Source organism: Setaria viridis, chromosome 4 (assembly GCF_005286985.2).
Source record: "Setaria viridis chromosome 4, Setaria_viridis_v4.0, whole genome shotgun sequence".
In the NCBI taxonomy this organism is placed as follows: Eukaryota; Viridiplantae; Streptophyta; class Magnoliopsida; order Poales; family Poaceae; genus Setaria; species Setaria viridis.
Window position 1 is genome coordinate 32,382,672 of NC_048266.2, and position 70,185 is coordinate 32,452,856.

At 45.6% G+C, this 70,185-nt stretch overlaps 6 protein-coding genes and 1 long non-coding RNA gene across 22 annotated transcripts; 4 read left to right on the top strand and 3 right to left on the bottom strand.

The window, feature by feature from the left end:
• Window positions 1–351: 351 nt before the first annotated feature.
• On the bottom strand, window positions 352–1,392 carry LOC117853302 (protein GLUTAMINE DUMPER 4). Its single transcript, XM_034735698.2, has one exon. The coding sequence runs from the start codon at window positions 1,062–1,064 to the stop codon at window positions 654–656; it is 411 nt and encodes a 136-aa protein (XP_034591589.1). The 5' UTR covers window positions 1,065–1,392; the 3' UTR covers window positions 352–653.
• Window positions 1,393–9,276: 7,884 nt separating this feature from the next.
• Window positions 9,277–13,269, top strand: LOC117852677 (uncharacterized). The gene is made up of 3 exons (XM_034734875.2): window positions 9,277–9,535; window positions 10,689–11,021; window positions 11,099–13,269. Exons 2-3 carry the CDS (start codon window positions 10,702–10,704, stop codon window positions 12,942–12,944), a joined length of 2,166 nt encoding a protein of 721 aa, XP_034590766.1. The 5' UTR covers window positions 9,277–9,535; window positions 10,689–10,701; the 3' UTR covers window positions 12,945–13,269.
• Window positions 13,270–14,180: 911 nt separating this feature from the next.
• Window positions 14,181–16,295, top strand: LOC117853635 (putative B3 domain-containing protein Os06g0632500). The gene is made up of 4 exons (XM_072292954.1): window positions 14,181–14,619; window positions 14,737–15,061; window positions 15,145–15,347; window positions 15,932–16,295. Exons 1-4 carry the CDS (start codon window positions 14,617–14,619, stop codon window positions 16,172–16,174), a joined length of 774 nt encoding a protein of 257 aa, XP_072149055.1. The 5' UTR covers window positions 14,181–14,616; the 3' UTR covers window positions 16,175–16,295.
• Window positions 16,296–28,080: 11,785 nt separating this feature from the next.
• LOC117851673 (uncharacterized) lies at window positions 28,081–31,226 on the top strand. 2 transcript variants are annotated; one of them, XM_034733542.2, is made up of 5 exons: window positions 28,081–28,438; window positions 29,305–29,635; window positions 29,747–29,963; window positions 30,079–30,715; window positions 30,818–31,226. In XM_034733542.2, the coding sequence occupies exons 1-5, from the start codon at window positions 28,384–28,386 to the stop codon at window positions 31,069–31,071; spliced, it is 1,494 nt and encodes a 497-aa protein (XP_034589433.1). In that variant the 5' UTR covers window positions 28,081–28,383; the 3' UTR covers window positions 31,072–31,226. The 2 variants fall into 2 exon arrangements, with proteins under 2 accessions (XP_034589433.1, XP_034589432.1); XM_034733541.2 differs by having other exon boundaries at window positions 28,082–28,438; window positions 29,302–29,635.
• A 726-nt stretch (window positions 31,227–31,952) lies between these two features.
• LOC117851675 (uncharacterized) lies at window positions 31,953–38,355 on the bottom strand. Of its 13 annotated transcripts, XR_011898066.1 has the most exons (6): window positions 37,830–38,355; window positions 37,577–37,644; window positions 36,844–36,952; window positions 35,476–35,542; window positions 34,098–35,384; window positions 31,953–34,012 (listed from the first exon to the last, which is right to left on the bottom strand). It is a non-coding gene; the product is annotated as an uncharacterized lncRNA (long non-coding RNA). The 13 variants fall into 13 exon arrangements; XR_011898065.1 differs by lacking the exon at window positions 37,577–37,644 and having other exon boundaries at window positions 37,830–38,354; XR_004639630.2 differs by lacking the exon at window positions 37,577–37,644 and having other exon boundaries at window positions 31,953–33,027; window positions 33,112–34,012; window positions 34,098–36,952.
• A 282-nt stretch (window positions 38,356–38,637) lies between these two features.
• On the top strand, window positions 38,638–41,762 carry LOC117851674 (protein RDM1). 3 transcript variants are annotated; one of them, XM_034733546.2, is made up of 4 exons: window positions 38,638–38,802; window positions 38,884–39,015; window positions 39,381–39,530; window positions 40,471–40,948. In XM_034733546.2, the coding sequence occupies exons 2-4, from the start codon at window positions 38,886–38,888 to the stop codon at window positions 40,845–40,847; spliced, it is 657 nt and encodes a 218-aa protein (XP_034589437.1). In that variant the 5' UTR covers window positions 38,638–38,802; window positions 38,884–38,885; the 3' UTR covers window positions 40,848–40,948. The 3 variants fall into 3 exon arrangements, with proteins under 3 accessions (XP_034589437.1, XP_034589435.1, XP_034589436.1); XM_034733544.2 differs by lacking the exon at window positions 40,471–40,948 and adding an exon at window positions 41,021–41,762 and having other exon boundaries at window positions 38,642–38,802; XM_034733545.2 differs by lacking the exon at window positions 40,471–40,948 and adding an exon at window positions 41,024–41,762 and having other exon boundaries at window positions 38,642–38,802.
• Window positions 41,763–44,205: 2,443 nt separating this feature from the next.
• Window positions 44,206–49,447, bottom strand: LOC117851571 (uncharacterized). Its single transcript, XM_034733403.2, has 3 exons — window positions 49,403–49,447; window positions 49,196–49,265; window positions 44,206–46,641 (listed from the first exon to the last, which is right to left on the bottom strand). Exons 2-3 carry the CDS (start codon window positions 49,212–49,214, stop codon window positions 44,444–44,446), a joined length of 2,217 nt encoding a protein of 738 aa, XP_034589294.1. The 5' UTR covers window positions 49,215–49,265; window positions 49,403–49,447; the 3' UTR covers window positions 44,206–44,443.
• Window positions 49,448–70,185: the final 20,738 nt, after the last annotated feature.

The following is a 70,185-nucleotide window of genomic DNA, read 5'->3' on the forward strand; positions in this document are numbered from 1 at the left end:
TCCGTGGGGCTTTGTTCCGGGCTGGTGGCGGGTTCATCAGTTGCGGATTTCTTCCGGGACATCGATTTGGTTGGTGTCGCGGACTTTGTTCTTTGTTCTTCCAAGATTTGGACGGTGACGGCCGATGCGCAGATGCTAGTCTTGACAGTCATTGCAGGGGGGTGGTCAGTGCGCTCGACTCGGGGAAAGAGAGAGACTCGTCAGCTGTCATCAATGTGATGATCTCGGGTTCTTGAGCCCGTGCAGGAGCAAGAGTATGGAACCATGGTCAAAGATCGATAGGTGTTACGAGAACAAGCATGACGACGCAGAAGAAAATTGCGTGCAAAACAAGCCAAAGAAATCGATGGGTTCCAGGTGAACGCAGCCAAGTAGCTGTACGTAATCCTTGAAGCAATGAAGCTACGGAGTACATCCAGAAGACCAAAGGCTTGCCGAAACAAACCGAAATTCGTTGAAACCGTTTTACAGATTTCAGAGCCGCCGGCGGCCGGGCGCTTTCATGGCTGACGCCACCAAGCTCCAAATAAATCCTCAACCAGAAAAAAAAAACAAAGGAAAATCCGTCGACAAAATTGGCCCCGCGTCGCCGCTCCCTTGGCCACGCGGGTGTTCCCGGCTTCGCGCGCGCACACAGGCGTAGCCGCGAGAGCCTACACGTCCGCGGCGGCGCCGCCCTCAGGCGCGGGCGCCTCGGCGCCACCGCCGCGTGTGGCCGGGGCGGGGGCGAGGGGCTTGGCGCTGGCGAGGAAGGACGGCAAATCGTCGCCAGCCATGATGACGACGATCTTGGGCTCCCGGTCGAGCGGCGCGAGCGCCCGGGCGGAGGACGACGCGGCCTGGTTCCCGAGGCCCTCGCCCGACCCGCGCCGCCGCGAGGACTTGCGGCGCGTGCAGATGAGCACAAGCAGCGCTACCGCGATGAGGCCCATCATGAAGGCGAAGCCCAGGAAGAGGTACGGCGTCGGCGTCCGCCACAGGCCCGGCCGCGCGGCGCCGCCGCCGCCGCCCGCCATTAGCTCCGCCGCCACACCTCCCCCACCTCCTCCTCTCTCTGGTCTCATCTCTCTCCCTCTCCTTCTATCTCTCTCGCTTCTTTATCTTTATCAGAAGAAGCTTCTGCGGGTGCGGTGGGAACGGCTGCTGCTCGGCAAGCTGGTAATGGAGCGAGTGATGGAAAGAGTCGAAAGAGGTGGGAGGGTATATAAAGGGGCTGGTTGCCTGCCACAGGTGACAGGTCAGGTGCTGCGGTGATGGTTCTGCGGCGGCTGGTAGTAGCTTCCGGTTTCTCTGCGGTGGTATGGTGGCCAGCTGCATGCCGCACGCGCACGGCGCACGCTGCAGGGAGGAGAGGGGAGGGGAGGGGAGGGCGGCTGCAGATTGGCAGGAGCCAGGAGGCCAGCCGCCGCCGCCGGGTTTGGACGGGTGGTGAAGCCGCTAGCTGGCTAGTTTTGCCTTCCGAGAAGGCAGGTGGGGACTGGGGGAGCGGGGATACCGGGCCGGAGAATGGCAGGCGCTGCACGCGCGCGTACGCGCTTGCCCCCAGCTAGTGCCTGGTGTGGGTGACGTGAAAAATCGAAAACGTATGGAGCTGTACACCTGTACTACACTGGAGAAGTGGAGTACCACTAACTACTAGCACTCGATCTGCAAGTACTTTCGCAGTTTTCTCATGAATATAACGAGCAACCTACTATCATACCATGGATGGACACGGCTTTGTGGATGGTATTTCCACAAAAAAAAATATCTAATACAACATGTATAAAGATGCGTACGTGTACGATTTTTATAAGATGTATAGTATCATGAAAGCATTTTTCATGTGAATCTAGCGACATCAGTATTGCGCTGTGTTGACTTACTACAAGATTTTATTTTGTGATGTTGATGGTCGAAATTAAGAGAGTTTAACTGGCAACATGCTATAAATGGGCGTAAATAGTCCTGCTAATTTATTTTTTTTTAGATGCGGTGAGATGTGAGATGTGAGATGTGAGACGATGCTGCTACCGCCTACCAGTGGGTACGTAATGATGAAAGTTTAAGCCATATGCACCGGTGAACCTAGGCATGCATGCGTCCAGGTCCAGCTACTACAGCATACCACGCACGGCGGTGCTCCGACGTCCGATCCTAGTCGGACCTAGGACGCACGATCGACGTCGCGTTCTGAATCGAGCCGTCCGTTCGTGCTAGTAGTCTAGTACAGTGTCATATAGGTTGCCCCGCGCTGCCAGTTGGAACTTGTTTATGGTCCTGGAGGTGTCTACAGTCTACGAGAATATATAGCCGGCCAGCCGGTCCATGCGTCACCCGACGGCGGATCGACCGACGAGCTCCTTGCGCATGCGCGGCGGCAGGTGGTGGTGTACGCGTCTCCGAGTCGCTGCGCGCATCCCACGCACACATTCAATTCCCCCTCGATCTCTAGCAGTGCAGTCTAGCAGGTGGAGCGCCCAGGATCAAGCTACATTAATTGGCCGCTTTTATACTAGTACTGTAGACTGTAGTAGGATAGGCGCCCGGCTTAGGCCGAAGGGCTTCGGCTTCGCGCTACGGTAATACGTCTATTTAGTGTTGTGTGTAACTGTAGTATGAAGTTGGAACGGATACCGGAATCTCAAAATGAATTGGGAAGGAGGTGAAGTCGGTGAAGCTCAAAAAAGTAGCTCCCCGCGACTTCGGCTCCGCCTGCTACAGTACTGCTAACAATCTCTTAGTAATCCACGCGTCCCCCAAGTGTCACAAGCAGCACACACATCAAACTTTAGGGGGGTGTTTGGCAGCACTTCATTCCAGAAAAAATTGCTCCACTCCACCAACTCCAAAAAATTCGCAGTCGGCGTCTAGCTCCAGCAACTCCGGCTCCAGAAAAAAGGTGGAGCAGGGGATCAGATCCACATTTTTTGTGGAGTACCTCAAAGGGTGCTCCAAAAACTCGCTTTTCACCCTTTTCAGATCTCCTCATGGAGTTGGGGTTATTTACCCACCATTGCCACTGGTTACACAGCTTACCCCTTCGTTTCTATTTTGCTAAGCCTCATGCGGACCTATCTTCTTTCTCGCGCCGCTCCCGACCTCCTGCGCGCCATCGTGCCGCCCCCGTCCGCCATGACCGCATTGTCGCACCGCCCTTGCCCCCTGCGAGGCTACGCCGCCCCTGTCCCTTGCAACGCCATGGCCGGCCCGAGCCGCCCACGCCCGCCATGGCCGCGTCACAGCGCCGCCCCTACCCCCTGCGGAGCTACGCCACCCCGGCCCCCTGCCCCTTGCGGGCCACACTGCCCCAGCCAGCCGCAGCACCGCCATCCCCGCCCGTCGGGCCATGGCCTTCGGGACGATTGGAGTCCGGCCCCAGATCAGCAAAGACCGGGCGCCTCCTGGGCTCCTGGCCGAAGGCCTCCTCCCTGGCGACTGCTCCGGCCTAGCCAACGAGCTGGTCGCGACCGATGACTCCGACGCCACCTCGGACCGCTCGTCGGTGGCAAGGGAGAGTGACACAGTCTCCTCCTCCGGCGCCGGCGCCGTCGCGGTCCTCAGGCTCGCACCGTCGCCTGCCGCCTGCGGGGCGATTGGAAAGAAGAAGGGACTCACATGTGGGTCCAACTCACGAGAAAGGAGGGAGGAGAGAAATGAAAGGAGACTGACACGCGGGTCCCAATTTTAAGGGTACAATAGACTTTTCCCAACAAGACATCCTGTTTTTGGAGTTGGATCCGTGCTTCTTGCCAAACATGTGGACAACTCCAAATTTTTCTGGAGTTGGTGGAGTGGAACTGAGGTGAACTGAAGTTAGTGGAGTGGAGTTAAAAAAATTTGAAGTGGAGTGCTGACAAATACCCCCTTATTATCTGCAACTGCAAGGTAATGAGCACAATGCCAAAGTGCATCGGGACACGCACGATTGCTGCTCTATCAGTATGTTTGCTTTGCCGGATCGGGCGGTGCAGAATCATCCGAAGTTCCGAACCAAGTACCGAGCTTTAAGCCCGGCGTTTGGTATGCGGTATAGTTCCATGGCGTCCGCCACTGATTGACGCAGATCAACAACGAGGAGCATCCCTCAAAAAAGCAGCAGGAACCATCCGATCCTCCACGCACATGGGATGAGGTCATGCTGGATGGAGTAAATCCTCGAACCAAACACGCTGCGTGTTCCAGCGCATGCAGGAAGTTGCAAGATGGCTATATCTCTACTGGTAGGTTGTTTTATATTACTGCACTTTTTCGTTCGACGAAAGCTATCGAAACTACTCGTATACTCCCTTCGTTCCAAATTGTATATCGTTTTAATTTTTCTAGATGCATGGATATTTGTATGCACCTAAATATAGTGTATATCTAGATGTATATAACATCTATAAATCTAGAAAAATCAAAACGACCTACAATTTAAAACGGAGGAATTAAAACGGAGGAAGTATATGTTAGTGCCCCTATGTGATCTTTGACAAATCGAGGGACCGACGCTTTCGTGCCGATTCACTCCTCGTTGCGATGCGCGGTGAAGGGTGAACCGACCAGGCACTATACCAATATCAGTAGCTAGCTAGTAGTATCCATCACGCCACACGCTCCTGTCGGTCGCGTTCGGCCGGCTTGGCTTTTGCTATGGACGCATCGATGATGAGGTCAACATTAGCAAATGCGGAATGGCACTAGGGAGAGTACGGCTACCTCCTTGCCTTTTTGCTCGATTATTGCGAGGCGCAATTTTGACGTGAAAAATGTGTCGTATCTAGCACTCCCACCGGCGATTAGTAGCCTTGGTTTGGCGACGCGACGTGGGTCTGGTACTCGATCTCGATCTGGTGTGTGCCGGCCTGCTGCCGGGCAACGATCGCGTCGTGCTCTCCGCGTAATGGGGTGGTGAAAGAGAGAGGCAGCAGCATCGTCGTCGCGCGCGCTCGTGCCTGCATGGATTGATCGAAGTGGCTTCCAGACGTGCCATCATCGTGCGGTGAGTGCCTTTGTAACTTTGTTGAAAGTGTTTCTTGTCGGCTCTGCCTGGCAAGCAGACCGTCGTCGTCCGAGTCTCCGAGGAAGGGCCCAACAAGGCCGCAAACACGCTGCCCAACAAACACCTTCCTAAACACAGGGGCCACAGCGTGCACTTGCGACCGCCGGCCCCCCGGCAGCCTACGGGCACGTGTGAGCCCGATCCGTCACGGGTGTTGGGCCGTGCCCACACGTGCGCAACTGGGTTGTGATTTGGTTTTGGATATCCCCCATTTCAATATTTTCAACGTCAGTCAAATGTTGAACGGATCTACATAAATTATTTGAATTTGGGTTCATAGGTTGTTGAATAAATTATCCAAAATGTTAAAAATTGTACAATATCATAACCTTCTTATATTAGAATTATTTTAGAAATGCCAAAGGTTGTGCGTTGCATGCACGCAACCCCAACGTTTTCAGCATATGATGTGCGACCCTTTTTATTTTCTCATGCATTCGTCTATCTTCTTCGTTCGCTTTCCTCAACCCCCTCCCCCTCAAATCCATGGTGAACTAGATACCAATTCATGCATCTAGCATTGGCATCTCGCTGATGGAGCCGCGTACCGGGTGGGAGGCGGTTGGAGGACTTTTTTCCTCCAATTCAAGATAGTCGACAAGAAAATTTCGGCAAATTCCACGTGAACCCATTACTATATGATTAAAGCTTTACTATTTAGAAGGGTTTTCATGCTCTCAAGTTAAAAAAAGATCCATGGGGAACCCATTGTCAGTATTTTATACCCGACAACTTACCGAGGGGTATCCCGAGGTAGTAGATTGGTAGCTGGTGGATCGTCGGACCTGTAACTCAAAGATAAAAGGTAGGACACAAGACACAAATTTATACAGGTTCGGGCCGCCAGAGTAGCGTAATACCTTAGGTCTTGTTTGGTGTTGTATATTGCGTCCTGCGCTTGGGTGTTATTTGGTGTTGAGGATTTGATCCTCTATTGTGGTTCTATGAGGTCTTCGCCTATTGATCTAGGGACCACTGGTCTCCTTTATATACTTCAGCGGGCGGGATTACTAGTCGGTCACAAAAAGGAATTCTAGTAGGATTACAAGGTATGAGTTCTAGTAGGATTACAGGGGAACTTCTAGTACGAGTCTGTCTTCTTCCTTCCTTGTGGTTACTGGAGATCTATCCCCGATAAGCTCTCGAGCACTTCATAGCCAAATGTAGCAGTCTTCGAATACTTTTTAGATCCTCGCCGAGTAGTTTAGTGCTCCTCGAGTACTTTGTCTGGCTGAATCTTCAAAGTTCCTCAAAACTGTCATGAGGCTCTGGTGTGCTCAAGCCATTGATCGTCTTGATTTTTTAATCTTCATCTTTGCTGATATGGAGGGCGGCGGAAGTCGCACTCCATATGGAGTAGTCCTCGAGCCTTAGGTTGAATCAAAGAATCAGGTTGAGGGTCAATAAAATTTTGAATCTTTTTATTTCGTCTTGAAAAAAATCAACTGTTGGGTGTAGCGTATCAGCCCTCAAGCCTTGGAATGATTAAATAATCAATCCGAGGGTCTTTAGTTTTCACGCAAGTCATTATTCGAGTTGTATTGCGGCGTCCAGCCCTCGAGCTTATGCGCCAGGTGAGCCGTAGAAGCCACGTTGAGTAGTTATTTAGCGCTTCTTGAGAGCTAGCGGAGCTACCGTAGATGTTCTAAGTAGTAATTGACGCTTAGCCCCGAGCCTGGGAGCTAGCGGAGCCATTGTAGGTACACTAAGCGTCCTGGAGAGTTGTCGCCCAAGCTTGACCTGAAAAAAAAAGATGCATACATTATGTAGCATATTTGTAGAATTTGGAACTACTGAAATTTATTCAATTATGAATATAACCTAAATGTTGTGTGTCATGCTCTTATTTCGGCCATAGTTTTCCCGAGTAGTTAGCCTATTACGTTTAGTCTCTCTGTCCCTGTTTAGCCATTGCCGCAGTGTGTGAGATCTTTGTCTCGTGTACGCGTACTGGCACTGCTGCTATGAAGATCTTTATCTTGCATCCTAGTGTTTAGGTATGATAGAAGATCCAAGGCTTCACGAATTGAGGCGTGTTTTGCTCGAGTAGATTAACAACCATTAAGAAAAGACATTGAAAATAAGTAGTCGGCATTGCGACAAAAAAAGAGCGGGATTGGGCGTAAAGTAGTCATTGAGATTTTTCTACCTTTTGACGAGGAGAGCGCGTGTTGCCGCGCATAGGATTTGTGCCTCTTTAGGGTGTAGCCGCTGCGAGCCTCTAGCACTCGGTGCACCAAACTCGTGGTCGTAGCCTCCAAAATTTGATGGACCAAGTCTGTTGGAGGAGCTTCCGGAACTCAGTGCACAAAACCTATGGCTATGGCCTCCGTAATTCGGTGTACCAAGCCTACGGTTGTCGGTTAACATGCTCCAGAAATAATTGGCAAAGTGTAGCTCTGGAGGGTAATTTCCGTCGAGAGGCGTACACAAAAAAATACTCGGCGTGTTGCCCTGCATGCGGAAAACAAGTCAAAAAAATTATATGAAATTATTAAAAAAGTGACTTAGCTTGATTTGTGGATGATTATCGATAAAGCCGTGTTGATTGTTGATGAAGCCAACTAGTCGGAGTCGGACGACTAGTTGTTGATGACGTGGAACCCGCCTAGTTTTCTAGTCGAGACGAGTAGTCGAAGTAGACCATCCTTGACTAGTTTTTTAGTCGAGACGAGTAGTCAAAGTAGACCATCCTGGACTAGTTTTTTAGTCGAGACAAGTAGTCAAAGTAGTCATCGGCGACTTGGTGCTGCTAGACGTTGGGGTAGCAGTGCTCGCGTACATCTTCTATGTATGTTAGGCTATGATTTTGAGGTCCTGTGGTAACTTTCAATGTGCGTGTAGCACAAATCTCTCAAAATTGCTTTTCACGGAGAGTAGCCGGAGTTGATTATTTGCCTCAATCAGCACGTGACAACAGATCTTTGTCATCTTGGGAATTATGGCGTGAGTCCCTCGGTCTGCCTGATTTCCCAACTCGAATTGGATTTGCCTCTGCCTTGGTCAACGAGCCGCATGTAGCAGCCTGCGGTGGAAACCGACTCAGTTTTCGACTAAAACACGGAGCGCATTGATTCTGTCTCGGTGTAGATTTTTCTGCTCGGAACTCCGACTCAGCGACTTGCTTCTTGTCGAGTAGATTGATCTTGATGACGAGGTCCTTCAAGCTCACCAATCTTGACGATCACCCCTACCTAGCGCTCCAAATGTTGGTGTTTTATATCCAGCAACCTACCGAGGGATATCCCGAGGTAGTAGATTGGTTGGTGGGGGATCGTCGGACCTGAAACTCGAAGGTAAAAGCGAGGACACAAGACACAGATTTATACAGGTTCGGGCCACCAAAGTAGTGTAATACCCTACGTCCTGTTTGGGGTGTTGTATATTGCGTCTTGCTTGGGGTGTTGTATATTGCGTCCTGCGCTTGGATGTTGTTTGGTGTTGAGGATTTGATCATCTGTTGTGGTTCTACGAGGTCTTCACCTACTGATCTATGGACCCCTGTATATACTCCAAGGAACGGGATCACTAGTCGGTTACAAGGATGAGTCCTAATAGGATTACAGAGTATGAGTCCTAGTAGGTTACAGGGGAATCCTAGTAGGATTCCGTCTTCTTCCTTCCTTGCAGGTACTGGGGATCTATACCCGACACCCATTTAGCTAGCGGTGGAAGAACACAGTTGGGTTGTGGAGGCGAGAATAACACTATCCGGAGTGGAAGAAAATGTTTAACGGTGCTATTTTGCTGGAGCCTTGCAAGAGGTAGCGGAGGTCAAGTGTCGGCGATGGGGAGACAACAATGAAAAAAAGAAATCGCTCATTTTTTGGGGTATTTTGTGCTCTTACCCTTGTTTTGAAGTGTAATTATAATTTTGGTATCTTTTTTCAACTTTATGATTTTACCCTTAGTCAACAATCAATATAGGGTAAATATGCACAGACTAAGTGCAAAATCATAATGACTTGTGAATATAGTTGAGGACAAATCATAAAGTTAGAAAAAATTAAGGGTAAAACGTAATTGCAATTCAAAGCGGGGGTAAGATAAAAAAAAAGATTTTTTTTTTGGGCGTTGGTCCAAGCCTAAAATCGCGCGGTTGTTTGGGCTAAAGCAGCCGGTTGTTTGAGCTGTCCGCGATTGCGGGCGCTTGCTGGGCCTTGCGATCTGCTGTGTATGTCTGGGCTCGAGAGCACGGGCACGATGCCACGGCAGCTGTGGTCTGTGCCTGACACGAGGGGCCCCGCTGGCGAACCCTAGATCCGAAACCCGCACTCGGGGCACGCGACTGCCTTATCTCCCCGAGCGATCACCATCGGCGGCCGGAACCGGGGAGTCCCGTCGCCGGCCACGCTCCACCGCTCGCGCGCGTCGGGTGGCATCCCGTCGTCGTCGGGGTCTCGAGTCGGAGCACGCCACCCCTTCCGCCGCTGGCAGCGCTCGCCTCGCGCCGCCGACGCTGGCGGGTGGGAGCCCCGCATCCTCGACCCGCAGATCCGCCGACGTCCCCAGGTAATCGAAGTGCCTGCTCCGTGGGGGCCAAGTTTTTGTTAGGCTTTGTGCGTAGCTTCTCCTCGAAATTGGCTTTGATCGGTCCGAGTCGGGCACACCAAGCCGTACTTCGGCGAACCAGAACGATTAGGTTTCTCTCTGCTGGTTCCCGCAAAAAAAAATAAATTGGGTTTTCTCTGCTGGCTCCTCGATTTTACAGCATCTATGGTTTGTTTGCTTCAAGCAGCGTACCATGGTGTGCCCTAAACACCCCTCTATCTCTGATTGAGAAAAGGGATCAGTTAATTCAGTCGTTTCTCACGGCCCTTGCATTAGTTTCCAGCAATGATAAAATGTGAAGGGGATTTCATCATGGAAGCTTTGTTTAAAATGCTCAAGTGCCTATTATGTGAGCTGAAAATTTCGATTATGCCAAGATTATTTAATCTGAAGTAGTTTGTGGCAGAGAAGTATGGACTGCTCAAATTACTACAGATTGCCATTCCTTTCGTTCACTAGACTACTAGACAATGACATCAAGTCATTTTCAGAGGATCAGCAACCTTCCTTTTGCATGTAATTATGTAAAGCCTATATTTCTAGAACTATTGCTGAATTTGAACTCCTGCTGATGGTTGTTTTGTTATTAAACACTGCATTTAATCTCTGGGGATGTGTGTTACCTCTCTTATGAACTTACTTCCTCCATCCAACTTCGATGCGCGAATAACCAAAAGATAGAAATCCAGTTTTGATCTGCGTATAAGGTTCGGCACCGCCACTCCGGTGCTTATAAATGCAATGCTCATGCACTCAGCCACGTGTCACCCTGCCCCCTCTGTCTCTGTCATTACACGTGTGTGTATGCATGCATCATGATGCATGGCGCCATGCACTCCACTGTCGCTATTAGGAGTAAAGTCAGCTGCGTCGATGAGTAAATGGAATACATATACGATTTTGTTATCCTTGGTCTTTGCACCCTTTGCTTATGTGCTGATCAAAATTGGATGGATGGAGTAAAATTCCTCAGTGTCTGTTAGCATCTTGCTGGCACATGGAGTTTAACCTTGATTATTTATTAAGATTTCTCACCATCTGTTGCTCGCACATGGAATTTTTAAGGAAATAAGCTAAAATTAGCCTAATTCTTGGACTTTCTGTCTCCTTGTAGGAAGCTGAAACGTATGGGGAAGGAACAAATTGTAGCTGTTCTTCAAATAGGTGGAGAATTCACCACTGATGCAGATGGACATATGTCCTATTCTGGTGGAGAGGCACATGCAATGTTTGTCCAAAGTGACTGGACTTTTAGTGGATTCAAGCAAGAGATATCATCGACACTTAACAACCTGAAACTCGATCAGTTTGCATTCAAGTATTTCCTTCCAAAGAATGATAAAACCTTGATATCTATTTCCAATGACAAGGACCTACGCCGCATGGTTGAATTCCATGCGGAGTCAGAGACAACATACATTTATGTTATGAAGAAAGCTGACAACAGGTACTTGCCTACTTTCACAAATTTCTTGTAATCACACTAACAAGTTGCAGGATGACATGAGGCATTTTTTGTTTCAGGTCAAAGAACGCTGTTGCTGACTCTGGCACTCCTACAGATGCCTTTGCTATTGTCCCAACAACTCAGGATGGGTCTAAGAGACAAAAGGTTTGTGCAAGCTGGAAGAATGTTATAACTGGAGTGGGCCAAGTGTTTGAAGGTCCTAAGGATTTCCGTGATGCCTTACATAAGTATGCCATCGCACATAGATTCCATTACAGATTTATCAAGAATGATTCATCCCGTGTGACTGCTGAATGTACTGGTGAAGATTGCCCATGGAGAATACATGCTTCTAAGTCCCCTGCAAAGAAAGAATTCATGATCAAGAAAATATCTGAAAGTCACACCTGTGAATCAGAAACAGTAAAAAGCCATCGGTTGGCTTCTCAAAGATGGGTTGCTAGTGTCATAAAAGAAAAATTGCGTGATAGTCCAAACTACAGGCCAAGAGATATTGCAAATGATCTCCAACGGGAGTATGGACTATGCCTGAACTATTCACAGGCTTGGCGTGGAAGATCAATTGCTCAAAAAGAACTTTATAGCTCACATGAAGAAGCATGCAGTCAGCTACCTTGGTTTTGTGAAAGGATTGTAGAGACAAACCCAGGAAGTGTGGCAACTGTAGTGGCTTTGGAAGATTCAAAGTTCCGTTTCTTTGTTGCATTCCACGCGTCGCTCCATGGTTTTCAGCATGGGTGCAGGCCGCTCCTGTTTCTTGACGCGATAACTGCAAAGCCAAATAAGCACTGGAAGCTACTGGCTGCTACTTCGGTTGATGGTGAAGGTGACGTGTTCCCAGTTGCATTTGGTGTTGTGGATGATGAGAGTCGTGAAAATTGGCATTGGTTTCTGCAGCAATTAAAATCTTCACTTAGTACATCTCGAGCTATCACATTCATATCCAATGGAGAACATGGACTTTGGGATGAAGTATCTTCAGTTTTTCCTGATAGTCATCATGGCTACTGTGTGGAGTCTCTTATTGAAGAATTTAAGAAACAATTGGACGATGCATGGACTGAGGAACTAAAAGATGCTATGGTTGAGCATCTTAAGAAGGCCATATATGCATGCACTACTGACGAGCTCAATCAATATATTGAGCTCATAAAAAATGCATCTGATAAGCTTGCGGATTGGCTTTTGGAGATCAACCCTGAGCGGTGGTCAGATGCCCGTTTTAAGGGGGTACGTCATGGACAGTATTCGTGCAATATCTTTGGCACTGTTTCTGAGTGGATTCCCACGAGATATGAGCTTTCAGTTGTGCAATTGGTTGATACGATAAGATGCAAGCTGATGGAGATGATGTACACACGCAGGGAGTCTTCTAATGCATGGACTGAGGTATTAACTCCATCAGCCAATCAGAAACTGCAGGAAGAGGTGAGCAAAGCTCATACGCTAAACGTCCTCCCAGCAGAAAATGATGAAAATGGTAGTAACATATTTAAGGTCTGTGATGACTCGGTTAATGTTGTCAACCTTGCCATATGGGAATGCACCTGCCAAAGGTGGCGTATTTCTGGGTTGCCGTGCATGCATGCAATCGCAGTGATTGAGCGCACTGGACAATATGCATATGACTACTGTGCCAAATACTTCACGACGGGATGGTACCGCTTGACCTACTCCCTGTCAATAAACCCCATACCTGATGTCATTGTGCCTGTTACATTAATTGATCCTGCTCAGAGCCCAGCAACACACCCATGTCCAGTTCGAACCCGTCGCCGGGTTGGCCGGCCCAAAGAGAAGCCAGCTGATCCTCGCATTGCAATCAAGAGGGCAGTGCGCTGCAGCAGGTGCAAGGGTTATGGCCACAACAAGGCAACTTGCAAGGTTCCTATCAGCACATAGTCTTGGGTCAGCTCTGCAATGTACATTAAGGTGGAAAGTTGATCGTGTTATTCTCTGCAATGCTAGTGCTTCCGTTACTTTTGATAGACTGATATATGCTCTAGTGTTCATTTTAGCTCCAAACTGCTCTGTATTTTGTCCATTGCTTAGACTAACTGTACTCAGTTTGTGAAGTAAACATTGCGGCTGACATTGTGGAAAGCGTTGGAGGGTCTGTTGTATTGCAATCCAGTTTGCTCCTTTTTCTTTCCCGTTGTGGCTGCTGTGTGGCTTTCTACCATCTCAACAAGGCCGACAATAAATTAATATTCGAAAGTTATTCTCATTCCTTGCAATCCAGTCATCACAGTATGTTATTTGCTGTTCATCATTGTTCTGACATTCTACTTGTTCTTTCTGGACATTTGACATTCTGCTGTTTTGGCTTGTTTGCGGTGCTATGTTTATCGAGCTTAGACTGAACAAGCTTCACACTAAGCATGATCTGTGCAATTTTGGTTCCGGGCCCGTTCATTTTTGTGCTGCTTTAGCATATTTGAGTCCAACAAGATCATATTCTATTTGTTGATATTATTTTTCTTCCTTGATGGATTGGGACATGAACCTTTGTTATTTCTGAACAGGCTGTTGTGTTCTTTTGATTTCAACATCTTAGGCACCAAAGGCAAAGGGCGTAGTCCTACTCGATGACGTTCTGATGAATAACTTGTCAGAACGGAGTGCCATTTGGACACGACTTCAGCAAAAAAAAAAAGAAAAGAATAACACATGATTTCAGCATTATTCTCTCCTTGTGACGCATACCAATACCGAGCACTGTGTGCGTGATTAGCCTTTTGCCATCTGGCGTTCTGACCCCACTCCACAGTGCCTGTTCTCAAAGCTGACGTGTCGCTGAGCTTCAGACTGAGAAACTGTTCAGTTGGGCAGAGGCCCTGGCAATCCATCGATGCTCTTCTCCTCGGGGACTCCAACCGTCGCCGCCCGGCCCCGTCCCTCCCCCTTTTCTTCCCGCCGTGCACTCTCCGCGCTCGCACTGCCACCGTGCCGTACTCGTTCGTTCACCCAGCGGGCATGGCGCCCTTAGTGCGCCGCGCTGCCTCCACAAGCTGGTAAGCACGTGGCCAACGGCAACGAGACGGCCTCGTCGTTACGTTCCGGATGTGCTAACACGCCTACGCCGCGTTGTGTTGTGTGCAGCGCGTCCCTGGCGAGTTCGCGGCGTGGCTCGGCGGCGAGGCGCGAGCGGCGGCGGCGGTGCTGCTGGTGAGCCCGCTCGGCAAGGTCTGGCACGCGGACCTGCGCCGCGCCGGCGGAGGCGGCGGGCCCGGGCCGTTGCAGCTCGCCGGCGGCTGGGCGGAGTTCGCGGCCGCGCACGGCGTCCGGGCCGGGTGGAGCGTGGTGTTCAGGCTCGAGCGGCGCGGGGTGGCCACCCTCAGGGCGTTCGACGCGGCCGGCTGCCTCGCGCGATTCTGCACGCCTCTCGCAGGTGAACATCATCCAACATAAATTCGGCTTGTACAGTGCTACCACTAGTAAAAAAACAGAGCTCAACTGGGCAAACTTGGGCTGTTAATTTCTTCAACAATTTTCGCATGGCTGCGCAGGGGTGGCAGCAGGCAAGAACAGGCCCCGGTTCATCAGAGTGCTTAACGCTGACGATCTGGAAAAGATGGTGACCGAGCTAAACCCTCTTCGCTTCGCACTACCATACTGCTAACTGAAACTAGCATTCAAAAAGAAAATAATGTCTGCACATTGCTTCTTTTAATTGGTGTCAACATTCTCTCAGAGAATCCCTGACGAGTTTGTGCAAGAGCACCTGACTGACACTCACCCAAGCAACAAGAGGGCCATGATTTTCAGCCCTCTTGGCAAGTTCTGGCGTGTCGAGCTAGACCGCGACCAGCCAGGCGTGCTGCTCGGCGATGGCTGGGTGCGGTTTCTGACGGCTCACGATCTTTCTGAAGGGAACATCCTGGTGTTCAGGTATGAAGATAACATGGTGTTTACAGTTGAGGTGTTCATGCAGAGCGGGTGCCTGAAGGAGTATGAAGCAGCAACTGCAGACATGACGGATGATGCAATAGGGAGGCAAATCACTGTGCCTCAACAAGGTGAGCCAGCTCACTGCACAAGTTCTGAATGGCTTCAGTTATGTATTGCTACTTTATGATTATGGGACATATTGATTGTGCAGGTGACAAGGAGCTTTGTGTTTCACCTGTCAAGAAGAAAAGGAAGACCAGGAATGAAAATACTTGTTTGGCTGTGTATCGCAAGAAGCCGAATCATTCCCCAATTTCCGTGAAGAAGGCTGTATCGCAGAAGAAACTTGTCAGCATTGAGCCACGTCATTCATTCACAAAACGGATTACCGGCTATAAGCTTACTAGCCTCTTTGTGAGCACTGAGCACTACAATTCCTGCTATTTCTATATAGTTTAACTGCCTAATAAACATACTCGTTAACGAATGAGAATTTAGTCAATTTACACTCAATGCAAATCAGTCTCCTTGTTCAGTTAAATTCTGAAATCTGTTCTTCGCACTGAGGATTTTCTCAGTTAAACAGGTTTCAAATCTCATTTAAAACATGCTACATCGATTTGAATAATATGGTTCCTTTTGATTATTTGTGCAATACCTTGAGATAAATGGTTGTAATGGCCCTGTCCTGAATTAATAAGAATCATTGCAACTTTGCAAGGCAGGTACCGTACCTGGTTCTAATATAAAAATGAAAAAAATACACTTAGAATGCAGAATTATCATTTTTCAGAAAATGCAACATATTCACTGCCATTTTGCACTTGTTTCAAGCTAGACAAATGTGCTGTTACACTGCACAAAAACTCTACTGAAAGTCCATGTTCTACTTAATTACTCTTAATCTTCAGCATCTATAGTGGTACATGCAAAATCTATTTTTTGAAAAATAGTCACAGCCCTATCTGAAGCATTTGCAAAATGTGGTAACAATGCAGGCGGTGAAAGGGTCATTTTGCTCTTCCGTTGGTCTTGCGGGAGCATGTGAAATCACACTGAAAACGACGATGGGCAACACAAGATCTTGGCGGGTACGGTTCAACACCGCCAACACCTATGGCTACATAACTGGACAAGGTTGGAAAAGGTTTTGCCTTGAAAACAAGCTAAAAGAAGGCGACAGCTGCACCTTCAGCGTCATCGAAACAACTGTCTGGCATGTTACGATTGTGTCCAGCTAGTAGGAAGCTAGGAGTCAGTCCCAGTATTTTTTCGCCAATTCCACTTGTCACAGGTCAGCTCATGGTCAGTGATTTTCATGTGAATGTTAGTATGTGAGAATATAGAACTCAAATTATGGTAGTCCAATGAATGTTTGGGTCACTAAAAGTCTGAAGCACAAGTATATTTGTAATGCTGGCAGATTAGTTGATGCACATCTGTAGATGTGCTAATCTCCTTTCTTGCCCAGTGTCCACCTTCTGCATCTACTAATCCTAAGTTGCTCGCTTATCGTTCGTACATACATTCTCAATTCTGTTTAGAAATCAGAATTGACAGTAATACCCAGAGGTTCAGAGGATAAGAGCACATGCTACTTGAGCTTGTTTTGTAGCAAGGGAATCCGATGCTCGGCTCGGCTCTTCTGCTGGTTCGAAGCAAAATCTCTCGTGTGACTTCAAATCTGGAACTGGTTCCTCATTACCCAATGCAAGCTTTGTCCTCAAAATCTTTCACCAGGGTGATCGAATTTCACTCTTTTCAGGTGAGCGCGACAGTGAAGATCTCATAACACCTACTAATTCTGATGGTTGCCTCGCAGAACAGTTGTGTTTTTGTTCATTCTGATTTTCTTCAGATTCAGTGGTTTACAGCTTGGTAATAAGATGAACACAAATCTTGGTTAGAGCCAAGTTCCTGTCACTTGCCAGATGATAGTCTTAAGCTGAAGATTTGAGTAAATATTGTGCCAGTGAGAAGCTCTATCCAAACTAGATGAGAATCAGGTTCTCAGGTTTAGTTCACTGAACAATACAAAATGCCTCCGATGTCAAAATCATGAAGCATAGTTTATTAGCTTTAGGGTGCTTAAAGAATCATTCAAAAACAGAAAAGGGAAACCTTTATTAGGTGAAAAGGTTACTAGATTGTACTTGAACTACTAGAACGACTAGGTTAGTAAAATCTTAAGGTTTGTTCCAGAAAGACTATAGCATTAATAGTGGTTAATCTTTTCCAAAAACCTGGTGTACTTTTTCAGAGAAAACTGGTACTCCCCAAGTACAGAAAGGCCCTTGCAAGCTCCCTTAGCTATACAACAGTCTGAAGATGGCTCTCCTCCGTCCAATGTTGTCTAAAGCGATGGCACAGTTCTCTCCCTCTCTTTTTGTTCCTCCAACAAAAGAAAACACAAAAGAACGTCGCAGATGCTATTTGAAGCCAAGACTTGCATAAAGTGTCCGCTGGATATATGTAAAAAAATGGTTTCAATCTGAACTATGGACACATATATTGTGATCTTCTCCTCGAAGTGTCCTTTAAACATCTTCATAGTATCTTTTGCTTTTCAGAACTATATATAAAAAATGGTTTCAATAATTGGTATTTGTATCGCGCAAATTTATATTTGATCTGATCATGAATTCATGACCACAACTCCCTCAACTGCGATAGTTGTGGGAGCAGGAAATCTTGCAGATGTCTCACAATTTGCACAGTTGAAAGAGAGAGTGTTCAAGTATATGCCTTGGGAATTTCTACTTTCTCAGAACGATATCTCCACCATCTCTTGAGAATATTCAGATTCACCAGTCTTGTTCACAAAATCTGCGGACTGACAGTCAAAGAAACAGAGTAATTGGTAATTGCACCCGCCCGGAGAATGTAAGCGGTATAAAGTGGCCCTGAGTACCGGTGATTCGGCGCCATTGGTGTAAAGCGACGATCTTTTCGGATCATTTTTCAAGAAGAGGTCCAATGAATTGTCACAAATCATTGGCTCGTTCTTATCTAACAAGAGGACATTTGCCATGGGAGGATTCGATACCTCTAAAGTTTCTCTCGAGAATACTTGATACCCCTAAATGATGATGGCTAGAGGGGGAATTTCGAACGTTAACGGAAAGAAAGGATGAGAGCTCAGAGACAAATTCATGTGATCCCTGTAAGTTGGATCGAACCTTTTGCCGGGAAAAGCTTGGTTCACATGTTCTCAAGAGCTTGGGTGCTGGCGATCCTTGTCGACCGTGTTGTGTGTATCGATTCAGGTTTAAATTTGCAGTTTTAGTTGAATTAAGACAAAATTATGTCAAATCTGATTTGTATTGCGATGGGTTTAGATTGCGGCCGAACATACGCAGAATGAAACAAATTGCAGGCAACACATCAAACAACACATCAAAAAAATTTGTGCTCGGAATTCAGAATCAGATTGCCAACTTGTGATGGCATGGAGGAAATGTCACGGCAGCGAGTACAAAAGGTGATTATAATCATCTAACGTGACACATTGATCGGCCGAGAGACATGGTTACATTGCTAGGCTGGAACACGGTTCTGGCCTATAAGATACCACTATACATGAAACGGGGACAAGTTCACGGGGCAAATGTTGTTCCTCACCAAACTTTTGTCGGAGAAGATCGCCATACTTTCTCATTCTATTATTCTTTAGCGGTGCATTTTGTGGTTAAGTAGTGTTTTAAACCGCGAGTGGTACGTAGCTGTAGAATATGTTCATTGCACTGAAAAGACTATACGATCGACAACCAAAATGGCACTCCATTTGTGGGCAGAAATTCTTTTCTGTTTTGTAGCGCGGACATTTCAGAGCTACTATGGAAAAAGAGTGAGCGTTTTTATTTTGTTTTGAAGAAATCCCACGCCATTCGTATTTAGAAAACAGTTTAATGATGCGAAATATATATTGACGAGCTTTGAAGAAATGATCATTTTGCCCGTCTTATTCAGAATCATTCAGATATAGATAAAAATATTTAAAAATGTGGAAGCAAAAGTTTCATATTTTTTTATAAATTTAATTACAACCCAAATTTAATAGTAGGAAAGAAATTATGAACAGGGCTCTTAAAAATAATTTATCAGAAGCAAAAAAACCTTTGCAAATTGCACTTGGATGAATAATACGACAATTGTTGAACAAGTTAAACTGCTCAACTGAATATGTTTGATCATAGTGTTAGTCTATGATACCTAACTAAATTCCAATTTGCTGTCCTCCAACTCTCTGTTAAATATTAGTAATACTCATCCATTGTATGTAGTGCTTGCCAGAAGATGAATTGCACCATAAGATGCAAACTAAATGAAATATGTTTACACACCGTAGATTTTCTAGTTTCCCTTCAAACTCGGTTTACTTTTCATCTCACCTATCATTGGATAGCCAAGGAAGTAACCGTTTATTATTTCTGTATGAGCCATTAATTACATGGCAATTGGAGGCCATTAATTTCCATTATGGAATCACAAATTTTGTTTTGTTTAGTTCAGTTAAACGCATCATGTTGTGAACTTGTGATCCCATTCCCATCTAGGTCTCACTGATGAATTTATAGATGGTAGCATCAGCAACTTGAACTGTTGAAGACTAGGAGACTGCACTATTTTGTTATTCAGTGAATAGCTACCTGTCGAGGATACAATTAAATACACTGGTAAAAGAAATCTGAAACTCTGATGCAGACCAAGGAGGAAGCCGGTATACTATTCAACAGTTCATCTCTTCACACAAGATTGACATTTTTTTAAAAAAACGACTGGCAGGAAATCTGCCCGGCATGTATTGATAAAGAACGTGAACAAAATTCACATGGTTACAGAAAAGGGAAAAAACAGCACACATGTGCCTACTCTCCTGGGGATTTATTGCCTCGACCTCTTGGCGCCCGCCAAGCACCACTTTTCTCGCTTCTCTTCGATCTTTGCCAGGAAGGAAACCGGGCTGGAGTAACACAAGACTGACAAACGAACTGATGATCAGCCACAGCACTTTTCTTGATCACTTGTATCCCTCGTTTTTCTCAAATCTTAATAGCACTCATCAGGCCATCGCAGTACAACTGATCTATAGCAGAATCACATGCCATGCCACATGCCAGCCTCTCAGGAGAAGATGAAAAAAAATTAAACTAAAGCACAAAAACAGCTAAGAATTTTATTTCAAAAACCAACTTCGTATCCATTTATATACATCCAAAAGCTCGTCCAGCATTGCTTTTATTTAGCACAAACAGATTTACACATCCTTTACATAGTTACACAGATTTTAGCATAGATCCATCCATAGCCATGCATGCATGGACTAATCATCAAACATGAATAAATGGCAGAACCAAGTAGAGTAGTGACCATCAGCCTGAGACCAGCAGCGAGAAGCAGTAGAGACATCTACCTAGAGAGACTAGAATAGAGAGAGCCTGAGACCCAGGTAGACTAAAGATTTCATTCGCAGGTGACCTTGCCGGTTGCATGGACGCATAGGCTGCTCAAGTCTCCACGAACTTGGTGGAGGCATGGAACTTGGCGATGAACGCCGACGCCTTCATGTCGACGTCGCGCTCGCCGACGTACCACAGCCCGTCCTCGTCGCTCGGCCGCACCTTCCTCGACGACCGCCGCAGCTGCTCGTACCCCGGCTCGTCGGCGTCGTACCCTCCTGATGACCCGAAGCAGGAAAAGCTGGCTCCCATGTCGGCGATCTCTTGGAGTAGCTTCTTCTCCTTCTTCTTCTTCTTCTTTCCTCTCGCTAAGCTTCTTGGAGCACGGACAGTTGTCAGGCACTAGCAGTGAGCTCACTAGGAAGCTGCCGCTGCTTGCTTTCTGTCTTCGGAGGGCAGCCGGCCCTCCCCAATTTATAGGGGAGGGCGTGCTCGCAGCAGACGGCCAGGATGCCCCGAATCGCCTCTGCGGCAGCATCCGACGGCGGGGATCGGTCGCCGCAACGTGCGAACGACGTGTTGTGCACGTCGGCACGAGGCGAAGAAAACACTACAGACGACGGTGCACCTGCTGTGCCGCACGGTGAATACTTGACTGCAGAAAGATTCTTCCCTGGACTTCTCCAGCTATATCCTAGCCGCCTGTTTCATTCTCTGAACTCTCTCTGAATTGAAGGTCTGAACAGGGTAACAATGCAGTGTTTTTGGCGTGATGCTTTCTTCAGATAATTGGATTTGAAACGTCATGAATAAATTATGGTAATAATGGAAGGCAAACAGTATTTGGGGGCTTCGATTCACAATCAGATGAAGTCATGAACCTAGCAACTAGCAAGCTAGTCCTGCGTTTAAGGTAGAGCTAATTTTTAATCCTTTCTGACATCACGTAATTCAGATAAGGGATCGGTTGTTGAGATGAGAAAAAGTTTATGGCGATAAGCCGGCATCTCAGAGTCACTAATACGTCCGGTCATTTCAGGGTCATTTTTTATAATTGTTGTTCATCAAGATTTGGCCTAGCTATGCGCTGATCACTACTATTCGCTACCTCATGCAGTAATCGGTCGTACAAGTTGGACGGTAGCGGCTTGATTTTTGCATAGGTAGCTTCACTTTGGTGCCCTAATTATTGTACCCTCAAGTGTGAAGCAAAATTCTACAAGGTCGCGTAACACTGTTATTTGTGTTCGGTCTTATCGACTTCACAGGTAAAGCGATGTGTGCAGGTATAAACGGAATTGCCCACCTTTCCTTCGCAGCTTAAGCTACCTTGACGACTACGGCTTGCCTTGAGCAAATTATTTGCTCAAAGAAGATAAAGAACAAGCATTCACATAACTCTCTTATTCCTTATTACTCTCTCCGTTCCAAGTTATAAGTCATTCCAACTCTCTTGGAGAGTCAAACCATTTCATATTTGATCAAAATTATAGAGAGGATCACAAAGGTTTATGGCACCGAATGGATATACTATGAAAATATATTTAATAAAAAAACTAATGGTACTTATTTGGTATCATAAATGAATGTTAGTACTTTATTGTATAAACTTGATCAAACTTGATATGCTTCGACTCTTCAAGAAAGTTGGAATGACTTATAGTTTGGTACAGAGGGAGTACCATATATAGGACATATACAATCTCATCTAATTGTTCTTGTTCTTCCTACCTTTAACTTGCATCATTGCACATGTATCCCACAGCAAGCTACATACACCTCCAGGTCAATGCAAGTAAAATGAGAAAGATCAGTACCAGTACCATAGTTTGGTAGGACCGGTCAAAAGAAGAACAAAACTTCCCAAAAGCTGCCACTAATCCCATTGCAAAGCGCAAGTTGCAAGAGCAGCCTGCCTGCCTAGCTACAACTTTGACAGCCTTTTGAGAAAGAGTACTTGCACGGCTTGCATTGGCTCCTACACGCCAAAAATGAATGCAGGCACACTGCATGTATAATGCATAGCATGCTGTAACCACAATGCTTTAAGATGGCAACTTTTGGGCAGAATCCTGTGATCGTGATCTCTTGATCGGAGGTCTATGATTGTTAGGCGAGAGCTATGCGCGTAGATGGATGTAGTAGATACATATTTTATATGTAGCTTGATGGCTTTTTTGTGTTTTGTCTATATATTTTTATTTGATCATCTAGCTAGTTGATGTTGCACCAATTGTATTCGTCTGTTGATCTCCAGCTGTCATCACAAAAGATCAGACGCTACAGAGAAGATGAACCTCTCATATATGCTGTTCATGCATGTAGGCTTGCTTGCAGCCTTGGAAAGACGTCACGCACTGACTGAAAGAATTGAAAGGATTGGAGATCTTTCTCAGCTAGATTCTGCACATGTAAAATCTTTGCTTGTGCTAGGCTGTTACTCCCAAAATGGTACTAGCGAAATTATGGCTGATCTCCTTTTATCTATATATTTATATGTACAAGAGAATCCTGTCCAGAGGCAAATTAAGTGAGTGCACTAAAAGATTTGGGATAGTAAAACAGCACTGGTTTCCGGTAAATAGCACTCCAAATCCATGTATTCACCAAATAGCACCGGTATCATAGAATGGATTCGTAAAACAGCAGTGCACCTACTTTTTCTTCACCGTTTGTCATTTCTTCACCAGCAAATACACCAAATTACCCTTGCTGGTACAGACTTCCCTTCCTACTCCTTCCATCTTAGATTGAACATCGAAACAACAATTTCACCGTACAAAAAAAACATGCAGATTAGAAAGCATGATAGAAGAGCCCCCAAATGGTTTTTTAGCTCATCAAAAGTGAAACTGGGCGCGTGGATTTTTTCCCCCTCCATTTTCCCTTGGACCCGAAATGGTTTTTTAGCACGTCAAAAGTGAAAGGGAAAACAAAACAAGACGCGGGGAATGGGCAGTAAAATCATGAACTCGCATGCAGGATGGTAATATTTACTAGAGTGAAAAACAACACGTACTGGCGCTGAAGCCAAAAGAGAAATGGCTAGGTGATACCGAAAAGAAAAAAACGTCTGGTTAAATTGAAAATCGACCGTTTACGGACTCCAGCCTGGCTGCCCGTAAACAAGCCTACCACTTCCAAGCATGCAACCTACGGTTTGGCCAAAGCTTGGGAGGAAATGAAATGTCAACAAATATGAGGGGAACATTAGTCTTTTGCGTTGAATGAAATAGTGGGAAAAAATTAAAACAGGAGGGAAATGAGGACTGGTGCTGTTTCCAGAAACATATGGGTGCTTGCAGTACTATTTCACGAACGCAAGAGTTATTGGTGCTGTTTCCTGAACACGCAGGAAACAAGTGCTATTTCCTGGATTCCCCCTGAAGAAGGTAGGCTAGAAATGGGAAACTACTAGCTGATGATGACCAACTTAATTTACTTGTTGAAACTCTAGCATAGGTCATTAATAACCTTATCCAATTTAGGCTACTGGTTCTCTAAAGCTTTCTCATGTTAGTCTAAGCAATGAATAATATACTGCATAGTTTTGCATGCAACAGTTTTTTCTCAGTTTGTATGGTTTTACATATATAGTAGTACTAATTAAGTAGGGCTTTCATAAAAAAAAGCTTTTAGGTAATAATAATATAAGCTGAGCGAAGACAAATTCCACATCAACTTAATATCAGTGCTTCCGGTAGAGGGACTAGGTGAGCTTAGTCATAGATAGGTTGGGTTTTGAAAAGAAAACAAGAATAACAAGAAAGTTAAAAAAAATCTAGATAGGGCTATGATCTAGCAGCTTGAGCTTGGCTTCTTAAGGGATTGATCTAAGATGGATTAGGGTTCGATGTCGTTAGTTATACAAACCAATCTTGAACATTTCGGGGTTTCAAGAGCTATTGTGCTAGCTCTACCTATATTCACATGACGCCATCTCATAATTATTTTGAGCTAAGGTCACTTTGCATTCTCTGTATACCATATGCGTAAACATTACTTTAAAACAAACTTTCTAACGATTACAAGATAGCAAAACGGTGACTGTGCATTTGGCATTTGTCCTTCCGGAGTAGAGAGATGAGTAAAGCAACACCCCTATAAACTTGCTTTTAAAAAATAAAGCAGTGCCTGGGACAAAAGAGGGTTTAGGAAGTGAGCTTTTCTAGGCTCCAATTACCTGAGTGGCTATTCGGTGCTACTTGCCCAAAAAGATGCTTTCCTTTTAACCTCTCCACTTAAAAATTGCTTTCAAGTGCTCTTGCTTTTGTTAATTCCTCTGTTTTGATGTTCCGATAGGTTTTATCCGAAAGCCACAAGTCGGTAACTCAGGAATTATTCCCCTAGGTTATAGAGTTTATATTGGAGATATAGTCATGTAGCTTTGAAAGTGCAAATCAATTTAAATAATTGTGTAAATCATCCTCATCGGTGATGCATACTCGAGTACATCCGCATGCTGCTATGGGGCTTAACAAGGAAGAGATGACGCAAATTTCATGTTATGGGGATGTTTAAATTTTAATTGGCATGTAATCATGATAATTAAGCTGGATGTTGTTCGGGTTGGAGTCGATGTTTGCAATTGCAAGGGAAAAGGGAAAGATAAAAAAGTATATGGTGAAAAAGGCTACATGGTCGCGAGGTGTAGGAGAGAGGAGAGACTGGCGATTAAGTTAGCACCAAAGGCAAGTGGTAGCTAGAGCTTCTTTACAGTTATAATTTTGGATCAAAACTTGAACCAATCAAAAGAGAATAAGTTTAGCCACTTGTTGGGAATAACAAGTAACACTTCTTATGATGAACTTGAGGACAGTTACAACTAGCAGTGGAATAATAAACACACAATGCAAGTGACACAATGATTTACGTGAAAAATCTCCTCCAAACAAGAGGAGTAAAAACCACAGGGCAACCAACCCACTCCCAACCTCTTCCATTATATTTCAATAATAGGTACAAGAAGTCTTCTTTAAAACATATAGAGATACATCTCAGCAGCACCAATGCGAACAAGACAATTGCAACTTTGATACAACAACAATAGCTACACCAAAGTAAAATTACAACAAGAGGTAACACTTTCAGCTTTGTTGAAAAATAGATTTTGTCCCCTTCAGAGTTCTACTCACACCGAGCAAACCACAGGACTGGAGTTCAACAAGTGTCCCACGAGCTGATAAAGTTCTAGCTAAATTGGACCATATTTGACACCTCATATCATACTTTTACCATAACTGCGCACTGCTGAATCTGCTGCTAACGGAGTTGACAAACTCCCTCTCAAATATGATGTTCCACTAACCAAATTCTCAAACGAACCATATAGATCATAAGCTACAAGTATAGAACAAGCTCACCAAATTTGGCACCAATCCAACTCCGTTTGCACCTCCAATCACAGACTTGACGATGGTTGCACAGGACACACCAATACAGACAGCAAGCTTCTCCTCCTCTCTTCTCATATCTCTCCTTTGTTGTTCTATGGACTAAAGTGGCTACTACTCTCTTGTCTCTTCAGCAACTCTCTCACACCTGAGCAAGGTATATAAGAGGCTAGGGTTTGCTCTTTGCTCTTAAATCCATCTCCACGATCCATCAAGGTGGGAATCGACGGCTCATATCCTACGGGCCGTATTGGACTCTTGATCTTACTGTTTCTTCATGTGAAGGGACATTTGACCCAACCGCACCAACGAAGTAGCTCGGGTTCATTAGGAGGATGGTTGAAACTACCATGCATGTCGAATTAATCGAGTAGAGAATGCATGTCGAATTAATCGAGTAGAGAATTACATATAATATCCCTTTTTGAGTTTTTATCAGTTATTCCCTCCGTTCCAAATTATAGATCATTTTAGCTTTTCTAGATTTATAGATATTAATATACATTTAGATATACACTGTATTCAGATGCATATTAAAGACTATGCACCTAGAAATGCTAAAACGACCTGCAATTTGGGACAGAAGGAGTACGAAGCAGAGCAACTAGTACATGTACCGGGTTGAACTCACAGGATGCTCCGTACGTTTGTTACTGAGTTTTCCCTTCCAATTTGTAAACATAAGTGAAACTTAGCTTGCTTTGACCCGTAATTCATTATTATCTTTGCGAAACCGTCATGTGAAACAACTACTAGTAGTGGCAAGCTAGGATCATTGATAAAGCCGAGTGGAACGGGTGTAGAGGGAGCACGCGCACGTTTCGAAATGGCCGAACGATGATGAGAGGGACACACGGCCGGATCGAAATTGCAATCTACTGCGCTGGGCGAGATCGATCGTGGGGTGAATACAGACAGAGAACGGGCTGAGAATAAAAACATAAGATAAGCGGCAGCCCAAAAAAAAGGAAAAACAGCCCAGCAACTGCCTGCCGCTCGCACTCAAAAGAAAACCGCTCTCCCCAGGAGTACTATTTACTGGGCTGGGCCAAATGTATAATAGAACGATAGCCCATCCATCGTTGGCTGATGATATCGGCCTTTGGGGTAAGATTAGCCCGTGAATATACTTTTCCCTCGCTATGGTGTGGTGTTCGTATAGATGGTGACGGGCGCATTATCCGCGGGCAGAGCGTTTACAGACCTGTGTCCGCGGGCAAACTCTGTACCATGCCCGTGGCCGCCACCCGTCATGAGTAAAAAGTTGTACCCGCACTTGTCACCCGCGGGCATAGTCTACCAACGAGCACACCCGTGCCCGTGGCGACGGGAGAAAGGGGCCAAAGCGGGCGACAGACGGCGGAGGGGGCGGCAGGAGGAATGAAGGAATGAAGGAGAACCCTAAAATCACTTATATAGTCGTATGGATTTGCGGGTTTGCGAGCACGGGTAAGATATTTTTATGCCCGTTAATTTTTTACTTGCAGGCACAAACTCAAAGCTGCACCCATGCCTGTGGGCATAGAATAGAATAGAACCCGTATCCTCGTCCTACAGATTTTTTGCCCGCGGACATGTGGGTAATTTGTGCCTATTGCCATCGTGTTCGGCTCCGTGGGCTGCCACAAGGAAAAGTAGGTAACCAAAAGGAAAATAAAAGATGAGATTCTAAAACAGTTTTTTTTCCAAAAGAAATTAAAGAAGCCAGCCAGACGGAGACGTCGTGTAGCCTCGCGCTTGAATCGGTGGTGGCCTATGCTGAGCAACAAAATTCAACGCCCAACGCCCTTTCTGACACGCAGACGTGCGCATCGCTTAATTTATCAGCGGTCGTAGGCTCGTAGCAGGTTAGTAGCCGAGGTTCCACTAATTACTACCCACGCGCTGGTTTCCCACCTAAACTAATCCTCCGGTTTACTTAACCAAACTGCACCAACCGCTGAGCACGTTGGTGGAGCAGGGAACAAAGCAAAGGAAGCGGACAACCGGAAAACGCCTGCTCCGCTCCGCCGCCGGCGCGTTGCTGGGGTCCGAAGCGGATATGAGATTATGAGAGCGTGGGTCAAGGGCCAGACCGCCAGGGGCCCATCGCCGGACTCCGTGCGCCGGACGGCGTGCGACGACGACGACAAGATAGACGTAGCAGGGCCGCGACGATCTCATCATCCACGGCCACGGGTCCTTCGTTAGTAGTAGTAGTAGTACCATATATACGCACGCGCGTAATGGGAAAAGGGGAGGGGGAAAAAACAAGGTGGAACCGAGGAAGGGTCACCGGAGCTGACATCACGCCGTGCGAGAGCGCGGCCCCGCCGCAGCCGCCGTGGCCGTGCCTGTGCCTGCAAGTCAACCTGAAAGCGCAGGTGGTGCGCCGGGGCAGACATCGACGTCGACAGGGTGGGCCAGCGGTCTGGTCGCCGAGTCCAGCGTTCCAGCGGCGAATCAGATCATATCGCTCGTCCGATCGGAATAAAAAGAAAGAGAAGATCCCCTGGCAGGCAGCCTCTGAATAAACTACGCCGTGCGCGATCCGCACACATTTTGCCCGCGCGCTCCACGCTCTCTAGTTAAAGCCCCCGGCGGTCAGCGGCAGCGAGCCCCAGCAGCCAGGAGGCATCTCCATCAGGAGCCCGAGTCGGGAGCGGAACTTGGAACAGGATGGCCGCCGCCGCCGCCGCCACCACCACCACCCTTCGTCCTACCCTGCCCCAAGGTGCGCCATGGATACACACACTCAAGCACACCCGCTTCATCCTCCCGCCGATTCCTTTGCTTGCTTTCGTTTCTCCTATTTTGAGATCTTGAATAGTTTTGTACTCTGTAATCGGTAGTTCTATCTTAGTCCTGTGAATCTCTCCTCCTCTGCTTGGGTTGGTCAGGTTGGGAGAGAGAGATGGGAGCTCGGGAAGCTCGTGCCCTTGCAGATTTTTTAAGCTTTGTTTCCTGCCAACATAGATCTACAGGAGTTTACTATATTATCGTTTTGATGCTGTTTGTTGCGCGGTCCCCGTCCCAAGATACTGAAGCAGAGCTCAGTTGACAGGCCTTGATTTATTTTACTTTTTCTCTCTCCCTTTTAGTATGAATGAATGTATGATGCGACTGTTCAAGTAGTTGGTGAGTACCAGATCAGAGGGGTGCAAATGGATATACCATGTTTCTAAAGAAAGGTTCATGTTTTCGGATGTTTTAGCGGCAAGTGTTTGAAATGCTAGCTTGAATTGTTGGAAGGGGTCGATTTGGGTCCTAATCATGTAGTTCGATAAATCACAAATCCGGTCATTTTGGTCAAATGTCGATGACTTGTGGGAGTAGCCATCAAATTGGATCCGATTTCATGACTAGGCTTACCCATAGCTACTATGACCTGTTCGGGTATACTACAGCATTTGATTTTCAATATTTGAGACCGCCCCACAATGATTGTCTAGATTTTATGGAAGTTGGCATTTTAGGCCCAATCAGTGGCTAGACTCTAGAGTTCGTTAAATCCTGTTCATCCTCGTGATTTCTGCCATGGGCACATTGCAAACGCCACCTCTGAAGTTCTGATGGATGCCACCTACACTGCTGCAGCAGGGCCAGAGCAAAGAGCTTCACTGCTCTGCACGCCCAAGCACAGGGTTCCTGCCGGTGGGAGGAGAAGCCTGAGCTTCACCGCGAGGGCCAGTCTGAACTCAGGCGCCAAGGTGAGCATCCCGAAGCAATGGTACAACCTCGTCGCCGACCTGCCGGTGAAGCCGCCGCCGCCGCTGCACCCGCAGACGCACCAGCCTCTGAATCCCAGCGACCTGTCGCCCCTGTTCCCCGACGAGCTGATCAGGCAGGAGGTCACCGACGAGCGGTTCGTCGACATACCCGAGGAGGTCATCGACGTCTACAAGCTCTGGCGCCCGACGCCGCTCATCAGGTAACTGAATTAGCGTTGGATCTCTTGGCCTTGCCAATGGCGGTTGCTGCCGTCAGAACTCAGTGGAGTGTGGACTGTGGAGTGAGTTCTTGCGATGCTGGCGATGTTCAGGGCCAGGAGGCTTGAGAAGCTGCTGGGCACGCCGGCGAAGATCTACTACAAGTACGAGGGGACCAGTCCGGCGGGGTCGCACAAGCCCAACACCGCCGTGCCGCAGGCATGGTACAACGCCGCGGCAGGGGTCAAGAACGTCGTCACCGAGACCGGCGCCGGCCAATGGGGCAGCGCTCTCTCCTTCGCCAGCAGCCTCTTTGGCCTCAACTGCGAGGTGGCCACGCATTTTGATCTTCTGTTCTTGATTGAAATGTTCCAATTGCACATTCGATCTCAATCTCATCGGTGTTCTTGACTGCTGAATCTGTGATGGCACGCACGAGATGCAGGTGTGGCAGGTGCGCGCGTCGTTCGATCAGAAGCCGTACCGGAGGCTGATGATGGAGACGTGGGGCGCCAAGGTGCACCCGTCGCCGTCGGAGGCGACGGAGGCCGGGAGGAAGATCCTGGCGGCGGACCCGACCAGCCCCGGCAGCCTCGGGATCGCCATCTCGGAGGCCGTGGAGGTGGCGGCCACCGACGCCGCCACCAAGTACTGCCTGGGCAGCGTGCTCAATCACGTCCTGCTCCACCAGACCGTCATCGGCGAGGAGTGCCTGGAGCAGCTGGCGGCGCTCGGCGAGGCGCCCGACATCGTCATCGGCTGCACCGGCGGCGGCTCCAACTTCGGCGGGCTCGCGTTCCCCTTCATGCGCGAGAAGCTCGCCGGCAGGATGAGCCCGGAGTTCAGGGCCGTGGAGCCCGCGGCGTGCCCCACGCTCACCAAGGGCATCTACGCCTACGACTTCGGCGACACCGCCGGGCTCACGCCGCTGATGAAGATGCACACGCTCGGCCACGGCTTCGTCCCCGACCCGATCCACGCAGGTGGGCTTCGCTACCATGGAATGGCACCTCTGATCTCGCACGTGTACGAGCTGGGCTTCATGGACGCCGTCGCCATACAGCAGACTGAATGCTTCCAAGGTAGTATCATACTCTGCTCTGCTTTTCGACAGCAAGAAACTTTGCAACAAGGGACGAAACAGCATAACATTTGCGTCTTGTTTGATGAACTGTGTGGAACAGCGGCATTGCAATTCGCCCGGACGGAGGGCATTATCCCGGCGCCAGAGCCGACGCACGCGATCGCGGCGGCGATCAGGGAGGCGATGGAGTGCAAGAAGACCGGGGAGGAGAAGGTCATCCTGATGGCCATGTGCGGCCACGGCCACTTCGACCTCGCTGCGTACGAGAAGTACCTGAGGGGCGACATGGTCGACCTGTCGCACTCGGCCGACAAGCTGGAGGCGTCCCTCGCCGCCGTGCCCAAAGTCCGATGATGCTGAAGAGATAGCTGCAATGATTGATATTTAGTTCTTGAATCTTGTGATGATCCATCAGCTGTGGACCTTGGGAAACTTACGAGATCCAAATAATGAAATGAATGAATAAATTTTATCAATAAAAAGAATAAATTTGAGGGGAATGTTTGATATGGATTTTTTTTTGAGAAGATTGCAGATATGCCGTGTTTGAACTTTGAACGTGACATGATCTTATTTTCATTTGAGAGGAGCGTAACTTTTGTGAACACATTTGGTGACCCCTTGTGTTCCAGCCGGGTGGTCCTATTTTCAGCTAATTATTCTTTTAGTGATATACAGCAACAGAAATGCGCAAGTAGTACCCTTTTCAATCTCGAGATGTGCGATCCTATTCTCTTGAAGTCATTCATAAGGACGAGGGGGATGCAAGGCCAAACACATGCAGGGACTTTGTTAATCAGAATCAGCTAAACTAGTGTCTTAAATTTGTTGGGGTGCACTATGTGCATTTATAGGGGCGAGCGTGGGCACGGGAGAGGCAGGGTGTGTATTATGTTGGCAAAAAAAGAGAACATAATCTTAATCGAGATTATCGAAACTCCTAGCGCCCGGACGTTCCATCGGACACTCCGTCCCAACATTAAAAATCAACTACTACAACATCAGATGTCACCGTTTGCAACGTAATGAAAACATGCATAAAAATGACCGACGTCCAATTCTGGATAGTAAATTTCCACAGCAACATACGCCATGAAACATACGCCATCATGTTTCGTGTAACGTTCACTGATAATGGCAACCCGCAGAAAAAACTTTGAAACATCGACACTTATCTTTTGTAACACCAAAACGTAAATATTGAAACAACGCAATTCACAAATTGCAACATTGAATAAGAATAATCCTGACCAAATCACCCGTTGCAACAACATAAATAATCTCTTACAACATCCCAAATAGCCTTTTGCAACATGTCAAATTCACATATGCGCATAGCCGCATACCAAATCCACCCAGTGCAGGTTCCAACATTTGCCCCAAAATCATCACGTAGCATCAAAAATCAAGTACTGCGACATGAGAAATCACCCGCCGCAACATCACAAGAAATGAACAAAAAGAGCGAGAGAGCGACAGAGAGAGAATGGGGAAGATCTCGTAGCCTGATTTTGGCCGCCGTGGCTCGCAGCTCTGCATCGACCTACCTTGGGCGGCGATGTCTACAGCCATCCTCGCCTCCCTATCCTGAATTGGAAGCAGCGACGATGAAATCAACCATCGGAGGCTCGGAGCCACGCGAGCGACCCTGTTGCGCCTGCCTCCTCCGACGCAGAGGAGTCCATCACTGGCAGCAGCCCTTCCCCCTCCCTCTTTCCCCCAACTTCTTCTCCTCCGTTGCCCAAACTGCCATGAGTGAGTTCCTAGGGCGCGTCGCGGCCAAACGATGAGGATGCGAGCAGCTCAGATCTGGGATTTGGAGTTGCATGAGCTTTGATAATGGAGAATCGAGGGGATTTTTTCCGGCTAGCAGAGAGGAAATGTCTCGTGCGGTGAAGACTGCCAAGTCCCGGAGAGAAAAGGAGGAGACGGGCGGTGGTCCTTGTGGGTCCACCGGAGCAGCGCGTCCGACGCTCGGATGCTAGCATTTCGGCTTTGCCGTGCCATCCATGGAGGGGGCCAGCCAGAGATGCACATCTCCTTGATCCAGTTAGCCAGCTTGTAGTTCTAATCAACATTGACAGCGTGTTGGTAAAATTACAATTCATTTATGGTCATAAGCATATGGCATCTGAGAGTCATTAAAATTTATATGGAGCAGCTGCAAATAGGCTTTAGGTATCTTCGAATCTTCTGATACATCATGGAAGTTAGTTACTGATGTGTGCACCTGGTCCATCCTATGAGTTCTTTCTGAAGTCCAGTTCGTAGCACTTTGTCATCTATCATCTCTTTTCAAGAACAAGCATCCTGTTGAAAATTACCTGCATGATTGACTGATTGTAGAGAGAGGCTCTTGTGCATAGCTAGTTAGCTTCTCTCTTCTTCTCCTACCTGTCCGATGCTGACGATAGTTTCGGTGAAAAATCGCTAGGCCTGATTCACCATACTCACCCATGGGGATCCTTCTGTCATAAGCATCATGATAGAGTTGTAGGTGGTCTCATGGATTCGAGGTGATTACATACCGATGAAATAAGACTGGAAGAGAATCTCAGTGTATCTGAATCTCTCTGCCCCGATGGTGATCAGCTGTCCATTAGGCAGCTCATAGTTGTTGTCCGCAGAGGAGTTGGTCGTCACCTACATGGATTGGTCGTTGCAGATCCATGCCCTCATGCTTCTGAAACTCCTTGTTAGCTTTAGAAATCAATTTCGGTTGGTATAGCTGTTTCTATTGCTGAAACAATTGTGTCAATAACAGTGCATATAATCGAAGTATTTGTAATGATTGGTTTATGAGTATAATCTATTATCTGTCAAGCAAGTGGTGCTTTGCTTTTCAATTCCAATCACAGCAAGGAGGATGAGAAAAAAAATAGCTAAAAGTGCCAATTTGGTCCGCTAATTGGTGAACACAAAGATTTCAATTTAACAGTAGATGTTAAATTCCAGTCTTTGCATGAGGAAAAATATACTCAGATACATATGCTTCCTTTCTATATTTTTAGCCTAACGTTTAGTGAGTGCAAGGAGAGCGCATTCCAATATTACAATTTATTAATTCATATAGGTTTGGGCAGAGTCATGTACTTAAATATTGGGCCAATCTCTCTTTTTTGTGTGTGTCGTAGTTCTCCTTCTGAACAAATGCAATGAAACGATCAGTGCATACCTGTATAGCATGAACCTGCTGAACAAATAAAAAGCCATGTTCATCAGTAGGAAGGCCTCCTCAATTGTTGTACAGGATTTGCTTGGTAGGCTCTGAGCTCATGCAGACTGTTTCTGAAACCTGTCAGAACAAAGGAACCTCAGATGTAGTCCACATGAGCAAAGAACAAATCCAAATTACGCATCCGTACTGCATACCAGACTACCTGTACGGGTTGCATCACCGGTAATAATCGTGGTTGAGCTAATGAGCTTCAGCACCAGCGCCTGCGCGTCCGATCCCGACGGCACCTGCCATCGTATACGACAGCATCTGCAGAAGCATCGTCAGACATCTGGGCGGCGGCGCCTTCTGCAGGAGATGGACGGAACCTCAACATTGCAAAATCTAGGCGGACGGTCGGAACAGGAGATCTGGGTAGGCGTGGAAGTGGTGCCTGCGCGCCTATCATCCACTCCTGCTCCCCCACGCGTTCCGTGGTTGGATCGTCGCCATCTTGTTCCAGCTGCTGCCCGGCTCTGGCCTCTGGAGCTTGACATTTTCTCAACCAGCTACTTTGTCGACTTGGGAGCTGCCCCCAGGAGTTGCTCGATCCTCCATGTAATCGGCCCTGGCACACGAGCCGTTCGCGCGGGGCGCCAAGGGAGGACGGTTGAGGGAGGTGCGGCCGTGTGGGTGGCATGGCAGGAGTAAGGTGCGGGTGGCGAGGCTTGCTGAGGGCGGAGACCAGTTGGTGCTACGGGAGGTGGAGGACGACGCAGCGACTTACGGGCGGCGGGGATGACGGAGCACCGGAGGAGATGGAGGCAGGCAGCGCGGGAACGGGGAGGCTCGAGAACTCTCTGGAGACGTCAGATGCGGTGCCCGTTTTTTAACATCCGATCAAAATCCGACGGTGATCAAAAGGAGGCGACGTGGCCGAATCAGGGGTGAGATTGCGTGGTGCTGATTTCGTCCACTAGTGATGATTTGGGCGCGCGGGGAGCCATTGTTCTTCATTTCATAATTAGCACTGCATTGGGCATGCAGGGAGTGAGCGAGCCAGTGCCTTTTCATTTCATGGTTGGCGACATCATTGATCAAATGCAGGTGTTGTCCATAAATTCATTGTATGTGCATTGCATCATTGATCCAATAACTTGGTACCGAGTTTAGTGCTGGTTACCTAGGAGTACTTGAGGTGCTCATATGCTGATCTTCCACACTTCCATATTTACCAGGTCTGAGCACCTCAGGGCACATGCAACTAAGCAAGGAAGCTATCAGTTGCAGATATACATCGGTTTTAATCCTGTTACTTCGGGGCAGCTGATTTGGAATAGGTAGTCTACCATATATATTCACAGATTTAATGAGGCTACGAAACTGTCCGAACTCTGAAATATCAGTATATACTCGAAAGATTTGCCAATCTATTCAGCCATCCAAATGAGTCTCCTTATTGGAAAAGATAGGAAGTGCTTGAGGCCAAAGTACTCTACGTCCTCGTTAGCTGCAACACACCACAAGGGAATGTGTCAATCAATATTTTGTTTTTCTTTTGCTGTTGTAGGAACGTGAAAACATGGACAGTGGAAACCAACCTGTTACATCCTTTTTTTTTCTGGATGTGGGGTTGGTTGAAATTGCATTCATTGGCTTTGAATCTTCCTATTATATGCGATTTGCATTAGTTATAGGATCAGGATCTTATCAATCAAGTATAAGCTAAATGGAAAACCGAAAACTGGTGCATGCTAATCATTTTTTGCGGGTTCTGAACATGGTGCCTCTGTAATGTGCAAGTATCTAATGCCGTACAATGATTTCTTATTGATTAATGTTGTAGGAGCTGATACGCACCATTGTAGGTTTGCATGCTCTAATTCAGGCATAAATAGATAGAACCAATCGGCAAATAGCCTTATAAGTGTGGCAAGGTAATTGGTTCGTTTTGAACTAATCAAATTGTAGCACTCAAATACATCTTTGACATGCTATGTTCACTCTGTATGCAAAAGTGAACTATTCATTTTTCCCATTCAGAAGAACCAAAATAACAAAGTGGAAAAAAACAGGTTTGTACAGTGAAGATGATTCATGTGTGCTAAAACTCTTGTAAGTTGGAAAGGAAAGTGAGATAGATCCCATGAAGAAAAGAGGCATATATCAGATAGTTCAGATTTGGATGCAAACCACAGATGTGCCAAGAGGGAAGTGTTTAACTAAGAGTCTGAGAACACTCCATACGTAGAAAACTTTTCATCTAGATGAAAATACGCATGATTTATTTCTGAATATACTACATGACTACCGAATAGTGTCACATACACACCTATCTACGATCAATCAGCTTAGCAATCGCTTGCAGGTTATTGCAAGGAAGGTAGAACATGGTTACTATTGGCCTGATATGTGTCCAAGCAAACAGAAACAAGGTTCAATTGCTAATGCTGTCATGCTACTTCATCGACACAAAATTAGGCACATAATATGTGATACGGAAAACTTCATGTTCCAAATCAGGAATTACCAACTCCCTAGTCTAATAATACATCACAGGAAAAATTTTCTCAGCAATATAAGTTATTCTTACAATATCATAGCATCTTTACCTATGCTGGTTGCACATATTTTTCTATCGTTACCATATCATGCACCAAGGTAATACTAAGATAAAGCGACTAATTATAAAGATGCCATAGGGAAATCATTTCCATTTCAATCTGGAACTACCTAATGAATGCAGCCACAAAAGGCATAGCACATATTTTTCTATCGTTACCATATCATGCACCAAGGTAATACTAAGATAAAGCGAATAATTATAAAGATGCCATAGGGAAATCATTTCCATTTCAATCTGGAACTACCTAATGAATGCAGCCACAAAAGGCATAGCAACATATAGTCCTAATTAGCTACCATTCGCATAAAACAGTTGTGGAGGGAGAGAGAAAAAGATTCCATGCCTGTTATGTTGCTGCTCATACCAGTTTTCTAGCCACAATCGTTGCTTGCTGCTGACTGCACATCCCTCCATCAGTCCACTGTATTTCCCATAATCACTATGTATATTCCCTGATACCAACGAACCAATAGAAAATAAGCATGTTGAAATAAGGGAGAAAAAACGGAAGAGAAGCTAGGCAATAGCTCTCACACAGATGTAAAGACCAACACAGGTAGCCTGAGTGGTATTTCTTTTCTTCTTTTGTGAATGTTTACATATGTCATTAACATGGCAGCATACCACGGCTGAATAAACCTATGGTGTTTTTATCTTGTACATAGATAGTGCCAAGGATTATTCTCCAACAACAAAAGCACTTGATGTGTAGAGGAATGTCTACTCTAGATTCATATAATTCTATTAAATTGGAGGGCTTGAAGGGAACATGCTTCTGAATGATCCTGTGCTAAGTGTGGAAAATGAAAGAAACTATTTTCGTTTAGAAATGATGGCAGTTACTAATTTATGCATTGTCCATACAAAACTTCTGCACCAAAAAGAAAATAAAATAATTAACATTTTGACACACCAAATGAGTAGAACCATAGACATTTTACAGAAGATATTTCTATAATTTGAGTACTGAATTAAACATATTGAACAACAACATGCAGTGATCCATTCAACGTTATTGCCTAAATAAAATAGAAAACACCACATATTTTGTTCAGATACAAATCCACCTCGCTCACCTTTCCGGCATTTTATCATTCACCTTGAAGACAATATAGAACTCAGGATCATCAAGATTGTTGCCTTACTATAATAGGCATTTCACATTTGATTTGCCGAGCAAAAGTCACCATTCAAACCGAGAAAATGAAAAGGAAAACAATATGGCACACAAATCAGTACAGCAGGCATTACCTATCATAATTCATAACCTGTCCAGTAATCTGCATTTACAAGGCAAAACATATACAAAGGACAGAGGAGAAGCAATACCTCAGCCAGGTGCTAACCGGAGAAGTGCAGAACTGCACAGAGTATCAAGACTGAAAGAAGAGCAGGGAGCTGCCGATTGGAGGGTGCAGACGAGAAGCAAATGGAAGCCATGGCAATCCTGCACGTTGAATCGAGGAGGGGAGAGCTGGGGGGCCATAGCAAGGCTCCACCCCACGGCAAGTGCTGCAGCAAGGGTGCGCGCGCGTGCCAAGCCGGAGAGAGGAGGGCGAACGACGGCAGGAGCGTGCGCGCGACGGCGCGAGTGCGGCGGTCCGGAGAAAATGGCACGCGGCGGCGGGCAACGAGAGCGCACGGAGGCACCTGCAACCAGACGAGAAGGTTTGAGGGGATCAGGGAAAGAGTTGAGCAGCCAGTGCGGTAGTTGGAGGAGGCAGAGGAGGCGCCATGATCTGAGGGCGGCAACGGGAAGAGGAGAAGGTGTGGGCAGCGACGGGGGAGGAAGACGGGCGGCGCTGCATGGTTCGAGACGGGGAGATTTTTTTTCCTTGAGCAATGACGTGTTGACGTGGGTCGTACATTAAAGCGACGCTGCGGAGACGATGGCCAATCCTGAGCGCCGATCCAAGGTACACCGACGTGGATGCTGCGATTACTCGCCGAGGTCGCCTCGTTTGTTATATTCTAATTAGAGATAACCTTTTTTTGGGAGGAGCATAATCTTGATAACTGAGCAGAGTTCCATGGACTGGGCCTAATGCTGCATATTCCCCATATCGGCCGGCCTTTTTTTTTCGGGTGAGCAATTTTATCTACTAGGCCGGCCCAAAATTAGAATCTCTATCTTGTCTGTACTCAAAAGCCCAAAGAGGTCTCCAAGCCGTCGAGGCCTCGAGGGTTTCGACTTTCGACTCGGGATCTGTCTCCGGTGCCGGCGACCTGCGACGGCGAGCTCCTCCACGGTCTCCTCCCCAACCGCATCCACCTCAGGCGAGGTTTCTCCTCTCTGATTCAGGTGAGCTCGCCAATCCCCTGCTCCTCTGCGTTCTCAGCGGGTTCTGGATGGAGGGGCTCTGACGGCGTCTGTGGGTATCAGATATGAAGAGGGCGGCGCCATGGGAGGAGCCCCAGGACGTGTCTTCCGGCGGTTCTTCAAGCGCGGATTCCGACCAAGAGGCCGGGAAGGGTAAGTTCGGGAGCGTTTCCAAAGCTGCTGCGGCAGCAGAAGGTGAGAGGTTTTTCTTTTTCTTTTTCTTTTTTCTTTTAAGGTAGAAGCCTAGAAGGTGAGAGCTATACTGTGATTTGTTGACTCCGGGTACACCAATCTCTTTGCATATGCGTCCACTACTCCACTGCGATTATTGAAATTTATGTGCTCTGCTTTGGCCCTGAGATGATTGATTGCCCAATTATGAGTAGGCTGGTCTGTGCGTTGGTGAACTGTGGTCGCTTGTTCACCTTTCACCTTCCCAATGTTGCAACATAGGTTATAGGCTTTGTATTGGCCATCTGTAACGTATAAACACATATTACTTTCTATCTGTGAAGATTGTTTCCTAATGGAGTGCTGTTGACACTATTTGTTGTTATTAGATACGAAGAGGGGGGCGCCGCGTGAGGAAGCGGAGGACGTGTCTTCTGATGATTCCCTGAGCTCGGATTCTGATGATGAGGCTGGTAAGGGGAATGGTTGGAACGCCTTTAGACTGCCCAATTCCTCCAAAGCTGCTTCACCAGCAGAAGGTGAGAGCTTTTGATCCGTGAATCACTTCGCATTTGTGTGTTTCACTCGTGGGTAGGTAATGAGCTGATATGGTTGATTGCTGATTTACTGTGATTGTTGAAGTTTGTTCGTGTACATATCAGCTCACATGAAGACTGTTTGTTCAACAGTTTGTTCACATAGGTCATAGGCTTTATATTTGCCACGTGTACATGAATGCTTCTTTTCTGAACCACCTATGAAGACTGTTGTGCGTTCAAATTGAATGTAGAAGAAATAATAAAGCAAGTTGTTGGAGAGACGTGCTTAGTTGATATCTGTTTGCCTTACAAAACTAGGTGTGCTTGCAAACAGATTGAACAGGTATCACTCTAAGAAATTGAGTGAAGTCTATGATATCTTGTTTACCTTTAGCTATCTCTATTTCAATGAAGAATTGTCAGCTTGTCCTGTGTAATCTTGTCCTCAAGTTATTTGGATTGAAGTTTTGAGTTTCCCAAACTGATGGTTGCATATTAATACAGTTGCAGCTTGGATTTTCTTGGAACCATTAGGTTTTCCTTTTCTTTTTTTTTTTCAGATTGTGATAGCACTAAATTGGCTCTCTTAGCTGACCCCAAGTTCTCACTCTCAGCTGGTTTACTACTGTAGCTGCAGATTTACTAGCCAATATATTCAGGAAATTTGTTTCTGGATCTTTCCAAGTATGAGTTTGTGCAAATAAGCAATGCACTTTTAGATATAGTTGTGGTTTGTATTATTGCATCTTTTGTTTTTTGCAATTATAGCCAAATAACAACTCTCAATGCATTTCTTGCAACTAAGTATTAAATTTGAGATTTAGAAATGTTCGTTGGGGAAAGAAACTAGTGTTTCTTAACTGGGCACCTCTGAGACATGGACTGAGCTGTTGCAGATCCTCAGGAATGGTCTTTCTAATGTAGTAATGGGATCATGCAGGTGCTCTGATCAGGAGGGCCGAAATGTATCAACATTACATGAAGCACATTCCGGTTCCTGCTTACCGTGATTCCCTAATCCCATTCACATCATGGATGGGACTTGCCAGATCACTGAAGCAGTTGTACAAACAACCCTTGCATTACCTCACTAATGTCCTATTGAAAAGGTGGGATCAGCAAAGGATTGGGAGTGATGATGAGCATCGGCGTCTAGACGCCGTTGTCCACCCTGTGAGAGCTGAGACCCTAATTTGGGCTACTGAAGAAGTCCATAGGTTGACCACCTCTGGTCGGCACTTAGCTAGTCTTTGGGCATCGGATCCCTTGTATCATGCTTACATAGATCCAGTGTTCCCTTCCATAAAGTTGGATTAGCAAACAAGTTGGGCCTTTTTATTTTGTCTATTTTGGTACTGTTGAAGCCGACACAGTTTTATTTGCTAAATAGCAAGTACCAACAGTAAATATGAACTCCAGATGATTGTTGTTCTAAGTATGATAACTCATTGTTAGGGTTTAATTTAACATTGATTTTAGCTCTTGAACAGTAGCCGTGTCAAAGAGGAAGAAAACTGGTGGTGTGGATTTCAGTGCTTTGAGCAGGCATGGATACCGCGGTGGTCCATCTGTCCTGACAGTTCGTCCCCAGGAGGAATCTAATTGGTCATGGTCCACTGGAAAAGATCGTGATGACAAAGAAGATGCGCCTGAGTCCTATGAAGAACGGGAGCGTACAAGGGCTGCAGTAACTGAAGGAGAGAAGCTTATCGGTGTGCAGAATGCACCGCTGAACCAGTTACTATTAGAGAAAGACCATAAGAATGCTTCCTTCTCGCAGAAGGAGAAGCGGAAGAGGGATCGGGGGCAGGCCAGCAGAGGGAAGAACTACGTCGAGGAGGAGAAACGGCTCCTGAGGGGGAGTGGCGTTTACTCTGGCTTTGATATTTGAAAGTAAACTGCTATGAATGCAGTGAGACTTCTAACATGTCTGCCTACAGAGGATTAATCCTTGGTTTTAAGCTTCATCGTGTGCTTTGGCTGCTGTTGTGTCGCTAGTAAAATAGTTGTGTCTCTGAGTGTAGGGCTGGTTAGCGTTGAGCTTCCTGTGATGTGGGACTTAAGTTTGGACTTTGGATATGCGTATATATTGCTACTCAAATGATACTGCAGCGATCTATATGTATTTCATGCCCTGCTGTTTCCTTTGACGGTTGTTGGACGGCATTTCAGAGTTGTGACAATGATGGATATAAATTAGGAAATGACAATCTCTCTATCTGCCTCTGAACATATTTGCTCCTAACTAGAAGGCAGACCGTCTTTATATAATTATTGCATAGTATTAGCATGGTTTGATCAGTGAGTAGTATTTTTTTAATCATGCAATCTTTCACAACTGATACTTGATTGTTTTTGGGAGTGGCCATTGACTAGCATGTACTTGATTGACAACTGATACTTGCTAATCTCCAACAACAACTGATACTTTCTTGCTAATCTCCAACGATGGACGCTTTCAGTGCATGGTGGAGCATGTGAAACCATGGAGTACTTTTGTAGTGACATGATGTAGTTGTACTACTTATCAACTTGGCTTTCTCCAATGTCTCATGATTGATGCAGTTATATTACTTGTCTACTTTCTTCAGTGTCAGATGATCGACAGACCTTGTAAGAGAAGATAAGTTTACCTATTACGTGATAGGGTATGTTAGTAGCACACCATTTATAACTGGACGCCGGCCGCTCATGCAGTTTTTGTGCATATGAGAAGCTAAGCTTGTGTGCTCTTCATGCAGTTTTTGTGCAGATGAGAAGCTAAGCTTGTGTGTTTTCATGTGTTTGGTTTGGCTCCCTTCCCGTTCCAAGCTGCGCTGCTGCTGACAGCTCGCACTGCATTCCACATTGCCATCGCAGCTTGTTACTGGGTTGGCAACTGGAAATGGGAGCGCTTGCGAGAAATTGTTGCAGGCATCAGCACAGCTCATTGCTGCATTTCTTGGATGCTATATTTTCAAAATCCAGTATTTGATTTGCCACTGCAGAAGAAAGGGAGAGTACTGTATCTCGAATTCTCCATATATACATAGCAATAACTGTAATTGGGAATGCATACTCCCACCCGGCACAACGCAAGTATCCGCTTTGAAAAGACGCAGAATGGTAAGCAGCATTGTAAGTCTTTTTTATGTTTATAGCTGCAACCATCGTTTCTTTACTTAAGACTCAGTTACAACCGCTGCCGTCTTATCTGTACGTACCTCATGTCATGATGTATCCCTCCTCAACATAGATGGATGTCGATTGTGAATGCCTGAATGGCTGAATCCCCTACCTTCCCTGAACGGGTTCGCCAGGATCAGCTTGTAACAGACACATGGCCTTTTCAATGTCAGAGTTTTGTTAGTATAGTTTGTTCAGTGAGTGGATGGTTTACCATGCTGTCTCTCACATTATCTTGGAATCAAGATCATAATACCTCATTTTCAAGTTTAACTAGCATAATACAATCGATCGATGGTATCTACCAGTTAGCTATACTATTTATGAAACGAAATGACTATATGTTTGTGCTGGAGGCCTGACAGGCGGTGACTGTAGATGCCGTGAGCGTTGGATGGCACGAGCGTTCCCTAATGAGTGTTGCATCGTGGTCTATTGGCATGTGATTTGATGGAAGCTTTCTTGATCAGCAGTGAGGCCATGACGCTAGGGCACACCATCAATTCAACCATTGCAGTTCACTCGATCAGTAATGAGGCCATAAGGACAAAACACTCTCACTGTTTGGTTTTAGGATTATCTGCATGATGAATAGCTGCTACCCTACATGGTTCTCTCCCACAGCCGAATAATTAATTGTTCAATCAGCCCCTGCAGAAAGGTGGCACTCGACTAGCTAGGGACCAGGGTCGTAATGATATCGTAAGCTCTGATGAGTACATCGTCGTCCCTCGTATACTCCTTATGTCTTAGGTCATGGTTGATCCCACCAGCTTAATTTAGTTGTTTTGCTGGGAGCACGCAGCTAAACTCTGGGTGATAGTTAAGACACTAGCTAAATTATAGCTAGGGGATCCAAACAGGTTCAGCTAAAGTTTAGTTAGTAGCATTCAAATAGAATTTTTATTTGACTGTATGTACGAGTGATCTAGGTGACGAGTGATCTAGGTGGTTAAGGCAATTTCTATGCCTTACAAGTTTAGCTGAACCACTTTTTGATGAATGTTTTACTGGCGATCGAGTTAAACTTTGCCGTGAATCCTTCCAACCGCAAATATATCAGTACAATAGCCATCCTCATTGTTCTATACAATATTTTATAACATGTTATATTTTGTTTGTCCTAAGTCAAACTTGTTCAATTTTGATCAAGTTTATAGAAAAATATAACATCTACACTATCAAATATCAAAATATATTCCATGGTTTATTCAATGAAACATGAAACAAATTAGTATTGTAGATGTTATGTTTTTCTATAAATTTGATCAAAGTTGGACAAGTTTGACTTAGGACAAAGCAAATGTGACATGTAAAAAAAAGAGGAAGTATTTGAATAGACATAAGTTGTCATTATTGTCTATTAGACTATTACCAACATGATTTGAGAAGACATAGGCTGCTGCTAACTAATGCAGCTCATCGCCCCAAGTAGAAGTTCACTCATGCCACTCACGAGTGCTTCAGGCGGCTTCACCCTAGAGAAGTTCACCTTAGAAACGGACATCCATTTTGCAAACACAGGCACACATGCAACCAGGTAGGCAGATAAATAAATAGGGTTACAACACTTCAGCACCAAATGAACCCAACGCATACGTGCGGACCTCACAATACAACCAGGTTTCATTGTCTTTACTCACACAGTCACACATAATAACGACGTTTTAATACACAAATAATAGCAATCACAACAGGATTGAGGACAGTTATTTGCGGGTGTTCTTGCCCCCGACTTCTCAGTTTGATTAGATGGCATGAGCAGCAGGACGCTCCAGGATGCCAGCATGCATAAGCAAAGCCCAAACATGTGTCACGAACTCGCCACCTTCAGCAAGCGACTCTATATGGGCAGCAACATTGTCACATGGGGCGATGTACAGCATCAGCTCTGCCCAGAAATCTGCGAGAAGGTTCCACCGCGTCACCTGGTCCTCCATGCTCGCTAGTTTTATCCCAAGTACGGCGCCCTTGGCCAACACCCAATCGCGTGCCCTTCCTTCGTTGTGCTGTTGCTGCAGCTCCCCAAACAATGTCAATATATCCGGATTTACCTTGAAAGCTCTTCTTGCTTCGTATACTAGTTCCTCAAGCGTGGACTCTGTCTCTATTGGACTGCCAGGAACCAGTTTTGGGGCGAACTTGACCAAGTATGCACAATACTTGGACAAGCTGGTGGCAACAAGCTTCGGATTACTGGTTTGTGCTGTGGGTTGCACATTGACTCGGTTCGATTCTGATATCTCGCAGTAGCTTGTTGCAATGTGCCATAACAATATAACCTGAGCTAGAGTGAACTCATTGTTGGTTGGACATGCCCAGCACAGCTCAGGCATGCCATGCCTCACAAGTGCCGGTGCTCCGTTTGCAATCTGGCCATTTGAGGCCTTGAGAGTCCATGCTATCGCTTTCTTCAACTCCATGGGCACTGGTATGGACTGTCCTTTTTTTCTTCCTTCCCGGAACATGGTCATAAGCTCACTATGTTTCTCCAAGAACTGATTATCAGGGTATCTGAAAGAATCCATGAGTGAGTATTGGCCGATCTTGTTCTCCCAGCGGCCAAACCATTTGCATTCCTCCAGAAAGATTGAAACTTGTCCGATTAACAGGAAAAGTTTCCCAATGTATGAGTTCCCATGCCATGCGGGTTCTGCCATGTACTTGCAAACCAGAGATACTTTTGCCCAATCAGAGGCGCAGTACATCCCTATCTGCAGCAGTTGAAATATCGCAAGGGCACACAATATTACTTTGGTGACAATAATGCCTTGTTTCTCCGTGGCAACAAATCCAAATTCCCAATATTCCTCATGTGGCTTGAGGTCGATGAGAGCATATACCCCGATGAATATACTCAGCAAGGTGATGCAGAGTGAAAGAACAGCGGACCGTATCTCTCCGCGGATCATGATTACTGCATTCTTGGTGTAGAAGAAGTCATAGAGGAAACCTAGCTCCACCTCGATCACTTGGAATGCTCTCTTGCAGTCTTTGGCATCCTCCATTTCCCGCAAGAGCCCCTGGAGGACGAGGTCACGAGTCTTGGCGATCCCAGCTTCAGCGCAAGAATACCCGAAGTATCGTCGCACCGTGAGGCGGAATAGTGCGAACGAAAGGCAGACGTCCTTCAAGTGGCAGATCGCTGGGTCCTCAGCGGACGACTGTAGAACGCCATTGCCATGGAGGCAGATCTTGTGCAAGGTGATTAGTTCATCAGAAGCTGTCTGGATGTGGTCTTGTCTAGGTCCTGTTGGCAGGCTCACGTGGAAGGGATGAACAAGGTAGTTATACCCCCGCATGGTACGAGGGTCATAATCATCGGGAGCGCTCCCCAGCGCCATCTCATAGTCCTTCATGTGGCGGGCGACCGTCTGGCTGCCGCTGCTCCGTGGATCACTGGCTAGTTTGAGAGCAATTATCCTCTCGAAGTTTTTGATTGACAGTAGAGTAAACAAGATCAACAGAGCTCCGGCACGGATGGTCATCCCTTCGGTTGCGTCAACGAAAAAGATGGCCACGGTCGAACCACCGTAGATCAGGTACATGACATTGTCCAGGATAAGTTTCAGCCACTGCTTGTTCTCATCGAGATTCTGGACAGACACCGAGTTGGCGCCGCTGATGAGGAGGATGAGGAATGTAGCCCACACCAGGTACAGTTCGTTTTTGACGACGCCCTGCATCAGCCCCAGCGTGTATGAAAGCAGAGGAAATGAAAGCAGGTACGCTCCGCTGACTGCGTACAGGACGATCGGGTTGCGGGAGCGGCGGCGCCAGGGACCAACGAGCAAAAGGATAAGCAGAACCACAGCAGCCACGATCACACAAAATTCCACAATTCTTACTGTTTTCTTTGGATGAAGAAATATATTGATCCATAACAATGTACATTTCTTGCACAGCTGCTTGTATTGATCTGCGTTTGAAACGCTCCAGACCACTCCTGCAAACAAAGTACGCAAACTGTCAGACTAAAGTACTAGCTTATTTTTAGCCATGTCAAGATGGCGCTTGTGCAAACTGTGAGCTATCCAAATTTGTCCCTTCGACGACAATCAACCATGAATTATGATGGGCTAGGCTCTTTATTACCAAAAACTAGCTTATGGCCCATACGTTGTCACGAGCACAGACAGATGTTAAATCAATTTCCTGTCCGGCATGTACATATTCTGATGGCAAAATAGTATGGTCCTGTTTGGATCATCATCTACAGTTTAGCTGGTTAAATTTAGCAGCTAAGGAGGTGTTTAGATCCCAGGCTAAACTTTAGCCCCTGTCACATCGAATGTTTGACACTAATTAGGAGTATTAAACATAGACTAATTATAAAACCAATTTCACAACCCCTAGGCTAAATCGCGAGACGAATCTATCAAGCCTAATTAGTCCATGATTTGACAATACGGTGCTACAGTAAACATTTGCTAATGATGAATTAATTAGGCTTAATAGATTCGTCTCACGATTTAGCCTAGAGTTTCTGCAATTAGTTTTGTAATTACCTTATATTTAGTCATCCTAATTAGCATTCGAATATCCGGTGTGATACGGACTAAACTTTAACTCCAGGATTCAAACACCGCTAAGGATCCAAACAGGGCAGCTAAAGTCCAGCTAGAGGCATCCAGCTAAACTTTAACCCCTTTAGCTGATTTCAACTTGCTAAACTAGCTAAATCTAAATAAAAATGTTTAAAGATAATTTTACCCCTCCACTACCTCGGTACAACCCCCAACCCCCCCCCCCCCCCCCCCCCCCCCCCCCCCCCCCCCCCCCCCCCCCCCCCCCCCCCTCCTTCCCACCCGTGCGCCTCCCTCCCGAAAAAACTCCTCTCCCTCCCGCAATCCCCATCTCTCCGTAACATAGCGCCGCCGCCAGGCCACTCCTCCTCTCCCTCCCGCAGGTTCCCTCCTCCCGCGCAAATCCATCCTGCCGTGACCCTAGCCTGCCGTCACTCCATCTCCTCTCGCCGGCACTTTCTGCAGGGCCGGCGGCGCAAGATGGTGCAACCGGAGATGGTGCCCTGCTCCCAGCGCGGCGCCTCCTACTACAACTGCCAGCCCGGCACCGGCACCGGCGTCGGCGGGCGCGTGGGCGCCGGCGACCTGCTGGCCGGCCACCTCGTGGTGCGGCGCGCAATCAGTAGCGGGCGCGCATGCCGGGGCACGGTGGGCGAGTGCATGGAGTACATGGACGTGGACGGAGTGGGCGAGTGCGACGTGGCCGGGATGGCCACCGTCGGCGGCGGCAAGCGGCGGGTGCTGCAGGGCGGGTCCGGGTACATCGGGCTACGACGCGCGCTGGGCAGTGTGGGGGCATGGCTGATCGGTTGTGCAGTGAATATGTGTTTGTTCTATTCTGTGTTCCAGCTTCTGGTATTGTTTGTCTTTAGCCTTTGAAAGAACCTTTTCTATTTTTTCCCTTTACTTTGTGCGACGTACAGAGCAACGGAGCACACCAACAGCAGCTCCTGGCGAGATACAGAACGACGGAACAGAGCAACAGAAGATTTTGGTACATACATCTCGGGAGATAGAGGTGCAATTAATGAAGGGTAGCATGGTAATTATTTTTAACAACTATCATTTAACTAGTGGATCCAAACACCCCTAACTAACCAACTAAAATTTAACCTGCTAAAAGAAAATTTTTAAACTTTAACTAACTAAATTTTAGATAGGTAGATCTAAACAGGATCTTACATAGTAGCATAGTCCAGCACCTCAGCCTGCTGCATTGGCGAGTCAATGCAGAAAAGAATAACCATGGACAAGCTTGCATCTCGAAACACAAAAAAAAAAAAGAGCCCGGAACAAAGCATCCATTTTTGTACCACACTGGCCCAATCAAGATGGCTTCTTCTAGCACAATTGCCATCGTCTTAAGCTTCTAGCTAGATTGAGTTATTGTCTATCGATTGGTGCATGTAATATAACAGGAATGATAGGAAGCCACGTCTGGCGCAGCCACCATCTGGCACGGGAGTAGGGTGGGGCGCAGCTAGGGATGGGATAGGAGGGAGAAGAGACTCAGGCTGAGATCGGTTTCTTTGAAACAAGAAGCATCTATACATGAGAAGCTCACATTCATCATCCCAAAATCAACCGTACCCAGAAATTGAAGAAGAGGAGTGTTTTTTTTTACCGTGCTTTGATACGTATTTTATTAAGAGGAGAAAGAAATACAGGAGCCTGAGCTGACTGTGCAGAGGAGAAAGAAGAAGAGGAGAGTTCTTTGGTTGCTCCATTGTTTACTGATGACGATGGACAACAACTTGGCCCTTTTTATTAGATCTGGAGGATTAGCCCCACCTGCTACCCTTTTCACAAACATATGTATGGAGTCAACTAACAAATTTTTAATGAATAACGAAACGCGAAGGGCTTTAACTTAACATGTGCACGCACATCTATCGCAGTTGCCAATCAACAAATGAGCAACTGCCAGCAGAAAACTGAAGATGGACAAATAGTTCGAGACTTCGAGAGGCTTACCTTCGCCAGTGGTGTTCATCGATCGAGCCACCGTCTCTTGCTCAGCCACTTAATTCGTCACCAGCACGCCCTGCCAGAGCAAAACAATTAGACATCATCGAGATGGAGCATACAATACAACCAGATGGAAGGAGCAGAAAGTACTAGAGTAGTTGCAGAATTTTCCAAGTAAAAAAAAAGAAGAAAGAAGGAAGGGTAGAGCTGTGCCTTCACTTCTTGAGACGCCAATAGGTTGGAACAACTGGCTTATGCAACATGGGCGTGGCCTAGCTAACATATATTCGGTTCAGTGCTACAGTCATCAATAATTGCAGCAACAGTACCACTGTTATCTTTGTGTCGATGTGGCCCCTCAGTCCGGCCATACCGTGTTAGATTCATTTATTTCAAAAAAAATCGTGGTAGATTCAGAAGGCTAATTATTTCCCCATCCCCCTAAGTCATTTTCTTCACGTGTAATAAGGTCTGAGATATATCGAATGATCCAATATAATTTGCATGTCACGTACTCTTTGTGCTTTACGTATGACAATTTTAACTAAACATCATAAACTACGCTCATTCGTCCAACCTGATAGTACCGGTTAAAGTTGGATCCGGTACTAATGCTAATATCAGTACTCAGTCCAAATTTGATAGCCACCGGAAGCATTTTAGTACCGATTCATAACACCATCTAGTATTAAAAAGGTACTTGTTGAGAGAGTAGATGAAATTGAGTGTATAACTGAGATGTAGCTGCTTTCATAAGCTTTTACTACTATTTACTTTCAACAATTGCTACTCTATTTACTTTCAACAATTACTACTCTCCTAAATTGTCATATTAGTATAGAAGTAGAACTAGGACACAAAACTTTTGGGTAGTAGAATAGACACACTTTCGTGCTATGGACAAGAGGATGAATTTACACTAGTAGAGAACTGACTTTCGATCCACCCCCTTTTATCCCGGTTTAAAAGTGGCCCGGGACAAAAGGGGGTGCGCCGGGGTGCGGGAATTTGGAGGGGAGATTTACTCCCGGTTGGTACTTGCAACCGGGACTAAAGGCCCCCCTTTAGTCCCGGTTGCAACGGCTAGCGGGGGGCCGTCGGTGGCGGGACCCTTTTATCCCGGTTGGAGGATCCAACCGGGATAAAAGGGACACCCTTTTATCCCGGTTGGAGGCACCAACCGGGATAAAAGGGTTAGTCCCGGTTGGTTCCTCCAACCGGGATAAAAGGGTGTCCCTTTTATCCCGGTTGGATCCTCCAACCGGGACTAACTTTCCAACCGGGACAAAAGGTGTTTCCTTTTGTCTCGGTTGGAGTTTTTAACCGGGATTAAAACTCATCCCCCACTATACCCGAGACAGAGACTTTCTTCTTCCTCCAGCCCGAGCAGTCCAGCACATTGATAGAGAGCTGAGCTTCACCTACTCTCCGGTGGTGCCCAAGCAAGGGAGGTGCTGCCCGAAGTTTTTTCCCTCATTTTCGTGGGAATTTGACTCAGCCAACAAGTGCTGCGAAGGTTTGCTACTTCATCCTCGTGTTATGCTTTGATTTATGCTTTGGAGATGGAAAGATTATTTGCTACAATGTGATGATGAAGTAGAAAAATGGAGAGGTATTTTGAGCTAGAATGTGAGGGAGATTGATGTGTCATATATAGTATGCATTATTTCAGTGGTTTAAAAATGATGCTACCTTGTCTAGACGGTTTATCTTATCAAATTCAATATGGTTTTTTAAATCCATACTTGTTGAACTTGCATACCGTGTTCGCCTCGGCGAGGATGTTCTCCGCCAAGCAGCAACGTATGTCAAGAAGGAGGTTCGATTCTACGAGAAAGAGTGGATACGGACATCGTGACCGTGTCCCCTTTTCCGTAGCATCTAACCTCTTTCATGACGAAGTGCGGTGCCGCCCAGCTGAGGACATCCTCGCGAGATGAACACGGTCTTCAAGTTCAACAACTTCTGTAGTGGTAAGGAAAGAATTTTTGTACATAGATGACTTCTGCTACTTGTTGAACTTGCATACCGTGTTCATCTCGCCGAGGATGTTCTCCGCCGAGCAGCAACGTATGTCAAGAAGGAGGTTCGATTCTACGAGAAAGAGTGGATACGGACATCGTGACCGTGTCCCCTTTTCCGTAGCATCTAACCTCTTTAATGACGAAGTGCGGTGCCGCCCAGTTGAGGACATCCTCGCGAGATGATCACGGTCTTCAAGTTGAACAACTTATGCAGTGTTTGGGATTGTCAAGTGTAATCCATTTTCGTGCGTAATACGATGCAGATGGACCGGCATTGGATGTATAATGCAGACAGGCGGAGCAAGGTGTTTATTGATGGCTTGCATTATTTTCTCGAAGTGGCAAAAGCGAACAAGGCAGAGAATGGGTTCGTATGTTGTCCATGCTTCCAATGCAATAACAGGAAGGAGTATTCAAAGGATTCCTGGGGGACTATTCACAGCCACTTGTTTAAATACGGTTTCATGCCTAACTATTTGGTTTGGACCAAGCACGGTGAACTAGGGGTTGTAATGGAAGATGGCGAGGAGGAGGAGGAAGATGACACCATTCCGGACTGGGTTGCAGGTCAAGCTTTTGCAGGTACTACAATGGGCGAGGCTGATGAAGATGAGTTTGCAGAAAATGACCCTACTGATGACCTTGGTCAGGTGATACGAGATGCATACAGAGATTGCGAAACTGAGAAGGAAGCAGCAAAGTTGCAGCGCATGATAGATGATCACCAAAAATTGTTGTACCCAGGTTGCCAGCAGGGCCATAAAAAACTAGGTACGACACTAGAATTTGTGCAATGGAAGGCAAAAAATGGTGTGTCCGATAAGGCATTTCAGGGGATGTTGAGAATTGTCAAGAAGATTCTCCCCGAGAATAATGAATTACCGTCCACAACATATGAAGCTAAACAGATTATTTGCCCTCTCGGATTGGATGTTCAGAAGATACACGCATGCCCTAATGACTGTATCCTCTATCGTGGTGATGAATACGAGGAATTGGATGCTTGTCCCGTCTGCGAAGCCCTGCGGTATAAGATCAGGCGAGATGATCCTGGTGATGTCGAGGGGCAGTCTCCCAAGAAGAGAGTTCCCGCGAAGGTGATGTGGTATTTCCCTATAATACCACGCTTGAAGCGCTTGTTCAGGAACAAGGCGAATGCTAAGTTGATGCGATGGCACAAAGAAGACCGTAAGGAAGATGAGATGCTGAGACACCCCGCAGATGGGGCACAGTGGAGATCAATTGATAGAACATTCCCAGACTTTGAAAGTGAAGCAAGGAACATAAGGTTTGGTTTAAGCACTGATGGATTCAATCCATTCGGTGAGTTGAGTAGTGGTCATAGTACTTGGCCTGTGACCCTTTGTATGTTCAACCTTCCTCCTTGGCTGTGCATGAAGCGGAAGTTCATTATGATGCCGGCGCTTATCCAAGGCCCAAAACAACCCGGCAACGACATTGACGTGTACCTAAGGCCGTTGGTTGATGACCTTTTACAGCTCTGGAAGGAAGAAGGTGTACGTGTGTGGGATGAGGATAGACAAGAGATCTTTAATCTACGAGCACTGTTGTTCGTAACCATCAACGATTGGCCTGCATTGAGTAATCTTTCAGGACAGACAAATAAGGGATATCGGGCATGCACCCACTGTTTAGATGACACAGATAGCATGTACTTGAAGCACTGTAAGAAGGTCGTCTATATGGGTCATCGTCGATTTCTCCCGGCTCACCACCAGCTGAGAAAGAGCGGGATGCATTTCAAAGGGACGCCAGACCATCGTAAAAAACCTGCACACCGTAATGGAAAGCGTGTGTTCGAGATGATGAAGGATGTACATGTAGTCTTTGGAAAGGGACTTGGTAGCCAACCTGTTCCGAACGATGATAACGGACATGCACCCATGTGGAAGAAAAAGTCAATATTTTGGGAGCTACCTTATTGGGAAATCCTAGAGGTTCGCAACGCAATAGATGTGATGCACCTGACGAAGAATCTTTGCGTGAACGTGCTAGGCTTCATGGGTGTTTATGGAACCTCAAAAGATACATTGGAAGCACGACAGGACCTGAAAGCCATGGGGCAACGAGATGACCTACATCCGGAAAAGAGAGATAATGGACAGCACTACTTACGTCCTGCCAGTTACACTCTCAGCAAGGAGGAGAAGGATAGCATGTTTGAATGCTTGAATAGTATGAAGGTCCCGTCTGGGTACTCCTCGAATATAAAGGGAATAATAAATATGAAACAAAAGAAGTTTACAAATCTCAAGGCTCATGACTGCCACATGTTGATGACCCAGTTGCTTCCGGTTGCACTGAGGGGTGTTCTACCAGAAAATGTCCGGTTGCCGCTCGTAAAGCTATGCGCATTTCTCAATGCGATTTCGCAGAAGGCAATCGATCCATCCAAGCTATCAAAGCTAAAGAACGATGTGGTGCAATGTCTTGTCAGTTTTGAGTTGTTATTTCCACCATCCTTCTTCAATATTATGACGCACTTACTGGTTCACCTAGTAAAAGAGATTGGTATTCTCGGACCTGTATACCTGCACAATATGTGGCCTTTCGAGAGGTTCATGGCAGTCCTAAAAAACTATGTTCGTAATCGTGCTCGTCCAGAAGGAAGCATCGCCAGGGGATATGGAACAGAGGAGGTGATCGAGTTTTGTGTTGATTTTATTGATTCAATCGACTCGATTGGGGTTCCAACTTCACGCCACGAGGGGAGGCTCCGAGGAATGGGCACCCTTGGAAGGAAATCAAGTTTGAGCAATGATACTAATTTGTTCAACAAGGCACACTACACTGTTCTACAACAGTCATCCTTTGTGTCTCCGTATATCGAGCAGCACAGGCAGATGGTAGCTTCGAAAAATCCGACCAAATCCGATGCTTGGCTTACCCGTCATCACATGGAAACTTTTCCCTCTTGGTTGCGCCAACAACTTATGGGTAACTCTGAGATTCACCCACAGCTTGCCTGGTTAGCCAGGGGACCTGCTACCACAATCGTCAAATTCCAAGGCTATGAGATAAATGGTTACACATTTTACACGAGAGCCCAGGACCAGAAAAGCACGAACCAGAATAGTGGTGTCCGCATAGATGCCATGGACAGAAATAATAGCAAGGAGTCGTATTATGGTTTCATACAGGAGATATGGGAACTCGAATACGGACCGCTGTGCATCCCTCTATTTCTTTGCAATTGGGTGAAGCTAACTGCCGTCACCAAAGATCAGTACGGAATGACAATAGTAGATCTGAGCAAGACTGGATACAGTGATGACCCATTCGTACTTGCCAATGATGTGCATCAGGTGTTCTATGTGAAGGACATGTGCAGCAAACCCAAGAGGAATCCAGAAGAGACATGGGAGCCAAAGTGCCACATAGTTCTTCCAGGTAAAAGAAAAATCGTGGGAGTCGAGGATAAAACAGACCAATCAGATGATTATGATCAGTTTGATGGCATGCCTCCATTCGACGTTGAAGTTGATCCAAGCATCCTGCTGTCCAAAGAAGAGGCTCCGTACTTACGCCGCGATCATGATCAAGGAACTTTCGTGAAGAAGAAATTTTACAACGTTGTATTGTAATGCGTTAAATGTGCATGACCTTTGTGTATTAATTGATACAATTTGTAATTTACCCTATGTATGATTTCATGTGTTATTAAATTTGTTAGGTGAAGATTTTTTAGATATACATGAACATTGTTAACCACATACTAACATGGATTTTTCTGCGCATTCAAATAATTTAATTGAATAATTTATTGATCACAGCAATGCAGTAAAATAAATATTTTACAGGCTACATGAGTTGGTATACAAATAATGATTACTTCATACTTATTGTCAATTTACTCGTTAATTAAATATATTTTTGCATGTACAAAATCTGAGAAGGTTTTGTTTTTCATCGTGGAATGCAGTGAAAAGGTTAAATAAAATCCATTTCCAAAAAACAGGCGGGAGAAGAAAAATAGGAAAAAGGACCTTTTGTCCCGGGTGCTAACAGCAATCGGGACAAAAGGCCCCCCTTTTATCCCGGTTGCAAACGGCAACCGGGATAAAAGGGTACGTTTCGTCTCCCGCCCGAACGTACCCTTTTATCCCGGTTGCCATTTGCAACCGGGATAAAAGGCCCCCCCTTTTATCCCGGTTGGTGACGGGACCCGGGATAAAAGGGTGCGCTCCCAGCCCCACCTGGCAGGGGCACCCTTTTGTCCCGGGTCCCGTTACCAACCGGGATAAAAGGGGGGGGCCTTTTGTCCCGGTTGGTAACGGGACCCGAGATAAAAGGGTGCCCCCGCCAGGTGGGGCTGGGAGCGCACCCTTTTATCCCGGGTCCCGTTACCAACCGGGATAAAAGGCCCCCCCCTTTTATCCCGGTTGGTGACGGGACCCGGGACAAAAGGCCCTTTTGTCCCGGGTGCCGTTACGAACCGGGATAAAAGGGGGGGGGGGGGTTAAAAGCACTGTACTCCCTTCTACCCCCCGCCAGTTCCACACTTAGCGAAATTTTCGCAAGTCCCGCGCTCTCCGCCCGTCGCCGCCCGTCCGCCTCCCTCGCCGGCCGCCGCCGTCGTCGTCCCACATTGCGCCGTCGTCGTCGCCCGTCCGCCTCCCTCGCCCGTCGCCGCCCGTCCGCCTCCCTCTCCGCCCGTCGCCGCCCGTCCGCCTCCCTCTCCGCCCGTCGCCGCCCGTCCGCCTCCCTCGCCGGCTGCATCGCCCCTCGTCGCCGGCTCCATCCTCGTCGCCGCTCGTCGCCCCTCGCCGGCCGCCGTCGTCGTCGTCGCCTCGGCCGCCGTCGTCCCGCCGTCGTCGTCGATCTTCGTCCTCGTCGCCGCCCTGGCCGCCGCTGTCCGGCCCGCACGCCGCCCGGCCGCCGCCGTCCCGCCGTCACGCCGCCCCGGCCGCCGCCGTCAGGCCGCCCCGGCCGCCGCCGTCCCGCCGCCCCGGCCGCCGGCCCGCGCGCGAGAGGTCTGCCGCGCCGGCCGGTGCGCCGGGAGAGCTGGCGGTTTTCTTTTAATTTTTAATTTTTAATGGAATTGTAATTTTGTTAAGTTAGATTTTTAGATTTCTAATTTTGTTAAGTTAGATTTTTAGATTTCTAGTTAGTTTGTTAAGTTAGATTTTTAGATTTGTTGTTAGGTTGTTAACTACCGTCCCGCCGTCGTGATCGCCGCCGTCCCGCCGAGTAGCTACCCCGCCGTCGTGATCGCCGCCGTCCCGCCGAGTAGCTACCCCGCCGTCGTGATGGCCGCCGTCCCGCCGAGTAGCTACCGTGAGAGTCGCCTTGTAGCCGTCGTGATGGCCGCCGAGTAGTCGACGTGATCGCCGCCGTCCTGCCGCCCATCACAACGTAGTAGCTTAGGCACCGCCCGTGGTTCCGGTGAACCGCCTCCGCCGCCCTGACCGCCGCCGTCCCGCCTTCGCCGCCCTTATCGCCGTCGTAGAAATTCGTAGAAATTCGTCAAAATTCGTAGAAATTCGTAGAAATTCGTAGAGATTCATAGAAATTAGTAGAAATTCATAGAAATTCATAGAAATTCATAGAAATTTGTATAAATTCATAGAAATTCATAGAAATTCATAGAAATTCATAGAAATTCATAGAAATTTGTATAAATTCATAGAAATTCATAGAAATTCATAGAAATTTATAGAAATTCATAGAAATTTATAGAAATTCATAGAAATTCATAGAAATTTGTATAAATTCATAGAAATTTGTATAAAGATTCCGGACTTTGTACGATTCATGTTATTTTATGATTTCTTTATATACATGTATGATTCCGAACTGTGATTATATACAAATTTGTATTAAGACGATTTGTATGACTGTCATGTATGATTCGATGTATGTTTGCAGCAATAGTTGAAATGGCAGACGATGAGACCGCAAGGTATATCATGGAGCAGATAATCGCTGGTGATGGTAGTGGCGACAACGTTCCACTATCATACACGGATGAAGAGGGCACCCAGGCGGACATGTTCCTCAACATGTCTGCCGATGTGAATGAAGAGCAACAGCCGCAGCAACAACTTGCCGTGGCGGAAGGTTCCGGCGAGGTATATACAACCATTCTTGTATTGTTTCACGCCACCGCTACTAGTACGTACTAATTAACGAATCTTAAACTGTTAGCCCTCCGGATCGACACAAGGGCAGAAGACCCGAGGTCGTACAAAGGTGATGGAAGGGAGGCTTGTCATCACCGAAGTTACAGATGAGGGCAGGCCGGTTGCTCCCGAGAAAGTCGCAAAGAAGTATGTTAGTCAAATCGGGGCAATCGTCCGGGACAACGTGCCTATCAGCATCAGAGAATGGAAGGGCAGAAGCGATAATCCGTACGCCCTTCCAGAGACAGAAAAGAATATGCTGTGGGAAGACGTGAAGAGGCATTTCACATTCCCCGAAGATTATAGCGAGAAGGATGTCAAAGCCTGGACACTTAAGAAGATGGCTACTCAATTCCAGACATTCAAGAAGATGCTGGACACCCACTACATCAAGAAGGGCAAAACTCCAGACTTCAACGCGTGGCCCAAGTTGAGGGACCACTGGGATGCATTTGTTGAATACAAGAGGAGTGAAGAAGGTGTGAAAAAGATCACGACCAACGTTGCAAATGCTAGTCAGAAGGGCTACCACCATCATTTGGGGCGAGGTGGGTATGGCTCAGCAATTCCCAAGTGGAGAAAGATGGAACAAGATCTGATCGAACGGGGAATCATACCTGCAACTATTGAATGGCCCGAACGATCAAAGAACTGGTACTACGCTCATGGAGGCTCCCTAAGCCAAGAGGATGGGACGCTGATTTTCAATGACAGAATACGTGAGAAGGCCGAACATCTCATGAAGAACATTGAAGATTCCAAGGCTGGGAGGTTGAGGGTGGACCGAGAAAATGATGAGCTCACATTGGCCCTCGGTAATCCAGAGCACCCAGGACGTTGCCGGGGCTTCGGGGTGGTTCCGTGGAAGTTCGCTTTCCGAGGCGACAGCGCCTCTTACAGAAGCCGGAAGCGAAGAAAGGAACAGATGGAGGAGAGCTGGCGGCAGATGCTAGAACAACGAATGATGGATGAAATCAATCGGCGGGTGGCCGACGCAGTTGCGGAGTTGGCGCAATCTGGAGCACTGCCGAATCCTCACACCGCCAGCCCTTCTCAACGCCTCGGGAGCAGTTGTGCTTCTACAGGGGTCCCCGATGCGCAGACGCCCAGGTTACCCGTGGAGGAGCAACGGTTCCCCGTGGATGCCATCACGCAACGGACCTCATGTGAGCTGCATGCACCGGTCGGCAACCTCACTATTAAGGTATACTTATACATAATATTTATGCAATCTTGTCAATTGATCCAGGCCTCGAGATCGGAGTTCAACTTGTTTACTTCTGCTATATGTACAGGTAGCGTACGGGAGTGCGTTACCAACGCTGGCAGGGCAGAGCAGTCATGGCATGGACATTCCAACAGGCTACGCCAGCGTCTGTGTCGAGCAAATAGTAGATGCCCAGTATGAAGGTCTAGAGCTCGACTTCCCGGGAGGCGACGGGGAAAAGACATTGGCAGATGCGCTTCATGGGATCATTCTATGGAAGAAACGCTACATCATTATTTCCCGCACGGAGCCATCTCCTCAGACCTCAAGACCGCTCCCCGTAGATCCCGAGCAGCGATCTTCTCCTCATACCTCGAGACCGGCATCTCCTGCTCCAGGACCGTCGCTTCCATCTATATCAAGGTCTCCATCTCCACCACATCCTGGTGCTGGGAGCGACGACGACAATAACAACACCCCTCCCCGATCACCGTCGCCGGCACCAAGAGCGGCCCCCTCGAAGGAACCTGCAGCACCACTCAAGAAGTCACGAGCACCGCCTCCCAAGCAAAGACAGGCTCGAAAGAAGAAAACAAAGGTCGACCCTGAAGTGGCTCGCAAGGAACGCTTTGAGGCAATGTCTCATGCGGAACAGTGGGCAGAAATCCAACGAGAGGCCAGTGAGTGGTTTAAGAAACAAGCCGAATTAAAAAAGGCAAGGGAGATGGAGCCACCGCCAGTAAGTCGGCGGGATTTAAACTTCTTTATCAGGATGGAGGAAGGAGCCAAGAAAAGGATACCACTCTTGACAAACTATGAACGGGCTCTAGTAAAGGCTGATGAAAAGGATAAAAGAAAAGGAAAATCATCCTCCAGCAGTTCAGTCCCCGACCTCAGCCATTTGTCAAAGAAAGATGCTGAACGGGTAAAAGCAATGCCCTTGGATCAACAAGCAAATATATTGAAGTTCATGGAAGAAACAGGTCTGGGACTTGATGAATGCATAGGGCAAGTCGAGACGCCAACTGCACCGCCCCCTGAGCCGAGATGGCCTTATCAGCTAGGCAAGCCTCTAGTGAAGCCGGCAATGGTACGGAAGCTGTCAACAAAGATGTACGAATTCCATCAATGGTACATGACGGCATCCGCCAAATCGAGGGAGATGATCGGCATGAAGGTAAAACCGATAGATTTTCACGGTGAAGGGGAGAAAGTGCTGTGGCTAAACTTCGAGGATATATACGAAGTGTACCATCATGATGCCCTGGACGTCTCTCTGATCAGCGCTTGGATTCTGTAAGTGTCCGTTTATTATCTCTACATGTAAATTTTGGCGTGCGTCACCGTACTAACTTCATCTTCCATTTCATGTAGGATGCTAATTCAGACATGCCGCCGAGAGGCGTACCTACATATAGGCTTCATGGATCCATCTGTAGTTAACCAACGACAGATACAATTAGCGCCGGAAAAAACCTTTGCCGACATATACAATTTCCTACACAAACAAACATTCAAGGATTTCATACTACTTCCATACAACTTCAAGTAAGTGTGTGTATACCGTCTACTTTCGATGTCTTTTTCCTTATCTCTACATGTTAGTTAGCTCTAATATGCATGAACATTTTACGCACGCAGCTTCCACTGGATCCTTATTATAATTGAGCCTGAAAGAAGCCACGTCACTGTCTTTGATTCGTTACGGAAAGATCCGGTGGACTACCAAGAATTGCAAGACATGCTGGGCTTGTAATAATTCTGGACCTTTATCTCTATGCAAAAATTTATTTCCTAAATTTTATCCCTGTTACACTATGTCATTCATTATTCTATTCCGCAGCGTATGGAAACAATTCATAAGGACACACAAAGGTCCATTCAAAGAAGATCTTACATGGAACACAGACTTCCCGGTACGTATGAAGTCTGCACATTTATTACATTGTATAACACGAATATTTCATAACTTATTTTTTTTCCGCACTGAAGTGCTTAAGACAGGAACCCGGGAATAACCTATGTGGCTACTACATCTGTGAGCACATGCACGGTTTTTTGGGACCCAAGGGACCGAATATGACGCCGCACAACTTAAAAGTACGTAAAATAAATATATTACTAGTTAATTATTTTCTAGCTCCTTATATGTATTTGTTCATGTAACATTCACAAATTTCCAAATTATAGATGTTAAATATTCAACAAGGACTCTTGAAGGAAGAAAGAGTAGCGGCAATATGTGAAGGTCTCATTGGATTCATAATGGACGAGGTGGTAAATCCAAGAGGAGAATTTTATTACGATGGACGACAATTAGACACTCCTCTCAGCAACACCACGACGGGCGGAAGATCGTAGGAAGATACTTTGATTTATTTGTATATATGATCGATTTGTACTAATTAAGCTAGTTGAATTGTGTATATGAATTGTGTATAAGGATTGTGTATATATATAGTAGTTGTATAATTACAAATCCCATTCGTTTAAATACTAGTTGATTTAATTCATTCTAAAAAAATCTCAACTACAAGGTTAACAAATTAAAAGGGCCGCGGTACTACTATACGTATACGTGATGCATGCATGAAAAATTCAGACGTCACCAGTGCCATGCAAGCGCAAATTAGTCCCGGTTGGAATTGAGCCGGGACTAAAGGGGACCCCTTTAGTCCCGGTTGGTGTCACCAACCGGGACTAAAGGGCCTGTCCCGCGCCTAGCGTGGCAGGCCCTTTAGTCCCGGTTGGTGACACCAACCGGGACTAAAGGGGGTCCTTTACTCCCGGTTAAAATACCCGGGACTAAAGACCCCCCCCTTTTGTCCCGGTTGGTTTATCCCGGATGGATATCCGAGAGATATGACCCTTACCAACCGGGACTAATGCTCAGTTTTCTACCAGTGTTAGCTAATCAATAGGGCACACTTGTAAGAAAAAAATGTAGAAGCCTAATTAATCCTTCTTAGCCATCTTGATTTTTCAGTATACTCCCTCCGTCTGTATCTAAGTATTAGAAATTTATCCTCAAGTATAAGACATTCTATGTACATTATTTAGCTTACTGCTTATTTAATTTTTCTCGTAGTCAACATGATAGATTTGGCTGATTAGTGGATTAGTTAAAAAGGATCCTTGGTTTCTGCAACTGTGATTAAAACAATTAGACAACACAACTCTCCATGTTAGAACTTAGGGTACATGTGTCTTTTGCTAGTTTTTCTAATTTATCCTAAAAATTCTAGGATGCCTTGTATTCAGGATAGAAGGAGTATATAAACGGTATGTAGTCAGGCAAGAGGGTTGAACCTTTTTTATTTGCCGGCAGTATCTGTAGTATATATATTCACGCACTCATCTACCTTTATAAAACACAAAACACAACTGCACTGTAATTAAACCCAAGTAGCCAAAACCCACAGGCCACGGGATAGGGACAATTATTGTCAACAGGCACATTGTACAGTGCGAGAAATCTCTGCAATCAGCTAGCTTATCCTCGATCACCGATCCATTTGACTGTGAAATAGTATCTCTCCCGTTTCATTTCCTTGCATGGCGCTGTCTTTTTCTCTTAAAGTTCGCTCCAAGATGGCTCGCGCGGGGTTTTATGGAGTGTGAGATGCCCTGTAGTTGGCGACGCAGACAGGAGCTGCGAACCGCCGACTGCAAATGCGCAAACGCACCCACTGACTGTGGCATGCAGGGAAAAGGACGAGCAGAAGATAAAGGGTGGGGACATGATATATCTTTTTGCTTGATTGGACTGGAGGGGGATCTCAATATCTGATCTAGAAGCAGGGGTTTATTCCTGTCGGAGAATGGGCGTGAAAGAGGAGAAGATTTGCACACTATACGGATTACTTCTCTCATTCATACAATATTAGTTACATGTACATGCGGGATTACATGAGATCAGTACAACAAACACAAGCCAATCTACAACAACTAGAGCTAACAACCCGTTGCCCGTTGGCAGGCTAAAAGGATCGCTGGTGCCCGGTTATGCTTGGGATAAACATTTAGAACAGCGGCAGCAGTGGCGGAGCTGGCGGATTTTGACGCCTAGGGCCACTTAGATAGCGCTTAAACCACTCAGTCTCAAAGTAGTCCACATAGCGATAGTCCATATAATGTTATAAGTGCTTAAAATGCATGATTTAGACTAGTACATCGCAATTTAAGATCTAATTGTACAAAAACTTGATAAAATAAATACCTAACTAGTGCCGGTCTGGTTCATCATCGGCTCCTCGCATATCATATCTTCATCAACAGTAGGAAGGAAACCCGAGCCTACACATGCAAAGTTGGAAATTTTAAAGGAATTAGATAAGCAATTTGCAAAACATAATTGAATAGCAGAAAAATGATAATTGGATATGCAACATCACTACTTGCACTACGACTACGAGGCAATGGAGGTAACTTTTTCAATCGACTCCTCAATTCTTGAAAATGGTACAGAATATCATCATTTTTAATGCTTACAAAAGGATCTCGCTCATTATAGCATATCATCCTATGATTCAACCAATCACTCCCCATCTTATTCCTCAACTCTATCTTGATAATTTTCATAGCTGAGAATATTCTTTCAATCGTGGCAGTTGCAACCGGCAAAATTAAGGCTAACTCAACAAGGCGGAAAACAAATGCAAAGTCTTTGTTCATCTCGGACCATCTTGATGGAAAGATCACCAATGTCATGACAATTTGCAAACTCAGGATTATTTCTCACATCATTAATCCATACACCAAGTTGTTCTCTGAGGGATATAAGATCATAATGACAGAAATCAGCATCATAAATCTGAGACAATTCCATTAATTTTTCTTTATCATAGTTGGCGAAAGAATTCCTTGGATCTAGACAAGCAATGCATCTCAATAATTGAGTAGACCTCTCAGCAAAGTGATTGTTAAATTCCACAATAATTTGGTCATACACCACATTAAAGATTTCATTCTTGAAATGATGATGGTAAGTCACTAATTGCCCTCCACACCCCCTTGAACGGCCCCTAACAGACTGCATCACATGTGACACACTTTGTCTCTGATTTTTGAAGTCATCATAACTCTTTCTAGCCTTATTGTGATCTAAGCCATTACCATGATCTCTAACTAATTGGTGCCCATCCTTCCATCCACAAAACCCAAGAACTGTGAAGGCATCAACACCATAATTTTCAGCTCTTGGCTGCTTAAAAAGATAACAATAAAAACAATAGGCAGCATCCTTAGCTACACTATATTCCAACCATGGATTATTTGTGAACCAATCTTCTTGAAAAGACCTATTGCGACCGCTTATTATTCTTCTCGGATAATTATGACCTTTTGGTTGGCATGGACCCTTCAAAATATATGCTCTTTTGGCTGCATCCCTAATGTTTGGATGTATCTTCTCAATTGGAATCCGCAGCCCAGGGTCTGCAACAATGTCACCATCCTTAAGCGCAACATTAGGATCATTGCTAGCTCTTTCTGTTTCTACGTCATCTGCATCCACATTGCTAACTCCTGTTGCTACTTCTTCAGGCTGTACTATTGTCTCTGATTCTGGTTGAACTTCAACTTCAATAGATGGTTGCCTTGGTGGAATTACAGGCGTAGGAGCAGGAGAAAAAAAGGATCTCAATGTCTTAGTCCTCTTATTCATTGAGTAATGCTAATCTACAATCTACACAATGGGGCATAGATAATCTCATGAATCAGCAGTTCAATACAAGCAGAGAATATGGCTCATGGGGAATTGGGGATTCAAAACTGACCTGCTTGAGCCGATTGGGGTTGGGATTCAAGCAGATGGGGGAGGCCGAAGATGGCCGGCACCCGCCTCGCCCACCCGCCTGTCAGTAGACTCGGCAATCTATCAAGAGGGTACCCGAGGTAGTGCTTTGGTTAGTGGGGCTCGTCGAAATCAAGAACTCGAAGGTGAAGGTAGACACATGATTTAGACATGTTCGGGCTGCTAAATAACGTAATACCCTACGTCCTGTGTGTTGGTCGTATGAATTGCTTTGGAAGAGGTCCCTGCCTCACCTTATATGCACAAGGATAGGATTACAGGTCAGTTGGTTATAAGAATACTAGTCACATACGACTAGGAAGACCCTACTCAGTTACAATGAGTACTTACCTAATCCTCGACTAGTTCCTATCTATCTATATAGACTACGTCGCCCTGCGCTATGGTCTCCGTATCAGATGCGTCTCAGTGTTTAGCCCATATTTGGAACTGTACAAACTTTCTGGTGAGCCCATAGATGTATATACGACAAGCCCCCGAGTACTTTTTAGCTGAATGTAGCAGAACCGAGTACTTTTGAAGTGTTCACCGACTACTCTTAATACTCTTCGAGTACTTCATCTGAATGAATCTTCAAAGATGCCCGAAATTGCCATGAGGCTGGAATGTGCTCAAGCCCATTTGAACTTGACCTTGTAATCTTCATCTTTGATTTTTATATGGAAGTGCAACGAAAGTCGCACTCCATATGGAGTAAATATTCATCAATTTCTCCTTAATCCCATAAGAAAAAAACTTTTCACCGATGGACACGTGGCACACAGCCCCCGAGCCTTTGTCCGACTAGTTCTGTGAGCAGAAAGGTCAAACTTTAGTCAACGTGACCATCTTTTGGATAATCCAGCACTTGTGTTCCAAATTTTGGAAACTGTCGATCAAAGCTGTTTGGATTTTGAAAATCTATCGAATCTCCCGAAATTGACGCCTAGGGTTACGACATTTGCCATGATTGCTTTATTTATTTACACAGCATGTTTTACATTCAATATTTATTTACTATGGTATTTATTCTAAGAATGCCTACCCGTGAGTTTGAAAGGCTTTATAGCCGATCGGCTCAGGAATTTAATGTTTACCTTGTTAATTTTTAGGTCAAATTGACTGGCACGCCGTCGCACCATTCGCGAGCCGATTTGGAGCCTGCACTAGAGTTAAGCAGATCTCCCAGGTCCTCATGTGTTGTTCAACGCTGAAACATGAAGCGCTGGTTTTTGGCGTCAACGATGTTAAACAAGGATGTAATATGTTTACAGTAATACAATCTGTGTGATAGAAATCACACCTTGTCTTTTAATGTGAGTTGGTTGCATCTCGCTGTTACAAGTTGTTCATGTTTTCTCGACAGGGCAGGATAGTTCCTTTGCATAAAGAAAAATATATGTTGTGGCTGTGAAATGTTTAATTCCACAATTAGCGGAACTGCGCTCATGGGCCGAACTTGAGTCGGTTCTGTGCCTCCCAAACTATCGGTTTATTAGCATCATGAACTTATTTAGTTGGCTATCTCCAATGTCTCATGGCTGTTAACAAGTCTGAATGTAAATCAAAGTCTCAAGCGGTGGTGTAGTACCCCATGAAAACTACACTATGATGAAGGAAAATGACTCTATCACACTATCGCTCAATAAAGACATGCTTGAAGGCACATAACTTATAAGGAGAATGACTAAGACCACTGGCTCATACAGTTTTTGCCATGTCGTCACACGTATGTCGACCGTTGTTGGCCACCCATTTTGGCAGATTGGAAGCAATACTCGCGTGCGTGCATGCCAATCCTATTCACACGATTCGTTCGGCCCTCCAATCTCAAGCAATACTGGATGGGCCGATAAGAGTACTTTGATGAAGCGATGAAAGAAGTGGCGATGTGGCACTGTGGCAGTGCATTAGGATTGGCAATCCTGGTTTAGCTTTCATTGTGTGCATTGGCTGTTGTAGAATTGGCCCCCAAGTTAACTTGTGGGTTGGTTAGCATTGAGTTCAGTTTCGGCTTGGGATACGATGCAACTCTATTAAGATTTACAACTGTTACCGTCTTATCTGTACGAACTTCATGCGATGCCTCATCTTTTCCTTGTCAATGAGGCATATGTGATTAGGGATGACCGAGTCCCCCTGCCATCTATGAACATGTTCTTCAGAATTTGCTTGAAATGGACATGACCTTTTCAATTTCAGAGTTGTAAGTATGGTTTGTTCAGTGGGTAGATGGTTTACCATGCAGTCTTTCACATTAGCTTGGAATTGTTCAAGATTGTAATATTTCATCATTAAATATATTCGCATAATATCTCCTGATGTCTGCTTGGTACCTACACCATTTATAAAACAAAATAACGACATGTTTGTGCTCATCACCTTTCATGTATGCAGCATAGCTAGCCAAGCATAATGTGGATGCCGTGTGCTCCCTAGCGTTGCATTGTGGCATGTGGCTTTGAGCAATTATTTCCCTGTCAGAGTTGTGTTCATAAGGCCAAAGCATGCCATCTATATCCTACATAATTAGTTCTCTCCAATATCTCAATTATTTTACAAAGCCTAGCTTCTTGCAAAGTACAAACCATCTATCTTACTATTACTAATTGGAGGCTCCTTTTGAAGCCTCCAGGTGAAGCCACCTAGGATTCCTAGGTGGATACTCTAAAAAAAGAGAGAAATCCTAAAAAAATTCTCACAAAAAAGCAAAACATCCGACCATCAACCGATATATTCAAATCATCATAGCCATTGGATCTATTATGTTTTCTAAAAAATTACCCACCTATGTCATTATGAAAATAGCGTAAAGTAACCCCCTAAATCTATATATAAATTACCCACCTCTGCCATTATATAAAATAAACTAAAGTAACCCCCTAATCTTCATCAAAATTTCCCACTTTATGCCATTATAAACAATATTTAAAATAACCCCCTAATTTGCAATTGAATTGCCTACCACTATTACTTAAAAAATTTAAACCCCTTAAAATTTGCATCTATATTACCCACACATGCCATTATTAAAAATAACATGAGGTAACTCTACATTTGAATCAAATAACCTTAATTAAAAATATACAGCAATATATGATTCTAAATCGTCTATATCTTGCACTATTGGTATACGATATAATAATTAAGGTCTATATGTATGATGTGTGTCACCATTTATAAGGATATAAAGTGATGAGAATATAGATTTCTATGCTAAAATTGTATCTCAAACTTAAGGTTCATTAAACAAATTCAAGCGCATACCTGCGATGCAAAGTGAAAAGTTAAAGATTATAAATGTGGATGAAAATATTATAGAGTAGTTGCTAACTAAAATCTATCACAATTGGATGAAGATATTAAGTATATATCTACATAAGCATTGTGTGTTTGAATATTTAACAAACGAGAGCTAGCTTATGGTAATAGTTTTTTAGCAATGTAGTCTCATTTTTTCCATTGGAGGCTTCGCATTAGTTCCCACAAGACAAGCTAGAAAAAAGAGATAAATTCTCATAAAATTAAAAACGTCAAACATCAATCCTGTAAACTCTAAGGGGGTGTTTGGATACCATGTTGTAAACTTTAGCACGTATCACATCGGATGTTCGGATGCTAATTAGGAGGACTAAACATGAGCTAATTATAAAACTAATTGCAGAACCCCTGGGCTAATTCGCGAGACAAATCTATTAAGGCTAATTAATCCATCATTAGCAAATGGTTACTGTAGCATCACATTGTCAAATCATGGACTAATTAGGCTTAATAGATTCGTCTCACGAATTAGACTCCATCTGTGTAATTAGTTTTGTAATTAGACTATATTTAATACTCCTAATTAGTATCCAAACATCCGATGTGACAGGTGCTAAAGTTTAGTATGTGGGAGCCAAGCACCCCCTAATAATCATAGCCATTGATCTATTATATTTTCTAAAAAGTTACCCACCACTATTATTGTGAAAATATTCAAAAATAAACTCTAAACCTATATTTCAATTACCGATCTCAGCTATTATAAAAAATAATCTAAAGTAACCCCATAACCTTCATCTAATTTACTAATACACATCATTATAAAGCATAACTTAAAATGTCATTCTAAAATTTTATCTATGTTATCCACGTACCTAAAGTAAACATTTAAATCTTAATCTAATTATCTTCATGTGCATCATACAGAAATGTTAAAAGGTAAATTAATATATGATTTTAAATATGTATTTATGTTATTGTTAATAAAAACTAAGTTAAAGTATATGCACATGATGAGTGACACCATTTAGACCATTTATACATGTATGTGAGAAATCGATGAAAAATATTGATTTGTATGCTAAACATAATGTATGGAGGATTGGAGGTGATACAAAATGAAAAAAATATGAATATGGATGAAAAAGTGCATTGAGTAATTATTAATTAAAAATCAATCACAACTGGATAGATACATATCTATATAAGTATTGAAAAATAAGAGAGTAGTAGGTAAACAATTTTGATTATTAGCTAGAAGTTTAATTTCTAAATAATTTTTAAATACAATAGCTTCTAAAAAATATTAGCCCGTGGGGGAGCACGGGTTGATAGTCTAGTATCCTACATAAGTATTGTAGCCTTGCATTGGCCCCATGAATGAAAAATATAATATGATGAATGACTCAACCTATCGCTCAACCAAGACATGGTGTGAGTCACACCATTTATAAGGAGGAATAACTCCACAACGGAGCAGGTCACACAATTTTTGCCCTGTCCTCACGCGCATGTCGACAGTCGACCGTTGTTGGCCATCCATGCATTTCTGATTTCAGCAGAACTGAAGCAAAAACTTGCGTGCATGCCATCCTATGTTCGGCGCTCCTCCCATTGCAGGGCTGCCAACGGGTTGCACACAACTACGCACGAGCAACAACAATGGAACTCTACGACGGAGCAGCCTCGCGTGACCTGCTCAGCCGCAGCCGGCCGGCACAATCCAGGATCCTCAAGTTCATTAGGATCGGGGTCGGGGCATGTTCTTCCTGTTAGTGAGACTCGGATGCGTCTGCTATGAGAATGTATTTGACCATCAGCTAGCACAGCATACGCCCCTAACATCACTGCATTTCTTAGTGGCCAACATTCAGTAGTCATCCGCCCATTTTTCCAAAAATGGAAATTTTATTGATTTTCACCACTTGCCCATGTGCTTGACATTAAAAGTCGATGTGAGTCTTACTAAGTAACATTTCCAGCAGCAACATGATGCTAAGCTCTTTTTGGCGGACTTAAAAAAAACCTTGAAATGAGAACATAGTCCAAAATTTATTTACCTATATAATTACTACGAGTTTCATTACACTGGACACTGAACTTATACATCCAGCTACATCAACACGGATATGCAAACATGAGTCAAGTGTAAGTGTGAACTTGATGACCATAGAGTCAGCAAGCTTGTTGGGCATCGGTATCTCATACCTGGTTAATTATGCAAACAGGAGTCCAATGTGAGTGTTGACTTGATGGCTATAGAATCGAAAGCTCAGTGGGCAGTGTCATCAGCAACTTATTGTAAGTCTTCTTAATCTCTCATGATATGCTGCACGGGCTTGGCATATAGTAATCTACCTCCTAAATGTGAAGGCTACGGCTGTGCCCATTATGTTTGGATGCCCGTTTGCCAGGTCCTTTTGGGAAGCCATCAACATTGCACTTCCATTGGAGCCACACACCAGCGAACTATGCAACTTTGTCTGCTCTAACGCACATACCAAGTGAAGTGAGCACTTCACCACCTTTCTCTTGCTGTGCTGCTGGCAGAGCTGTGGAAACGGAGG

Coding starts and splice junctions, on each gene's coding strand:
- LOC117853302 (XM_034735698.2), bottom strand. CDS start 1,064: ATGAGACCAGAGAGAGGAGGAGGTGGGGGAGGTGTGGCGGCGGAGCTA.
- LOC117852677 (XM_034734875.2), top strand. CDS start 10,702: ATGGGGAAGGAACAAATTGTAGCTGTTCTTCAAATAGGTGGAGAATTC. Junction 11,022..11,098: donor ATGAAGAAAGCTGACAACAG/GTACTTGCCTAC, acceptor TTTTTGTTTCAG/GTCAAAGAACGCTGTTGCTG.
- LOC117853635 (XM_072292954.1), top strand. Junction 15,062..15,144: donor AATCACTGTGCCTCAACAAG/GTGAGCCAGCTC, acceptor TTGATTGTGCAG/GTGACAAGGAGCTTTGTGTT. Junction 15,348..15,931: donor ATAAGCTTACTAGCCTCTTT/GTGAGCACTGAG, acceptor GTAACAATGCAG/GCGGTGAAAGGGTCATTTTG.
- LOC117851673 (XM_034733541.2), top strand. CDS start 28,384: ATGGCCGCCGCCGCCGCCGCCACCACCACCACCCTTCGTCCTACCCTG. Junction 29,636..29,746: donor CGCCCGACGCCGCTCATCAG/GTAACTGAATTA, acceptor GGCGATGTTCAG/GGCCAGGAGGCTTGAGAAGC. Junction 29,964..30,078: donor TCTTTGGCCTCAACTGCGAG/GTGGCCACGCAT, acceptor CACGAGATGCAG/GTGTGGCAGGTGCGCGCGTC.
- LOC117851674 (XM_034733544.2), top strand. CDS start 38,886: ATGAAGAGGGCGGCGCCATGGGAGGAGCCCCAGGACGTGTCTTCCGGC. Junction 39,016..39,380: donor AGCTGCTGCGGCAGCAGAAG/GTGAGAGGTTTT, acceptor TGTTGTTATTAG/ATACGAAGAGGGGGGCGCCG. Junction 39,531..41,020: donor AGCTGCTTCACCAGCAGAAG/GTGAGAGCTTTT, acceptor GCTCTTGAACAG/TAGCCGTGTCAAAGAGGAAG.